The 72,089-nt window shown below is 44.7% G+C and overlaps 1 non-coding gene and 1 pseudogene across 1 annotated transcript; both read right to left on the bottom strand.

The window, feature by feature from the left end:
* Positions 1-23,609: 23,609 nt before the first annotated feature.
* On the bottom strand, positions 23,610-23,743 carry LOC142583812 (U2 spliceosomal RNA; annotated as a pseudogene).
* Positions 23,744-39,806: 16,063 nt separating this feature from the next.
* Positions 39,807-39,994, bottom strand: LOC142583822 (U2 spliceosomal RNA). Its single transcript, XR_012828664.1, has one exon. It is a non-coding gene; the product is annotated as a U2 spliceosomal RNA (small nuclear RNA).
* Positions 39,995-72,089: the final 32,095 nt, after the last annotated feature.

Consider the following 72,089-nt stretch of genomic DNA (forward strand, 5'->3'; position numbering starts at 1 on the left):
CAAGATTGCTATGTCTACAAGAAGAACGCTCGCCAATGGCTATGAAAAGTTACCTAGACCGTACGAAGCGGAAGCAGCATACCACCTATGTGGTTCCATGGTGGATACAATGCACACAGCGTCATTCACTATATCTGTCCTGAAATAAGGGCGCGTTTAGCCGTGACAACCTGCATATAAACTTATTTCTCTCGCGTTGCTGTGCAGCCAAAATGAAGTCCGATCTAAAAATAAGACCCTGATATTTCAGTTACTAGCTGCTATAATAAAAAAATTACGTCTTTGTTCGCGATCTGCTAACTTACCCTAACATACTTACACATGGTTTACCACTTCAATTGTGTTCAACAACTGCAATAAGAACAGCCCAAGCAAGCATAGGATAATGTTGACTTTAAAATATCAGTCCTAAATTGTAAGTCATCCCTGATACCAACACCGATCGTCATTAGGATGCTAAGATGATGGAAAAGAGCACTGCTAACACCCGTAAAGAATTCATGAATGATTTATTTATCTGTCTCCTGCGCCCCTGCAAGCGATCCCCGTACTCGGTGAGCAAATATTTTATACAGTGCTTTCTTTTGCGCACGGTGCAATAGTCACTGTTGTACTGAAAATAATAAAAGCTGACAAAAAGCTGACACATAATTTGATAGATTAATACAGCCAAGTAGAGGCAACGCACAAAAATGAGCTTGTACCAGTAAATTTACCTATGCTGCAAGAGGCAGCGGCTCGAAGCCTAGCCGCCCACGACTGATGCATCGAGAGCCAAACTTGCGCCATAGAAGAGGAAACGTTAGCGTGCGTTCCGTAAAAGAAAAGATTTCTGACGCAGTAAAAGTGGTATTCAAAGTTAAAAAAAAGCAGTACAAAGGCGAGAAAACACACCCCTATCCCAAACAGCTGCGCACATCGACACTAACTCTGGTTGCGACACGCGAGAGCATCATCCATCATTCAGCTGGCACGCTTCCCCTGGCACTGCAATTCTGCGGGCGTGTGGGTCAGCGGCTAATGTGCGCCATGCGGGTTGGAGCGACCACCGCCGCCCACCTAATTATCAGGTGACTTCCTTTCTGCTCGGCACAACTTTGTCACGAAAGTACGGACGTATTCATCTGTGTCCGGCACGGTACGTGCTCCCCGAAGAGAACGCATGATCCACTTTGCTGTGAAGCGCTGGCTGGTTGCGACATAAAACGGAGAGACATAAAAGACGCTTTCGCTAAAGAAAGAAAATACGCGAGGTATACGCACACGCACACACACCTACCCGCCATGGTGGCGTAGTGGCTTTAGTGTTGTGTTGCTAAACCAGAGGGCGCGGGATCAAATACCGATGAAATGCAAACACCCCCGTATGCCGTGCATTGGGTGCACGTTATTGAACACCAGCTGGTCGAATTCCGGAGTTCCTCACTGCGGCGCGCGTCGATGATATCATGCTTTTTCGCACGCAAAATCTGAGAATTCAATTTTTACCATGCGCACCTAATGTTGAGGACATTTATTCCGGCTGCTGTGTCATATTGCGTGATGTGTTACTGTAACTGTCAGACATGCTGAGCCCCCATGTTCATTTAGGTGCATAGGAAAAATTTTATTTCAGTTCGATGAAGGGGTTGATAAATATTGGAAGCTTCAAATGAAAATCGAATGCTATACTCGGTTTCATACGTAGCGTGCAGCCCTGTGGAAGCTACACAACAAGTTCGGTAATCAATACATATTACTCCACGTGTTTCTTGGTAGCACATGTTCGCACGAGCCTCCACGTGAAGGTGACGCAACGCACTCAAAATGAAAGAAAGAGAAACATGACAACGAAATACAAACATTCGTATAAGTCAGTTTGCCTATTTTTAATAATTAAAATATTTTTCGTTTAGGACCAAGCCTAAACAAAGAACAATTTCGTATACTCGCTGGCAAAAAAACACCGAAATATATTTTTTTGCTTTTTTTGTATGACCTTACCAACATCAATAACTCTTGCTGTTGAGCCTCCACAGCGTTGCACGTTATGTGCTTAAAACCGAGTGCACACAACTGTTTGCATTCGTATTGAAAATGTAACTTTTCATTACTTTCGAATATTCAAAGGTAAAACGTTTCGCAACAACGGAATATTATTGTTTGGATACTGATGTCCATCCGCTACAAAAAGTTTTGCAAGTTATTAGAAGTGAAGAACGACAAAATGTTGGATCACAGCAGGAACAAAATTAGTAATTATATCTTTGTTTTCTTGGCGGCAGCGTACATGACAATCTTCTACTTCTGATTATAGCGTGTCACCTATTCTATTTGGTAGCCTAGGAACGCAGCAGTTATATCTTCTACCCTACACCCCATACCGTTTTCTTTGTGCAATCATTCCTGTTTAGTATGTCTACGGCACACAAGTCCATCAGTGCTTTTTTTTCTTCATTTTCCTACAACTTCTGATCTTTCTTCAACAACCATGTATTTAGCATTTACTTTTCAATATATATTATGAGATTCTACGTGCAGAAACAATGACCGGATAATGAGGCACGCTTTAATGGGAAACTCCGGATTATTTTTTGAGCACGTGTGGTTCTTAAATCTGCACCCAGTGCAAGGAACAGAGGCATTTTGGCATTTCGCCCCTTTCGAAATACGGCCGCCATGACAACTATTCGAGTCAACCACCTCGCGTTTTGCAGAGCCACGCCATAGCCAGCAAACTACCACAGCGTCTTAGCATTACTGAAAGCTGGCCACAAATCAGTCGCTCCTTGAAAAGCTTGTCTGCGAGCAGGCTGTAAAGTTGTTGTGAAGCTCATCGCTTAGTTTTTTTTTATTGACAATTATTGACCTTATGTATACAACTGATTCTTCTTCCCTGATAGCTATTTTTCTTGGTCTAGTCAGTACAGCAGCTCTGCGTAATTAAATCAAAATAAATATTTCTAATGTATATGTATGAGACTGTGCTTCAATACTCAATATTCGATACTTACTCTTCGTGTTAGATTCGTTTTCCGAAAAGTTGATATTCGGCTATCTCTACATTTATGAAATGTCCTCTTTTTCTGACGATAGCATTTAAACATTCTGTTTTATTCTGAACTTCATATTCTTTTGGAATTTCAATAACACAATGGACACAATAAACACAATTCAGGCAAGTGTTACGCGCATAGGGTCTGAGGCAATACAGCATGTGACACAAGCAGACAACCGCGTAAACTGCAGTGCCAGAAGAAGCGATAAAAGATATCGGCTCTGAATTTCTCTGCAATACAGATGCCATGTACACGAATAAATAGTAAATAAGACGTAACGAAAAGTTAAGTGCAGGCACCTCCTACGTTTAATGTCCCTACATATGATTTCGTGATGTCTGCCAAGAGCGATTCTAACAATGATTTTCTTCCCATCAATACAAAAGATGAACCGCTGTTGTAGCGTAAGACCGCTTTCTATTCGGTCTATTCGGGCTCGTGATATGAACTCCTTCATTTCTCCTCGTAACATTGCAAGAATGCACTACACTGCAATGAACCAGAGTTTAATAGTACAAAAAAACTTGTTTCTGAGATTGACGTAGCTTCTGAGAAAGAAAGAAATCCGAAAAACAGACAATATTGCTACGATGCGCCTGATTTGTGCGTTGATCGGTCAACCCTCACGACCCCCAGAACAACATGCATGCAGATGTCGACTACACAACTTCGATTTCTCTCTTGTCGTGCCGTACAGAACGGGCTGAAAACAAATAAAGGTCTTCAAATTCATTATCTGTTTGTGAACCAGCATTTAATCATTGCTTTCAGCACTTTCACTCCACAGCTTACTACTTTTACTTTCTTTATCGCATTGTCTTGTTTTTCAGACCATCTGGGTCGCACACTAAAGCGGGAGCTCACGAAACGCTCAGATCATAAAATATAGTCCGAGGTGGTTGTAGATAATAGAAGGAAATAAGAAAGAGGGAAAACAAATGTTTCTGCTTTGAAAAACAGGCTATACAGAAGTAGGCGCTGAGAAGAAATTCCGACCTAGCTTGAGGGGGAAATCGTTTGAACTACAAGGACCCTGTGTTTGAATACACGATTTGGGGATCACCAGCAGGAGAGTCTGCGACACCATTGAAATGCGCGCAGGACCTTACTGTAATTGCTATAAATTATTATTACTTCGGTAACAGACGAACCATAGTACTTGTAGGTGGGATACTCAACTTAAAGGGACACTAAAGTGAAAAATGATTTCTTCTGCATCAGTAAATTACCGTTCTACAACACCGAAAACACCAATTTTTCAACGATAAGACGTTTGGTAAGCCAGAAAAAGCGCAGGAACGAAATACGGGTGGCGACGCCTACTCCAGTTCCCGCACCTGGGGGCTGTGACGTCTTCGATTTTGATGGCATCTTCTAGGGCCTACTGATATATATAGCGGTACAGATTGACTACATTGTGTTATAAAGAAACCAAATATTAAACATGGCAAGTTTCGGGAACCTTTATTCAGCCAACGCGGCCCAAATGCGAAAACATACTTTGGAGTCCCTGACGTCACGCTGACGTACCGGCGCTGTTGTTTCGGCGCGAAATTCAGAAACTGATAGTCGGACCTTCATTTTCTCATCTAATAATCAAACTATTTTTTTGAAATGACTGCCTGTAGGGTTCTCAAACAATGCTTTATCAGTCTAAACTGATTTATTGTTTCGCTTTAGTGTTACTTTAATTATCCCTAATATCACCAACAGACAAGATTAAATCTGCCATTGGCACCGGTAATGGCGTTGGTGGTGTATATATGGACCTTTCCCAAGCTTTGATCCTATTGTGCACGAATTCTTTTTTTCAGAAACTAGAGTCATTCGGTGTGTCTTGGCCCTCATTAGAACGAATTCATAGTTATTGGCATGATCGCGAACAAATAGTACATAAGCTTGGTACATCTTGTAATTACCAAAACAAAACATCCGCGTGCTGTAGGGGCCAATATTGAGCCCGCTTTTCTTTCTTATCTACATCCATGATCTTCCGCATACTATTGTACAGTCTTCCTGTATACTTCATGTGGACGACACGATTATAATAACCACCGATAAAGAGGTCAACTCGATGTTGTTTAATCTAAGTACCGACTTGATAAATGTTGTTGGCTGGTTCAACATGACCATAATAAAAATATAAATGCCAAAAATCTAAGTTCGTTATATATTTGTCAGCTAGCCGAATTATTCCCAATAATCCATTTGTCTACACGGGCGATACTCGACTTCATGTAACCTCTACGGCAATGTTTAGACTAGATGAACATTTAATCTTAACCTCACATGTCTATCTGCTTACGTAAAAGCACCCTAAGCCATTCAAATTTTACTTAAACTTCGTCCTTTCTGTTATATTGAAATTTGTTATCGCTTTATTATGCATTCTTTCGCAGAAATATTGCCTATTGCTTCTTAGCATAGGGAACCACGTACGTTATTCACTTGTTAACCCTTCAGTCTCTCCAGAATCAAGCAATAAGAATAATAATTTTCAGTAGTTTCATGTACAATGCGTCCTGCTTACTCTGGTCACATGGCATTTTGTGGGTTCAAAAACTAAAGAGATACTTTCTCAGCATTCTTATATATAACTATGTGAATGGAAAGCTTCCAATTCCTTTACTACACACTAACCAGTTTCCACTTGCATGACGAACTCGCTTTGCAAAATTAAATAAGCTTCTCTTACATAAACCTAGGACTAACTATGGCAATTCTACTGCAAACTTCTCATCAGTAACATTTTAGAATTCCTTGTCTGTAGGTATCACGAAGGGATCCTACGAAATAATTAGAAAGGCTTTGCGTTCAAGCCTGGTAAACTCAGAAACACATATTAATATTCATAATAAGCGCTCCTAAATTTATGCATGTTTTAGTTATTGCATAACTGAACATTTTCTGTAACTCAATTTTATGTGTTTACTACTGTTTAACAAAACGTTGCTGGGTGATGTAGGATTTCAAAGGAGGTCTCACTCTCACTGATGTGACTGAGAGCTTCTGTATTTATATGTAACATGCAATGCATCCCATGTACTTCGATAATAAAAATCTTAGAATCTTGAAATTTAGCCGGAAAAGGACCTCGGAGCTTTCCGCAGAGCATTAAGTTCAAATACATAGTTGCTAATTCAATTTACACAGGACTACCTGATCATCAGTATAATTTATGGCATACGTCACAGAATCGACGGAACTTAACATCGCATCAGAAGGCCCTGCAAGCGCTACCATGGCTCTTGAGATGCACTGGCCTGGGTGAAAGTGTCTAAGCTGAATGCCCTTCATGTTTCTTGTTTTCCTTTTTAATCCCCCATTTTGCTCTCTTTCTTTACCCTATTCACCCCGCCGCAGTGTAGGGTAACAAACCGAAAACTCTAATTTAGCTCATTTCTCGGTCTTTTCTCTCTATACATACTACCCGGTCACATAGTGTCTAGGTAGCATTCTTATCGTTGTCGTCCTTATAAAGACATATTCTGCATGGCTGCAAAAGAGTAGCACATTAATTGACCACAGTGCTTCTTTCTGCACATACGGAAGTTCCGAGTAGTAAACTGGAGCGTTATAGCAGATAAGTGCTGGAGCATCGTAATTTACTCATATAAGGCATGTACTTCAAAAATGTAGCTGAATTTCTTTTAGTTTATTACAGAGCCCGAAACTGTTCGCAACATGCCTTTTCTGGCATAAATTTTCCGCTTTCATTGCTATAAAAATGCTTATTTGTGCGAATTCGCGAGTAGGATATCCTTTGTCAGTAAAGGTGCTACAAACGCCTATACACACGGTGTGTTTTGTCTTGCAGTTGCGCGAGATATTTTATTATTAAAAAGAGTGGGAAGATAGTGTACGCAGTGAAGGATAGCCTACAGCGATGGGAGTTAAGGTGGCACATAGAAAATTACACGTCTCATGTCACTTTATTGGCAAGTAGTTGTTCATATCACTGCTTCAGTGCCACCTGTAAACACCCTATGTTCCAATTCATCAACGTTAAGTGAGCTTACAACCCCGGAAAATACGTCTAGGAAGTAAGACGAAACGTTTGTGTCAGTCATACCTCAAAGTAAGTCGAATTTGTTTATGCATCAGGCACTTCTCGCCACTTGTCAAGATGACATATATGGTTAAAGAAACCATTTACTTTCTTCAATGTTTCATTTAATTGGCGTAAATATTGCAAAGGAAGCCTTGCCCGTACTTCTTCGACAGTACTAACTACCCTCGACGGCTAGCAAAAGGTATATGAGTCAAACCGGCGTAACTTGCTAAGTACACTTTTACATTGCAATACTTGCATTGTGGAATGAGAAACAGCCAAAATATATGTAGGTAGTGAAACATCTTGAAACGGCTTTCTTACCGAGGAAATTTCTGTTCCACTTTTAGCAACTTCCGATAAAACCCTGATATTTCCTTTCATTTCTGTCGTACAAATGTACCTCAAATGCACTTCAGTTATTTTTCTATATATCCATGTCTGAATTATAACTTTACGAACTCAAGATATTATTAGTACTTAGTTATTATCCTACTTTACTTATAGCAAGATATTTGTCTGTGATTAAATGTATAAAATATTTTTTATTTGTGTAAGCACTGCCACTTTATCTCTCAGCTAGAGAACCACAAAAGCATCGTAATCCATCTCACCCTTTTTTCAATGTGCAAAACGATAAAGAAAAGCAGAATGTTCTCTTACCCCAGAAATAAAATTTACACGCTGATAATACAAGGAGCTGGTTACATCACTCTAAGCACGAGCAGACTACGCAAGGGCATGGCATCCAGGGCTCTCTTTGTTGTTGAAGAGACGCATTTATTTCGCCAGTTCTCCTGCCATTTGGCGATTATCACCAGGGGGCTGATTATAGGCTAGAATAGTCGTGATACCTTAGAGCTGGGTTATGAGACTTGGCTTACCAAGGAGAGCAAGGGCTTCTATCCACTCCCGCTGATTCTTATGTCAATCGGATCGTTCCTACTCTCGGAATGTGTGTGGCCTGAAGGTGGCCGACTTTGTAGGGCTCCTCAACGTAATTTTCGTGTACCAGATTACGCACGAGAACGTGGGCTCCTCAGCATTCATTGGGCTGGCATAATCCGAAGCCGGGAATGCTGCTGCGTAGAAGCTACTGTAAATTATGCAAAAGGAACTCAGTCACAAAAAACAGGCCAGTATAAGCGCCCCCACTCTCAAAAAATCCCAATTTTTGGCTGATTACCATTCTAAAAATTGATATTAAACAATACGTTTATTTTTACAGCGAAGTTGTATACCTCTACCATCTAAGGAAATTTTCGTGTTGTTTTGGTAAGGCAAAAAACTCCCCATACTCTGGCCGATCACGAAGATAGGGCAATGCAGGGCCGACCCGCGATGGAGGTGAAGCAGGCATTAAGCACTCCCCACACGTGGGTCGATGCCGAAGATAGTGCAATGCAGGTCCGACCCGCGGCGGAGGTGAAGCTGGCGTTAAGCACTTCCACACGTTAATAATAATAATATTTGGGGTTTTACGTGCCAAAACCACTTTCTGATTATGAGGCACGCCGTAGTGGAGGACTCCGGAAATTTTGACCACCTGGGGTTCTTTAACGTGCACCTAAATCTAAGCACACGGGTGTTTTCGCATTTCGCCCCCATCGAAATGCGGCCGCCGTGGCCGGGATTCGATCCCGCGACCTCGTGCTCAGCAGCCCAACACCATAGCCACTGAGCAACCACGGCGGGTGCACTTCCACACGTTGGCCAATCCCGAAGATAGTGCAATGCCGGGGCGACTTGCGGCGGACTTCCAGCTCACCAATAAGGGGCCCAGATATACAGCTTCGCTGGCCATCCTTCTTCACACAGTGGACGGGAACTGAGTTTTTTTCCATTCGTGTAAAAATTATATGGTTCTTACTTCCGCCTATTGCGTGCTTTTCTCCGATAGGGCTGGTAACAAATGCGCATCCGCATTTTTGCTACTGTGCCAAGCTCAGACGCGACCATTCAAGCTAAAAAACTTTGCTCGAATTCTCCCTAAGACTTCCGTTTGACTGAAATTACGTCATCGGCCGACATGGCTCAAAAGAGGACAGTACCAATATGCGTATCGAGTAGGCGTATATGTATAGCCATATGTACTGCCACTGTAAATATGCAGGTCCCCCATCGATTCTCTGCGGAATTGCGCAACGAAACAACAAATCCTGCATGAATATCCTACTGTAACAAATATACGTCTTAACTTGCATCATTCCGTTAACGAACCGATTTCATATCTTTGGAACTTTCTGCCATATTGAAGTGAGTAGCATACTTTGGTGTTATCACCCGTTTTTTTGCTGGAACTAGTGTTTTCGTCACCGAAAGACTACTAATTTGAGGTTCACGTGCTGTCCCAGGAGAGCTTTGTGAATTCAGAAAGTTTAGAGTAAGGCGGTTTGGTTTCGATGATGTTGTCGAACGTGGCTATGTGTCACGTTTCCTTGCCGGTGATCACTTTCTTGCATTTTTATGCATGCTCGCAAAATGAACATTTCTCAGAAATTAAAACGCGCTAATCAGACCACATTGGCTGGCGCGTTTTGCGCCACCAACGAGCATGCACTGGGTTGCCGCTCGGAGACCAAATGTTACAATGGGGGACTAAGGCCACCCTTTTCACCACAAGCTACAATGCACCAGCTTGGTGACCGCAGCCCCCACCGGTGGCGCGAAAAGCCATGCGCTCATAGTGTGGTGTTTGAATCGTCGAGCAATGTGCATAGATACCGTTCTTTTTTGTGGAATACACAATTCAATGCTATAACGCACGAAAACCGTTTGATCACTACATTCACTATTCCGATGGCACTCAGCGGTCGCAGCTCCTGCGGCAGTTCAGAAAGTTTATGCAAGAAATGAAATAGTCTTGAAATTGTTAGCGTTGCAAAGGGCTGAAATAGAGAAGAAGGAAAACAAGTGCTTTGTAAACTTGTCAGTTTTTTTGTCTTGTGTTGCACTAAAATGCGCTTCATCTTTTCGAATACGAAATAGATATTCATGCAATTCACATCACCAAAGGGAGACAACACGGACTGGACAAGCGCTACTAATAATTGTGAGTGCTTATTGGAAATGTTTCACTGTAGAAAGCCAGATAATGGAAGTGGGGGCAATAGAAAATAGTGAACCCGATATTTGTTGTTGTCTTTCATTCGGTAGCACTTTTGAACAATGAAACACATTAAGTGGGTTGCTGCAACTTAGCTGATTCATCATTCGCTTTTGTTAGCTTTTATGACTACTGTTTTGCTGTTGATGGCGGTCATATGCAGCTCGACTACCGCGTTTGTCAACGAACTTGTGCGTGCTTTCTATGGAATCGTTTTGTTTTGTTTATTGTCTGTTTCCTGTTTTACTACTAATTTCAGAGAGTCCTGGGTGCATGCACATGTTTTACGGCTGTAGCGTAAAATTTCCAATGAACACAGTTGCTTGTAGCTCTTATCCCTACCATGTTGTCTTCAATCGGTTGCGTGTATTGTGCTTGATCCTTGTGAGATGTGCTTAGCTGGCTCAAAAGTTTACTCTGCTAACTACCTTTTTTGTACTCCAGAATGCACCAGAAAGCTTTTCTAGAACAACTCTTGCCTCTGCTTCTGGAGACGTTGAACGGCTGTCAGCAGGAGTACGAATTTAGGGCATACTTATTTGCCAATTGAGACGAACATGGCGTAGGCGCAAGAGGCCACAAGAGGGAACATGAAGGATATGGACCTCCCTCCTACATCGGAACAATTAACTCAAAAGTAAATGGTGCCGTTTCTTTCGGCATTTGAGCCACATGGACAAAAAAGAAAAATGGGAAATGTGCGTGACAATGTGAAGTTTGTGGCTAGCAGCAGCTGCAGCTGCAGCCGTCATAAATGAAAGAGGCGACCTGAAAGCCATTCTCGGTGTGCGCCTTCAACATGGCGACTCGACCATTTGTCCTCAAAGAAGCGGTGTTGATGACCGCATGGCAATGCGGTCGCCATTGGTAGCAAAAGGCACTGAGCCTGGGGTAGGCGACACGGGGTAGCTTGAGAGCGGGTGAGGCTGCCTTCACAGGTTCACGCGTGGAACCCCGTTCGCCTCGGGAATGTCCCGTACCTGCGCCAACGAGATGCAGGAAACAAAAGCGCAGAGCACGGAATGATTTCTAGTCATTCCGCCGCGCTTGTAAGAAGGTGATAGGTAAGGGTAGAGAAAGTAGAAATGCCGAGATATTGTGCCGAAGGTCATCACGCGCGCGCGCGCGATATTAACGCAATTTGACGCCATAAGCGGTGCGCCGTCCTAACTACTCCCGGGATCAACGAAATGGCACGATGTGGCAGAAATTTATCTTTTTCCACTGCGTTTTGTTTATGGCTAATGGAAGCTATTAGATTTGCTTTATTCTAACGTGTGCAGTCTAATATTGGTAGCCTGGTATCGACCAGCAGGTGAGCGAAAACGAATCACTACTTTATGTTAGTATTTAAGGCAGAAAGCTGGGCTAGTTGGTGGCTATTCATAGAAGGGGACATCGCAGTAGCGCGTAAAAAAAGAACACGGACAGGAACACGAAAAAAGACGCACCGAACGCTAGTGTGTCTTTTGTTCGCAGATGTTGGTAATTTCTCAACCCTCGCCGGAGGCCATGGCGATAAACCTTACAATAGGGCACAGCACGACGCTTCAGGTTCCAGGCTTCAACAAGCGAGTATAATAATCGAAAAAGTTTTTTTAGCCGCTGAATGACGACAAATTATCATTAGCCAGACGAGTGGAATACACAGTGTCTTCTTCTTGGTCAGTGGTAATTAATGTACGTCGTGTCCTAGAATGTTGCGAGACGTAGCTATACTATGACAGTGTGAGATGGTTAACCTTTGAACTGCTTACTGTTAGTTCTTGTCTTGTAGTTCGTAACATTACAAACACTGTGCTTGTGAATCAGAAACCGTGGGCTGGGTATGGACTGTTTAGCAAAAGGCCATAGTCAATAACTTTCTTGACACCACCAAACACAACGGAATGCAGTTTTTGCCGAATATTTATTATGTCTCGTTTAAAACTACCTGTGACATTGGTTGAACCGACAAGCGGACTTCGAAGTTCTGACTTGAACGAACGTTGATATTTAAGATTAATAATTAGGCATTTTAACTTCCGGACTGGGCTATGACGGACGTCGTTATGAAGGGATTAAATTATCTTGGACCTCCAGTGGCTAAAAGTTCGAAAAGACGCTTACGAGACACAATAAAATAGTTCAGACTGGTGAAGTGGTATTTCAAAACGTTATTTTAGTTAACTTTCTAGTAATAGGTTGAATAGGAGCAGAAAGAATAGAGGTGGGAGTTTTTTTTTAATTTTACAGCGAAATCCCATCACCGATAGTCAACGTGCCATCACGGGCGTTCCAGTAAATTTTACATTTTTGGGTGATCGGGGCCCAATGAAAGAATATAAAACTAATTAAGTTCAGCCTTTTGCTCTTCTAGAATACAATGCTGTCTATATTTCCTAGATAAAAATTTAACTAGCCCTGAGCTGACGATGGCAATGCCCATGACGTCACTGCAAATCTAGTTCGAAAACTTCAATGTGACGTCGCCTTCCATCTTGTCGTTGGCTCTTTTCTGGCTTATACAAAGCGTCTTCTCATGGTAATGCTGGCTCTTATGGCATCGTAGAAGTGTGATTTAGTAATACGGCTCAAATAAGTTTTCTCTTTAGCATTTTTCAATGCACACCCAAACCACGGCACACCAGCGTTCTTGAATGCAACGCTTACCGTAGGCTTTTCACTACCAAAAAGAAAAAAAACTGTAAGCAAGGAAATAACAGTTCAGAAAATATTGTTTCACACTATTTCAGGAACTCCGAGAGAAAACTCAGTGCCCTTTCACTCTCTGATGACAGGGTGAGCAGCGATGCTGTGTATCTGGGCCCCTTAATGCCTGCTTCACCTCCGCCGCCGGTCGGCCCGGCACTGCACTATCTTCGCTATCGGCCCAGGTATGGAGTGTTGTGTCTACGCATGGACACGATCCTGAAGGAACTAGCCCTTAACTTCGCTGTAAAAATTGTGTGACAAAAAGCATTTCAAAGCCAAGAAACCGTGTCCTCCAATGTGGACACAAGTAGTGAAAAGATCTCTTGAAGTATTGGCAGGCATTTTCTTTTATTTAGCGGCCGCCTCGATATGGTGCTTTCCATTAGAAGTAGGGCAAACTGAAATTACGCGTCAATCTTGCATGAATTTAACGCCACGGAACTTCTTGCTGAGGTGTACTTGGCTCCGGTATTTGTCCACACATGTGGACACTGGTAGTGGACAGAAAGGTTTGCCCGAGCGCACGTAGTCATTTTTGTACAACCGCCTCAGCCAAGGTATGGCTTCCTCCTTTTTAAGTCTAGAAAACCATAGTTCAAGCTAAGAAAGGCTCACAATTTTATTTCCTCGCAACTTTTCGCTCAGAACTAGTCGGCTTTAGAGATTGTCTGCAAATGTAGACACGGGCAGCGAAGAGGGTATTGCTGCCGCCATCTCGGGTCCCCGCGCTTCGCAACGCAATGCCGTAGCAACTAGACCAATGGCAGGCTTTTAGTTTCGGCATAATGTGGAGTGCGCTGCCAGAACACAAGAGGCAGCCTTTGCTGTTAATGACATGGCTTGTAGGAAAAAAAATTTCATCAAGTCGCAGATTGTACAAGCAGGCTCTCCCTCGAACATTACGTTACTGAGAAGAAATATGCCACTTGAGGGTCCTCCTTTGCCGGGGCTCGCCTGCGGTCAAACTAGCGAAAAAGGATACAAGAAGCCATAACTAAACAAAGTTACGGAATGTGATTTCATATGTGTGCGTATCGACTTGCTAAATGTACGTAAAAAAGGCATGAAATTTCACATCGACACCGAACAATACTATTTTCACAAACACGTGAAAACAGCAACGCGGAAATATCCATATTTAGGTTTCCGTAGATTTTGTTCCTCTCCAACATAGCAGCAATCAGGTTTGTGCATATGTTACTGACGTGTTTAACACATTTGCTTAGCATTGTGCATTCGAATAGTTAGAAATATTAGCGTGTGTGCCAGAATATCATATATTTTTTTATATGTGAAAAGAGAGATAATTCAGATGATGAAGGAGCGTGCAAAAATACGACGAAGCGCAGCATTCATGAGTAGCTTAGAAAACAGTTTAGGAATTACGGCATAATTTACTTGACGTGATATCCTTTTATTGATGCGTGCAATTGCTCAGGTGATAACGATAATGAGTTGATTATGCACCTCATGACAGTACGCACTCGGAACTGCCAACACATGCCACATTGATGACGCAGTGAGATTTTTTAGTTGCTGGTGACACCTGGCCATGTCCACTTCAACACCTTTACGGCTCGTTTCTCGTGCTAAGGATGTTAGCTGCCAAGTACTTCTGCGAGAGAGAAAATCAATAGCAAGAAAGACCCTAATCGCGAGGAACACACTACCGGGACAGGCTCTAGCTTAAGCGAAGCTCTATTTACGGAGCTTGAAATACCTTACTGAAAGTTCATGCCGCCAAACTCTTTCGGAATAAACAACACCATGTTCTTGAATATGTCGAATTTACAAAGAGTACGGCGCACTTTTCGAGCGGGTCTTTTGCGTATGAATCCCAAAAAGAGGGTGGCGAGACAGGTTAGAGCACCTTACTCAAGGCAGGCCTTAATGATGTATGTATCCCGGCGTAAATTACTGCTTGTGATAAACGAGCCAATCTGAAATGCTTGAAAAACTGCTTGGCGAGCTTAAGTACTTTTTTCGTTAAGGGTTCATTATACCTCAGCTTTATGAGTGCACCCAGGGTGCAAGGTGGAAATTTTGGGGACTATACAGAATGCTTGTTAAGATCCATCAACCTTTTCATCCGTAAACATGTGCAGAAACCTAATAATGAGAAGCTGCTATCGAAGTGTTTTCTGTCAGAATTATGATTTAGAATCTTGCTCAATTTTGTAAGCAGTACAGACACTAAAAAAGTCCCCCGTATTTTACTAACGATGTCGACGTTAATACAATAAGCAATGAAGCAATGTAGCAATAATCCGTATACCGACCACCAAAACGCTCCATATATGAGGCGTGTAGTGCAGCCGGCTTCGTCTCGAGTGTTTCCCTCTGGACACGCTGCTCCCTGTAGCAGCGGCGCCATTAACTCCGCGCGAAGTCGTTTGCGTGGCCTCCAAGATTACATCGTTGGCTTACGATGCAACACAGACATGCACACACGGAAAGCGCATTCGTGCCTGTCCGCGTGTGCCGTGTAGCGCGGCCAGGCTCCTTTCTCGCGCTTTTAATGATGATAATTATTATCACGTATATTGGAATCTGCTCTGAAACTAGACGGTGACGTACAGTCCCCTAGCCTGCTCGAACATCTATCGCAGATTGCACTTTACCGATCTGTTCTTGATCTTTTCATGCTTCACTACGGCCTCTATCTCTATATTGTACAATTACATATGCTTGTAACAACTCCGTCTACTACTCCTTTCGCTGCTTTCTTCTACCGATGCTATAAACGTATCTTATCTCGACAGCAGACCAGTTAATGCTTCCATTCACACACTGCGACATCTAGCGGTACCACGGCTAAGTCCGCATGTCGCCTCCGAGACGCATGGCGTGCCTGCGCGTATCAGCCGTATAATGTAGCTGGGTTCAACTCTCGCGATTCGCTTTAGACATCCTGCGTCTCTTAGTGGTGCTGCTGCAATATCCATGCGTGCTCTACGAGATGCGTGGCTCGCTAGTTCATGAGAATGCTGAGAAACCTTCCCTCGCTGCCTGTGTGCATTCGTGGCGCAGCGTGCTAAAGCGTCCCGCTGCTGTGGTGAGGAAACCACGTGGCGGGTGTTTGATTCCACCAACTACAGTAGAAACTGTAAATGGCCTCTTTGTTCAAATTAAGAATGCCCTAAAAGCTTTCTAAAGACAAACACACCGCAAACAGGGTGCAGTTCCCAATGAATGCTAATCGAAGTACAAAAATCAAAAGAAACTAAAGGACTGATTCTAGCTTGAGGAGCTTGCACAAATGCAATTGTTTTGTTAGAAAAACAATATGATTTATTTCCGCTGCACTGTCGCTACGAGCATCGATGCATGCCTATAAGTCCACTGTTTCATGGTTGTCTAGTATGCAAACGTTTGCTATGCGCACATTCTAATTTTCATCTTAACGCAAGTTTTTATGACATTTCCAAATATGAAAGATCATGTATAATCTCGTCATCGCTGACACCACGCCCTGATGGAGAGCACTAAGAGAAAAAAATTAGCAGTGGCTTAGCTCGGCTATGCCAGATATACGTAGCGAAAGCTAAGGCATAGCATGGTTAGCCTTCGTTAATCTTGATTGCAAGTCCAGGTTAGTCTGGTTGTCTAGCTATGTTGCAGCGTTTAGCCAATCCTTCGGAGCGCTGTTCGTCTGTTTCCTGGGCGATTCATTTCCTTTTCATCTCGTTCCGATGTCGATTCAGGCCTCCTCTCGCTTATCAGAATTGCCGCCGTCCATACTGCCGCCTCAACTGTGGTTGCGGCGCACGCGAGCTCTCCTTTTAAATCCTCCGACATTTTATCAGGCATGCGACGCAGCTGGCGAAAAGAGCAGAGGCGAGCGCAACGACGACGAAGTTGGTGTGACGTCATACCAAACGGCGGCGACGAAAAGGCGTGGTGCTGCGCAGCGGCGGACCACCTTTGGCTCGGTGCTACTAGTGGCGCATGCGCAGTAGTGACTAGGGAGCGAGCGAGAGAGAAATATCCGCGGCGAGGCGCGCGTTGTGGCGTCATGTACCTCCTCGCCACGGCGAAATCGTAATTTTGCGGCCAGTAAAACTTTCGCTTTAAAATTGAGTACTCATTTACTGAGGCTGGCATGGTCATTTGCGACCAACTGCGCCAACAGGAGGTCGAGCCTTTCACGCCATCAGCGCACACTGAATACTTTCTAAAAAAAGTTCATGTTTTTTTCTATGGATCTGCACCATGCAGGATCCTGGAATGTGTTCTGCAGGTTCACTTTAGGCAGCAAAGACAAATCGTCGGCATTGAAAAGTACAGCCCTCCCCTGGTCGCGTTTGACGGCCTCCACTTTGCGAAACCCTTTTGTCTCGCGCTCTGGAGAACAAACTAGAATCACGTGAGCAGCATGCGAGGCTCTCCACGTACGTGCGCAAGAATCGGCTGCGTGTGTACGTGGCGGCCGCGGACGCATCACGTACCGTTCCTATTGCGTTCTGTACATGCGCACTTTGCAGAACGTAGCGACCTTATGTACGCAACGCCTTTGGGTACGCAACGTACGCAGCACTAAAATTGTCTAATGAAATAAAGAGCAGAATAACACTGCCTAACCTCATTCGTTACATGTAACACGCCCTTTGCTTTCGGCCGTGTGTCCCTGCTATTTTCGTGACCGGTCTGAGTAGTCTTTTCGTACTTTGTCTTGGTATACCGTTCTTAAGGTAATATAAATAGGCAGCGTAACATCCCCAAACCTAACACTTGGTCTTAAGGGACGCGGTAATGCATGGTACCGAATGTTAAGCCTCCTGAGGTCCTTTAAAGTGCACGAAAAAAATGGTGCAAGGGTGCTTTTGCGTTCCGCATTCATCGAACGGTGGTCACTGCGGCCGGGATTCGAGGCCGCAACATCGTGCTCAGCAGCACAACGCCATGGCCACTGAGTTACCATGGTGGGTAGGTGTGCGTTTATTGCTGCCGCGCATCTGTTACGTTACATTAACTGAATAGACTCCACAGCACGACTCGTAAGTCTGGCCACGACGTTCTCGCAGACTAAACACTGAATGCATGAGTAATCGGCATCGATACGAGCACGCCGCCGTGACTAAAACAACGTAAATAATGAACGGTGCCTATCCAGGACTGGTCATTACGCCGCTCTATGAACCCGATGTGAACAAAATTGCTTTTCTGTTTAACATTCAGCGAGAATTTCGCGTGTATGCTAGAAACTATATTTTTAAATGAAACACCCGGGAGCCAGTGGAAAGGTACCTGCACCTGAAGTAAAGAAAAACAGAACTCGGTGGCAGGGACTTCCCTGGATTTCAAATCCCCAGTTGCCCTTTATAGTTCCGGCGAATTGCACTGGCCTTTCCAGAAAAGCGACGCGAATCATTGAAAGCGAGCTCAGATCACGCTCACATTCCGCGAATGTAAATCTATGCCCGGGGAATCAGTGATGCTCCGTGCTGGATAACAGAAAAAAGTCACTCGCAGCTGTCAGAAGTAACACAACAAGCCCTAGAACTTCAGCCAGAATGCAGGCTTCGATGGCGGAGGAAAGTAGAGCCCCCCTGCATGAAGAAACTTGAAGAAAACACAGAAAAATACCAACCGCTTTCAATCGATTGGTGAAAACCAAATTCTATGCTGCGGGGGAAGAAAGAGAAAGAGAAACAGATGTAAGTGATGTGGACATACCATTGCAATGAACCTTCCGTCCTTCAACGTCTAGTGCGTTCGTTCTTCGCGCTTCCTTCGTTTCTTTGCTTTCAAATGTGCTGTCGTGCATAAAAGATAATCTCCCCTCAAGCTCGTTGCCTATGGCACGCTTCGCACCGCGTCTATGCGCGCGATGAATGTGGAGATGGCGGGTACTACGCGCTAGCACGCATAAATATTTGCCTTAATCGGATTTTGTGGTGCCCCTCATGCCTTTTGCAAGTGGTTGGGTAAAAAGTGCTGAAAGGGCGGGAGAGCGTAGCCAGTATATGTCTACACGATGGCTAGTTCAGTGCATATGAGAACGTCAACGCGCACCTTTTTTCCGTTTATACACACAGAGGGCTGGGATACATGGAGGCTGCCACAACAACCCATGTATGACATTGAATCTGATTCCAGTCACGCGAAAAGCGGCGGCGCTGAACCACCCAATGGTACACGTATGATTTTGCTTAGGCAGTCCTTGGTTGCGATTAAATGTACTGAATCACATCAATCCTACTAAGGACGTGCATAGCTTTGCTCGCGTCACACAACCGTCGCTTGCATACTCTTGCACTGCACCCGTCTCTTCCAAGGCACAATCCGCAGGCACAACACCAACCTCACGAACGCTCGTCGGTTAGGCTTGATTCACTGGTATATACTTGTTCAGCTTAGTGAACTTTGGGTCGTGCTTTTAAGTTTAACTGCTCGCATGCGCTGACTCAGTGAGACATCTTGGCGAGATTCATGCAAACGTGGATGGCTCCATTTGTCAGTTCGTAGTCAGCAAGGAAAATGAGTGGACATGGTGTTATTCCTCTCTTGTATAATCCACCAAAGCAGTCTGCCATTGGAATATGGGCCCGACAAAGACAATTTCACGTGGGCACAGTGGACAGTGTTGTCTCAGTCCAAATTCTGAGTCCACTCGCCCCTGTGGGATGCACATTTACAGAGACTGACTACGGCATAATGTCATGTACACGCAGACGGAAACCGCTCTGTTCAGCGAATTCGTGATCTGCCGCAGAGTAACCTGTGCGGGGAATTAATATTTTCTAGGCTGACTACTTAAGTGCCACCGTTAGTTCGCACTCCAACTGCAAGGTGACGTGGAGAGAAGACATGCGAAATGTGTAGTGATTATATAAGCTGCTCGCAAATGACGAGCAGTGCCTATGCGGAATTGAAGTATTATGTTGCCCATATTTTTCTGCAGAGGCACATATATTGCACGATTATTTAATATATAAGTTTAGACTAGTTCCGAGTTTTACATTAGACATCCGCAGCACTTCTAAATAAAATAAAAAAATGTGTTGGGAGGTGGACAGGGCAGGACTTAATCAAACAATCGATAAGCCCATGTCTTCTCTGTGCGCTCACTATAATGAAGCCGCGCTACATTCGAGTAAGGGACCCCGAAAACATGAGGTTTTGTTGGTGCTCGGTATCGGCGCTTTCAATCAACGCGTGCATCGGCCTTAATGGTTTCACATACCCATTATCACAGGCAGTGTTCCGACTCTACAACAACGCGGCCTGCTGAACCAGCGCCGCGACCGGAATCGTGTGCGTCACGTACTTCATCTTTTCCCCTTTTGCAAACGTGTCGCATTCGTTGGTGTGCTTCAGTGCCGCGTCGTCATGTTATCGTTAACGTTTTCGCTTAGATCTGTCTGCGTCATCCCCAATCCGCCTTTAATCATGGCAACGTGGGAAGGAACGATCGCAAGAACAAGCCCCTCTCTGTCTTTGTCGTGCCTGTATTCGTGCCGGAACAAACCCGGAGACGCGTGAGCGCAACTGAGAAAGAGCACAAGTGGGCTTAAAAGAAAACCAAATTATAGAAAGGTACATCAACTGCAGATTTAGAAATTCATTAGGGGTAGTTCCATTTACTTTGGAAAGACGGGCACATGAGAAACTACCCAGCAGCGGTTGAAACTGCCTATTAAAGCATAACAACGTTGTGAGAAAAACAATAAACGAAGGCTTCAGCACTTGAGTGGTTGAGAGCTTTAATTAATTGATGAGACCAGCCATTATATGAGATACAGGCAATTCGTTTTATTGCAAAGTTACGAATAAACTGATAAAGTATAAGCTCAGCCCGCTCTTTGAGAATTTCTCTCTAATCTCAAAGACACTTTGATTCTCATTAACGCGAGCTTGGCGGCACATTGATCGAGCACGAGCCTTGACTCATACATGTTAAGATAAAAAGAAATGCCTCATAGAAGAAAAAAACGTGCTGCAGTACGTGCCCCGCATGTTCTCATCTAAACACGAACAAATACGACAGTTTCCTTATATATATATATATATATATATATATATATATATATATATATATATATATATATATATATATATATATAAAGTGAGGGTCTGCCGGGAATCCGGTAGTTGAACTAGCACGTGCCCTTACTTATATCGCCTAGGCAGGTGTTACCTGCTTCTTACTGACCCTGTGGAGCGCATCTTGCCATCAGTTCCTGTCATGCTTGTACTTGCGTGTTCAAAGTATCGCCTTCCGTTCAGCACACTTTATTTCGGGCCTATAAAGTCAGGTGGGCAGGCCTTGCTCACTCCCCAACTGCCAGTTGCGATCACGGCAGCTTGCAGCTCCAATAACGCGCCGTTGCATACCCGCTGCAAGAGAGATCTTTGGCGAATGAAAGTGGTAAGAAAACAAATGAGCCGCCAAAAAGAAAAACAATGCTGGTCGGTCCTATTCGAGAGAACTTGGCTTGCTTGGGTGGCATCAGGCGAACTCTCTCTGATGGAATTTCATTTAGTGTTTGTTTCTTTTATTTCATTTTGTTGCTCTTACCAGTACGTGCACGCATGAGCGGTCTGCGCTTGTCGTGTAAGCGTATATGTAGCGAAGCGAGCAAATACGCTCGACTAAATGTCATGCACAGTTGTTGCGCACGGGTGTAACATACAGGGGCGCGCGTATAAGGTAGTGACATAAAGCAGTGGCTCACAAATGGAGTTCTGCTTTTACGCTCCCCTTTCCAGCACGTAGCTTTTATCGCAAGCTAGTTTGTCCGGATCCAAAGAAGAATGAGGTGCGCACTAAGTCTGCACAATTGCCGAGGTAGAGGAGCATAAGGAACAGGACACGCACAACACGTCAACGGACGTACACACCCATGTGCGTCACGCACATGTATATCAACAAGAATCAAACCTAGGCATCAAAGAAAACAAACAAGCAAGATGAACAGAAGGCTAGCAATCCTAATTCTAATTTAGTTTCGCCATGATTTTTGCATATCTTCTCCTGCACTGTTTGATCCAATGTACACAAAGTCTGGCACCACCGTGCTATTTTTTTATCACAAGTGAAGCAATTTATTTAGGAGGTTGTAGGAGGGTGACGCAGCTTCCTGTCACTGGAGGCGAACAGAATTGAAGTTTAGTCCGCAAAGAACAGAAGAATATATATACACCGGCGTAAAAGGAGCCGCTATAATAATATCACAGGTTTTACAATTTAATATTATTTTTGTAATTATTCATTGATAACATTCCAGATGATAAAAACAATGCAATCGTTTTTTGTTCGTTTGTTCGTTCTCTTTTTCTCATTTATATCTGATACCCACCTCTTCTCTGTGTCTGTGGACCATCTCATAGGATGCTCAGTACGAGTGACATTACGTATGACACTTACAGATGATGTTTGGTCTCAAAGGACCGTATAATAGAAAAGATGCTTCCAAATGAGCGAACGGTAAGATGTCATTTAAGGCCTTCTGTCCAAATCTTCCGACGACCTTTCTCTAGTACGAGTATCTGGCACGAAAAACTTACGTTTTCAAGTTAAAATAAGTGAGATTGCATCTGCAAATTGAAGCGCGAAATGCGGGCACTGATTTTTGTGGGTACCCATTCTTACACACTTAGAGTCAGGCATAACTTTCAATTCTGCAGATGTCTATAAAACTACAATATGTAGGTGCGAGTGCCAAGCGTTCCACGCACTTCGCCAGGTTTGATGAAGAAAAGGCACATCATGTGCGCCGACCTATAAATCCAGAACCATAATTAACTTCAGCACATATCTTGAGATTGTCTCAGCATTGTGGCTTTCAGTGCACCACTTATTCGGAATTGTTCACACATCCTCATAGGTTTGCTGATGCCATAACGAAATAGAAAATAGAAGCACGAAAAAAAGCCGCAGTTCACACCGAGTTTTGGTGGTGGCTATATGATCACGTTCAATGTGCTTTTAGTTAAAACAATAAGTACATTCATGGTTGTTCCTGTATAAGCCCCGTAGCTTTCTTCTATTTTGTGGATGTGTAAATTATTTCAGCGTACTGCTATTAACACAAGAGCGGAAATCTTACTTGACATAACGCATCGTTTCACAAGTTCTGTGTATTGCATGATATTGGTGCATCTACAATTTGTAGGGGTTGCAAGAAAATGTTTGAATTTGAATGAATCATGTCGCTTACATGCTCCTTCTGTGTCTGAGTTTCAATTTCAATTTTATTTTCCCGTTTTACAGTACAGATGAAAGCGCTATAGAGAAAAGCTCTGCCAGCGCAGCTTTACAAGTCTGCAAACCTTATGTTGAGCAAAGGGGCAGTACTGGAACTTACACGATTTTTAAAACATAGATAAGCGCATTAAGGAATCGCTAAATACACGAAACATCAATACGTAGACGTAAGTAGGCGTAAGCCATGTTATGGAAATGCATAGTATGAATTTGTTCGCACGAACAGGATAACAAATCGAAATTAATGAGAGCATATACATTAACAGGAGACGGAAGAGTATAGTGAAGGCGTTCCTTTCGAAGATTAAGTCGAGGTGTCGGTACTGTCGCTTCCTCGCCATGTCTCGTTGGCTAGCCCAATGCATTTCTCCTTAGTGTTGCAATATTTCTGAGGTTAGCTATATTGACAACGAAGCTGTTTATTACCTCTCGCCCCCGTATGCATTCCCCGCAAGCGTTCCTAAAAGGTATCGTGACTGGCTTACGTGCGTCTCATGGCATGTGGACAGAAATGCGTGGGCCGATCCCAGAGATAGTGCAATACCGGGCAGACCCACGTGGGAGGTAAAGCAGGCTTCAAGCACTCCACCAGCTTCCAAAAAAAAACTTTAATATATTGGGTCCAAATAGAACCGTATATAAATTCGCCGTTGTAAGAGAAACGCTATAACGAAAGTGCGCTTACTGCGGCAAGTTGGTCTTCATGCGCTTTATTTAAATCTAGTCTGACGGATATTGAGAGGGGTGTGGCGATGGCGCCTGTGCAAGTGACCTGCACTTCTGTAGTTATAACGTCACGTCGTAGGTGCCAGCGCGGCTGCAGCAGCGGTTGCGGCAGATGCATCGGAGGTGTGGTGACCACGGCGGCGTTTGTGCCGGCATAGTGTAGTGAGGTTTTAAAAAAGAGTCGCAGCTTCGCCCGAAAGGCGAAGCATCGATTGAGATAGAAAATTATTATATAGCTATAGGAAGTAAGGAGAGCAGCTTCATCGGCCACATAAATTTGAAAAGTTTTGCTTACTAACTGAACTAGTAAGGATGGTGTGAACGCGCACAAGCAAACATGAACACATCCCATTCGATGATCGTAGACACTCGACGTGATAACGATGGTGTGAGCAAGCGCGGCAGCAGGAGTGAGCGAAGTGACCTGAATACTGGCTATCGCCTCACCGCAAGAGCGGCGAAAACACGGCGCACACAAAGGAAACGAGCCATCCGCAGGTCCTTTTCAAGATACGGCTGCACGACCGCGCGCGGCCGTGCAAAGTACGCACATGTTGGCAGAGTCGCAGCCCCCTATCCCTCCTTCCTTTGCTGCCTCCCGCTTTGCCTCCACACTTTCCTCCCTATCGCGTTCCCGATTAAACCGCGATCGCCACTTCGACTTGCGCCCGGTCATGAAAGACGCAGTTGCTCCAGGAGTTCAGTAAAGGAGTTCAGTAAAGATAGTGCTTTTCCTCCGAAACAATAGTACTGCAATTTATTTCGCAACATTTTATAAACCACTATGTCAAAGGCCCATGAGAAATCCACAAACATGCTAATGGCAATAGCTTTGTTTCCTAGTTGTGATATAATGTACTCCTTGTTAGAGTAAGGCACATTCAGTTGATTTGCCGTTGCAGAAGTCAAACTGAAATGGTGTCACCGTCCTGTACAGGTACAAAATGCGCCGTCCGTCGTTGCTACGACGCAGCGCAAAGACAGGCGAACAGACAACACGGCTGATGAGCATGGTGCGCAAGCGAAAACGCTTGGTCACATGCTATCACTCGCACATTCTTGCGTGGCCCCCTAGTTACACGTGTAAAGCACGGCGGAACGGCACTCCACTGGCTGTCATGTGAATGTAAAATTAACGTCACATAGATATGCAGCGTGGCCCTTGTTGCGGGAAGCGAACGCACAAGGTGGGACTGGAACAAGGAAGCGATAAGCAGGCAGCCGGCCCTATTTGCCGTGCATGCGCAGAGGACACATATCTTGAACCTAGCGGCTAACGTTGGACGGCGCTGCATTGCTCCACAGAACTATCTAGATTAGGCCGCCGCCTGCAAAATTCTAGGTGATGATGATGATGATGTCCTTGATGAGTTTGGCGCTTACCCACTCGCGGGGATTGGCCAAGAGTCGGGCAGACTTTGCTTAAGTTTGCAGAAAACGGAGGTAACAACCTCACTTCTTCTTCTTCTTCTTCTTCTTCTTCTTCTTCATCATGATCATCATCATCATCATCAGCCCGGCTACGCCCATCGCAGGGCAAATGCCTCTCCCATACTTCTCCAACTACCGCGGTCATGTGCTAATTTTGGCCATGTTGTCCCTGCAAACTTCTTAATCTTATCCGCCCACCTATCTTTCACCCGCCCCCTGCTACGCTTCCCTTCCCTTGGAATCCAGTCCGTAACCCTTAATGACCATCGCTTATCTTCGCTCCTCATTACATGCCCAGCCCATGCCCATTTATTTTTCTTGATTTAAACTAAGATGTCATTAACTCGCGTTTGTCCCCTCACCCAATCTGCTCTCTTCTTATCCCTTAACGTTACACCCACCATTCTTCTTTCCATAGAGCGTTGCGTCGTTCTCACTTTAACTAGAACCCTTTTCGTAAGCCTCCATGTTTCTGCTCTGTAGGCGAGTACTGGTAACTTACTTACTACAACAATTTGCTTGTTGCGGAATATCAATATACTACGGTGTTAACCACTTATTTTTCTTCTAGCTCTGTCACCCGCGATCTGAGTCTTTACTTCAATGTATTGTAGGATTATCTTTTTTTCAAACTCGTCAGTGTTTCCTGACATAAACTGTAGCGTTTTTCCCTGTCACTATTTTTTCAAGGTTTTAAAATTCTAATTAATGACCTGCAGAAAGTTGCTTCCAGCTTCGCTGTGAGCAGCGCGTGCTCCAGCGTCTCTGCATGCTGGGCATGTTGCCACTTTGTTTTTGTTTTAAATGGTTTGTGATCTATGCCAGCGCACTTGCCAAACTGGCATTCGTAAGAATACCCAGAGCACTGCACTGACCACTGAAATGAAACTGACATGAAAAGCAATATGGGACCTAGCCAACGTTACGAAATACAAGCACAAAACAAAAAAAAGCCTTAACAGCACGAACAAATAGGACTGCAGGGCAACACTATGGCAGCGGCAGCAGCAACATTGTAGGTTGTTTCTTAATACAGTGACAAGAAATGATTTTAACACCAACCTGTAACGAGCAGGATTCAACGATTAGCAGGCGTTTCCACGAGCTGCCACCGCTTCCAAATGACCACCAAGGAGCAAAACGCCCACTTATCACAGCTCCCGAAGTGTGCTAGGTGCTCGTGCGCTTGAGAAAGTTCGTGGAAACAACGAAGCGAGATGATCAGCGCAGCAGAGCTTCAAGCGTGGTACTTTTTACAAGGCTTCCCGCATGTACGGATCGAGGTTGAAAGGCATGTACGATGGCTTGCATCAGCAGGGCATGGAAACTGTAACAAGGAGGATTCGACGATTATCAGGTGTTTCGCGATTAGCAAGTTCGTGGAAACGCATCGTTATGCGCATAAGATCGAGAAACGCACCCACATTTACGTAAGTAGTGCGCAGTCGTGGCGAGGTACCTATTGAAATGGAAATGATAGTTATTCGATGAATGTAGGCATGCGGTAGGGCTGTGTCATTGCCCTTAATGCGAAGCAGGTAGTCGAGGCTCTGCACCAAGGTATCGATAAATTTATTCTCAGAATTACCGGGACTGAAAAAAGCATGTGCGAATACATTACTACGCTATAGCTGTACTAGCCATCACTTGTAAATGCACTCTTCAGAACAGAATGCTTCGACATCACCACAGCGATAACGCGTTTCCATGTAGACGGATATTTCGCTTAGGCTGCTCTGGAAGACACTGTGAACTCTATTTATTTATTTATTTATTCAAAATACCTTACAGGCCCTATATATATATATATATATATATATATATATATATATATATATATATATATATATAACAAGCCGAGATAAGAGGTCAAGTGAAATTTTGCAAGCGTGACGTTGCTACTCTGCTGACGTTTGGCAGGCCTGACAGGCGACAGTCACATGGTCAAGGTGCACGCGCAAATTCGGCATGTAAAAAGAGACTTGTACTTGTGTTTCAGTGACACTAGACGCCGTAAAAGTCACGAGTATAGTCAGAACGTATACTATCCTCGTCGAAACCCTTGCGAATATTTTTCAACAGGCTAAAGAAAATAGTTCCTAATCAGGCCGTTCTAGCAATATGCAGTTTGCGGTGTAGTGAATCACCGCATCCCAACCTATCGCGCTGTTTTCGCAATTATCATTATCATTCTTGTATACCCGGAACACGTATTGTCGCTTGCTGTGCTCTTCCAGATAAAGAGATGTTTGTCGTTTAGAATAAAAAAAATAAAGATAGTAGAAATTGTCTTTAAAAACATGATAAAATTCGGCGGCTCACTGGGTCATGACATATAAGTACCGTCAGGGGATCTTATATGAGCAGATGGCAGCGGTTTACCAAAAGCACGGCTGGCTCCGGCCGACTGCTTCACTTACCGAACATCCGGACCCATGGGCGCTATCGGACAAAGCGGCACCGCTTGTGGTGCGAATGAGCGAGCAACTCGAAGATAAATGCCATGTGGGAATTCGCCCACCTGGAGCTGCAAGAAAGAACGACCAAGTTTACTAGGAAGAGAGTGCAATTTGGAAGTTACCCTTCTCCCTTGGCACCAAGGCATTTCGTGATGAAGTGAACTAATGGCCCCCGACTACGCTTCAGAGAGAACTTCTCGAGTGGATAGAAGCACAACGCTCAAGAGAAAGTACGAAGTGTGAAGGCGGGGATCTGAATGGAGGGGAAAGGAATGTTCCTACCCCAAACGGGGAATGGGGGTCAATTCGCGGGGGCCATTGGCGACTACGACCCGCCAACTTCCGTCCTAGACTGAAACCATCTGCCACCCTTATAGTGAGTGCAGCAATGCCCTGTAAGGAGAGCGATAGGCATTTTCTCTTGAGTGGGACAAGCAAGTAATTTTCTGCTACCCGGTGCGATTCACCGCGATGGTCTGGGACACATTTATTCCTAGTTTGCTCAGTGTCCTTGCTCTCTTTGCCCGTTAATTCGCAAACTGAAGGTGCTATTCCGTTACGCTTACGGTACCGAAGAGCAACATGCGAAAAGAACAGTTGGCTGTACAGGAGACACAAAGATGGTCGAGTAGATAAATAGGCGACATAGCATGAACAAGGGGAGCCACATAATGCGGGTCCCTAGGCCTACGCATTGATAGCGCCACCGCCACGCTCTGGACCTGTAAGCAGATTGATTCGAGCGATCGACATTAATTCGTGGCGCACATGCACCTGCAAGGAAATACCGTTTAAATAGCCGTTAGATACGTCACGTTGGCATTTGTTGTTCCGCAACCGTGGCTAGCTTTCCTCACTGTTATTCCCGTCTTTTTCGTTCACCATACATATCCCTCTTTTTCTGGGATGAGTTTTCCAGACGCTTGACTTCTTCCACCCGGGTGTCTGCATTGATTGGGCGTTAGCATTGCCAAGGCATAGTGCTTTGACCACCAGTCTGGTCAAAGGAGAAGTGAAAAAAAAAAGGAAAGAGGAGGAGTCGCGACTGCTACAGTATTACTTCAGAGTCAGGAATCGATGCGTTCGGGGAAGCGAAGCGGTGTGGTAACGGCGGGGAGGCGTGTTCATTTTATGACGGTGTCTGCTGCGCGCGCCGAGGAGTGGCTGTGGAAATATGATCACGCATCGTTATGCGCATAAGAGCGGGAAACGCACCATCGTTTACGTAAGTAGTGCGTGGTCGTAGAGAGAGACGTATTGAAATGGAAATGTTGATAGCCTCCGCATAACGAACGTGCTTCCCTCTGTCTGCCGTCACTACCCACTTCGCTTGCTTCTATGGACTTGGGAAGCGTCTGGCGTCTGGCACAAGTGGTGATGATGGGCCGAAATGGCGCTGCTGCGCATCGCACAGAACTCGAACACTCTGGCACCTTTCTTTTTCTGAATATATCTGCAGTGAAGTGTATGCGGACGCGTAAGGCCAACATTTCATGCGAAGTGCTTTTATTTAGTTACACCGATAGAGAAGTTCCTAAGTTTTATACAGACTTCAGCAAAACTTCTGAAATTGAAGTTTTTGTACTCGTCTTGCAAGAACGTTTCCTCTATATTTTAGAGGAATGTAGAAGAGTGAACGAGAAAGGCTTTAGATTTATTAAAGCTTCTTCCTATATGGACTTAGGTTTTTGCATAATAGGGAGTACTCTACGTGTCGAGACAGAATTTTCAATAATACACGCATTCCAAAGCAATTGGTACTAACAAGTAATGTCTAATTGACACGCTGTCTACTAAATACGGCATGCAATGATAAAAGCTCCTGATATGGAAACACGTTTGCACATTTTTTAAAGCTTTACTGCATGCTAGGCTATCTGGACAATGTGTAGATCGGAATATATGTTATGAAAAATGAACAAGCCCAAAATTTGTAGCTTTCCTTTTTTCTGCTCTTTGCCGCACTTTCTTTTCTTCATAGCGACCAAGGATGAAGACAGAAAATACAGGCAAATAAACCTCAATGCTCCTTTGCCTTTAACACAGCGATGCATCCTGTTTACGAAAACTTTCGATATAACAAGGAATCCATGCATACGTATTGGGAGTCGCGTATACAGTGGCATGCATTGCCACTTATGTAACCTTGCACCCGGAAGCCAATATTTCTTGGTGATTTATTTTCAATATTGTGCCGTGATTACTCCATTTAGGCACTGACCATATGCTCACTACTCGTAGCCTGATTAATTTAGTCCATGAATATATACTGCCCTTAAATGCAGCGGTGATGACAGTGAAACGAAGTTGAATACAGTGACGTGAATTAGATGAGAGCTTAGAGGTGACTGGCCCATGTTGAAGTTCTAGGTGTTAATATTCACCAGAACTAACTGGCCCTCTTGGCGTCTTGCTGCAAAAGTGATTTATCACCTCGGTTTAGCTACAAAATAAAGGCATACCGCGCACGGCCTGAGAAATATGCGGACGACATATCGATCCAGTAAGTCTACACTGATAAAAAAAGCAGATGGCCGTCGCCAAATTCCACAGCATAGCTATGCCGAATACGAATCAGGTGTTCTAAAATCATACAGGAACTGGCAAAAATGTTAAATTCTGCAGTTTCAGCCCACATGTTGGAATATGCGGAGCCAAACTATTGTGAAGCAGATTAGTAATTTTTGTGCAACTTAGTATATTCTGCACAGCGTCCTTGACCACAGCCTGCAAGTGAAGACGGTAAGGCGAGGTGACCCCTACCCTGTGACCCACGTGACCGCACCTTATTCTGTCTCCTCAATGTCTTTCGCTGAATTATTTCTCCTGAATGGCCACACATTATTCTTTCTCCTCTTGACTATGTGTCCGGAGTCGGCGCACTGAATAGAACAAGCTAACCTCGGAGATACCTGCAGTTCAACAGTAAACTGCCCTTTTCTCGGTGTCGGTGAGACACCGAACAAACAAACAGACGCGCCAAACCCTAAATCCTAGGAAAGCAGGCATAGAAACTTTTGCTTTGTTGAAATAAATTTGCTTTCGACGACGTATATTTGCTGCAATAAAATATTTAGGTACCACTCATTAGGTGTCAACATAAGGTATCATTAATTTGATCACTCAGTAATTACGTAGAAAACAAGGCACTCAACCAGAACATCTGCAGGGGTAGTGAATATGATAGTGCTGCTCTGCGCATGATGCATTCGGCAATACCGCAACACTCAGGCACAGTCAGGAAAGCCAGGAGAGGGTTCGCACGAAAACTTTCACTAATACAGGGAGAACATAATTGCAAAGAAAACATAGGAAAGAAAATGTACATCTTAAAACTTGACCGCAGTGATTCTGCAGATATCGGTGGACTGTTCGCAGGTGCGTGCTCTCGACAGCATATAAAGGGGTCAGAATTCTTTGGGAGCATGCCACCGTTTGCGGCCGGCATCTAACATTTTAACATAGCCAGTGGCCCACATCAGCTATTAGCTTGGGCCACTATGAGTTTCTGCTGGCTGCTGTCTTACCAAACAGACAACATGGGTGTGCGCCGTAAGGACAACTTTCTGCTTCCTGCTGTCTGGCGTACTAGATCATTTGGCTGACGGTGTATGTGCCGCTAGGTACGTATTTGAACAAACAATTTCGGCACTCAGTAGGCGATATTAGCACGTGTCCATTCTTGACCATTCCCCCAAAATCAATGTGCCAAGGGGAAAAAATGGGTTTGCAGCCTTAAATATATCAAAGTACTAGCGCCCCATTCACAACAGGCACCTTCGCGTACAGTGCGGCCGCTTGATGGATAGCCATTGTAACGAAGTTGCGGGCAGGATAGTGTGAATAGAGGAAGCGGAGAAGGGCTACGGAGTTTGAACTCAGGTGCAGCGATCACAAAGTATACTGTGTCGTAGTGTCATTCGGTAGCGTGTTTCGCAGCGCGATTGCCACTTTGCTGACGTGCCCATAAGGTTTCGTGATTTCAGGATGGTATTGGGATGCAATAATCATCGAAATAATGATCATAACATATATAACATTATACATATCATCCCAAATTAAACACCCACCGTAAGGAAGATTGCAAATCGAATTAACGTCGCCAATCATTTGCAAAGGATGGAAGTGCTGCCAATTATTTTTTTTTTCAGGATTGTGCAGGGGCCTCGCAGTTGACATAGGTTACTTTATCAGTTCGGTTTTCCACAAACCCGACCACACTGCCTCATGCTTTTTCGAAGCGACATAAAGATGACGCTGGTTTCATTACGTTCAAGTCATGCTCATGACTGCTGGTGGATTTCGACAGTCGTAATGAGCCTTATCTAAGAGTTTCCGAGTTCTTCACCGTCAAACAAGTACTTTGCACTGAACCACATCAGCAATCATCCTTCGAAGCACTGTCGTTATTGTTACAGCGTTGGCGAAAGGAAAATCATGTCGATATTGCACATTGCGACGGCACTCCTTACATAAACAATAAACGAGAAGGTAGCGACGGCGGCATGCCGAGGTTGTTAGCTCTCTACAGGTACTTTGTTCGCAGAACACGCCAAGAATATTCTCGATGCCATTACCCCAAAATAAAACTGAATAGTAGCTGACGTGTCTACCAATGCTTCGTGCAAACTGTGATCGATGACACTGCGATGCTACTCCTCTCCAACTCGCACGTATGAAGTTCCTATATGCTGATGAATATTCACGGCCGATTCTTGCGGAACGCAAGGGAACGATGATTAGCAATGCAGGAGAGCAAGCGTTGCAAAACATTGCTTTTGCGTTCTTTCTTCTACTTATGCGATGATTATGAATTAGTATTGGAAGGCCACTTATATGATTGCAAATGGTGCTGAATATGGAACACGACAAGTGTTTTGCCGGATTGTAACCGCCAACTTTTTTCGAAATACCGGGAATCAAGAGCATACTCCTAATTCCCGGTTGAATTATAATTCAAATGTAGCCTTTGGATAAATCTCAAATCATCAAAACGGAGACCAAACGCACGGGAGCATGAACTTTCAATTAAGAATGAAGGCAATGCGCGTTTGCCGGCACTTGCATGGGGTGCAGTTGTGAACCTCGGTAATTATTTGCCTTGACAAAGCTGTGAGCATACACATTTTATTGTACGTTTATTCTGTTCTTCTTGCGGAGCGCAATAAACAAATTGTGAGTGCAGAGCCCATGATGTCAGGTCTCGTATTGGCGTTGTTTGTTTTTTAGTTTCACTCGATGGCTCTATCAACTATGAGCCGACAAGGCAAAGAACAATTTATCCTAAATACTTCCAGTTTTTCATGCAACATGGCATCCAACGTACGAGCTAACTCTTCGGTACAGAAAAGTTGTTTTTCCTTGACTCTAGTGTCATAGTGCTTCCTTTTGCAAGCACACTGGTTTGAGAATATGGATACGTGTACTTGTTTGTCTTTATCGGGCGACAGGTTTCACCGCTTAACAAATGTTATCGCACAGCGCAGGACACGCCTGCATGTATCGGAAGTTTCTGGAATGTTATCGATGCTTCAATCCGCTGTCTGGGACCGAACCTTGTGTAATCTGATTGCATGTGCGCGCCGGGAATGATGTAGAACTTTGTGGAAGGCGCGCGGATCCCAGCGATTACTCTGGAACATTCAACGACTGATGTATAAAAGCCGACGCGCTTGACCCACTGATCAGATTTCGACGATCGGCGACTGTGTTCGCCACTGCCGCCGTTCTTTGAGTGTAGCCTGTTTTTGAGGGCCCAAGTTCACCCAAGAAACCGCTACTTCCGTCTTTCCCAGTTTGGCTGCTTTCTTCACCATCACTAACACGTGACAATATAGCGACAAAAGTGAATGAGAATACTTCGATAAACTTAATGATGAACCGATCAATATACTTATTGGTTCCTCTTCCTAGGCTGCGCCTGAAAGAGTAAAAAATATGATATAAATTTAAGGTACTCAGAAAGATGAATGCCGAGAAGGCCTTGCCCAGAACATGATGAGCAGTGGTTGAACAAGGAAGGACAGACAATAAAGAAATTAAAAGGAGCAAGGTTGCAATAACTACAAGTTGCCTCCATTTCGCACGGTGGGCTGAAGAACAACTGTTTCATTGAACACCACTATATGCAACTGAATGACTGACACTTAACCTGAGCTGGCGCGGTAGCTTTGTGGGTTTGTCGTTGCTGTGCTAAGCTCCAGGTCGCGGGTTTAACTCGGGGCTGTGGCGGTCACGCTTCGATGGAGATGAAATTCGAGAATGCTAATTCTTACATTTAGGTGCACGTTAAAGAGCGGCAGGCCGTCTAAATTAATTCGGAGCACTCCACTAAGCAATCTCTCATTGTCCAGTGTCGTCTTGCGACATTAAACCTCCTCAATCACTGTGAATGCTTGTTTTTTTGCTGCGGTCAACGCATTCTGCGGGAGCTCGCAGATAAGTACATGCACTAGACTTTGGTATCGTCTAACGTTTGTTTCCCTCAGGGACTCTGAATACAAAGCGTGCATAACCGTAAAACGATTGAAAACGAGAACAAAAATGGGAAACCGAGTTGCAGAACTGCAGAAATTTTTATCCTGTTTGATGCTTGTACACAGCCCAACAGTGGTGCATTAAAGCTGTCCTCACTCTTTTCTGACGCAATTTTTATTGTAAGAAAATGAAAGAGAACCAAATAATAAATAACGCGATGTTACACCTAAGCATATTACTGAAATAAGAGCAAATGAAATAAAGTTCAGACGCATGTACACTCGCTAGAAGATACTAAAGGTACAATGAAATACACATAGAAAATGAACTTCTGACGCATACACACTATTTTATTTACGTGTGTAGTTTTACGTGGTAAAACCACGATATGCTTATGAGGCACGCCTTAGTGGGGGACTTCGGATTACCTTTGGCCACTCGGGCTGCACGAACGTGCACAGTAGGCGAGCGTATTGCATTCCGCCAACAAGAAAGTGCAGCTGCGTGGCCGCGATCGAAACAGCGCTATTGAGCTTGGGCCATTTCCGTAGCCACTAAAATATCGCGAAGCGATATATACACTATCAGTACTTTGAAACAAAATTGCAGGAAAGAAAAATAATTCCACCAAGCACCCAATGCTATATTTGCAATGCTCGGAGAAGGTCAACGCCCAAGAATAGTCTGCTAGGAAGAGCTTATGGATCCCCATCGTTCTAAACACGACACACAGTGTCTCGCCTTTGTAAGGCAAAAAGCGGAAAAAGTAATTGAATTCTTTGGTTTCTACATGCCAAAGCCCCGATTTTATTATGAGGGACGTCGTTGTGGGCGACTCCGGATCAATTTTGACCACCAGGGGATCATTAACGTGCCCGCAATGCACGGGTCCGCTGGCGTTTCTGCATTTCGCCCCATCTAAATGCGGCCGGCGCTGCCGGGATTTGATCGTGCTTATAGCATCGCAACACCATAGCCGCTAAACCACAGCGGCGGGCGGATAAGTGAAACGGCAGGTTGATAGATCCTCATCTGATTCACCGCAAGCACATGACGCTATTGCGGCGCCTCCTATTTAATGATTTTCTTTACTAATTCTTTAATTAAGAATGCCTTTACCCATAAATAATTGAATTCGAGTAGTAGGAAGCACGTGATCCTAACCTATACAATGTATCTATCTATCTATCTATCTATCTATCTATCTATCTATCTATCTATCTATCTATCTATCTATCTATCTATCTATCTATCTATCTATCTATCTATCTATCTATTTATCTATCTATCTATCTATCTATCTATCTATCTATCTTATTAAACTTCTTTATCATATTTTGCCCTTGCGACGACCTATGGAACCCAACGAATCTGATATGCGCACTGTGAAAGACTAAAGTACGCAAGCGAAGAGTCTGCCATGAAAGTGCCTGCTTGCAAGTGTCCGCTAGAGCACGGCCCGCACGTCAGCGGAATCAATGAGGCGGACGACGGTGACATGCGGTTGAGAAATTGGCGTGGAGGTGGCGAGAGATGTGACGGCAGCAGAGAGGTGCGGAAACGTCTGCGATAGTCATCAGAATAAACACAAAAGGGCAACGCAAGCGCTCAACCAAATAATGACTGAGGGCTTTTGACATCCCTGTACCGTGCTTATAAATGCTTTGGGCCATTCGCTGCTTCAAGCAGACGGTCATTGCACTTCGATCCGGGAACGTTCCGTGTTTGTGCTTGCAATAAATGATCTGCTGAGCTAACCTTGTTAGGCTCATGTTGCGTGGGCGCTCGGCACAGTCCGCAAGTGTTCATTGAAGGAAGCGGACAGTGTCGCGCGTAGGTACGCCCATGGAGATGAAATTCGTTTATTCTGTCCATAACTACGGGAAAGAGAGGTTCTTCGGAGAGAAGCTTCCGCTCCGCTTCATGACGCATATGCGGAGATGTTGGGATGTTGTAAAGGAATATTGAATTTGTTCGCCGATTTGAGCCGTAACCGTTGCCTACTTGGCAAGTCGTTGCAAGACATAGCAAAGTGAAGTTTAGGGAGACTCTTCCAAATGTTCTACGAGCCCCTAATAAACTTCGCTTCAAATCCAAAGGAGTAAAAGAAGTACAAAAAATCATAGTTATATTGCGCTCAGTTATATTGCGCTCAACTGAGCGCAATATAACTATGAACGTTCACCAACTAGCCCCCTTCATTGCTTTACTAAAAGTACAAAAAGTAAAATAGAAGTACTGTTACCCGGGCCTGCGATGATTAAACACCTGCATCCGGCTAAATTTTGTTGCGCGCATGTGCATGTCAATCCACTCGTCCTAGAACATGTTGGGTGGGCTCTCCAGGTCTGACTTACTGCCAGAAGATTTTGTCGGGTCTGTTGTTTAAATACCGCCGTGTTTTACCAGGACCAAGTAGTATTGCCATCTTCTTGTTTATTCGTCTTGGCACTGGTTGAGTTCCGAGTCATTGGGTTTTTCCTCTGCTTTTCTTTTTTCCTAGAGCCTAGCAAAGACTTCATACACATATCGTAGAAGGTAAGAACATCAAAATCCTAAGGAGAACGTTTCTCCCGTATGCCCTGCTTTGCTCTGCGTCTCCTTCCTGGACACGCGCTTCAGCGGGCTTGTAAACTCTTGCCCGGTCGGCCTTTGCGAACTCCATGACAGGCAGCTCTCGAGATTATCGCTAGCTTTTGACTTCGGGCATCCGCAGCGACTTCAAAATTTACCCTATTATTGAGGTTGGAAGCTCACATAAAGCTTCAGAAACGGTAAAAGGTTACCATGTATGTGTAGACCTAATATACGACAAATATTTCCGCGAATTGTTGCTTACCACATCTTCCCATGCGATGTAAACTAACTTGTAGGATGCATGCAGTTTTCTTAAGCCGAAAGCCCAGCTGGTAGGCGGGGGAGCGGAAAGCCAGGCATGTTTTGAAGGGAATACACATCCAACACCGAAATGAACAAATGAACACCAAATGGTGAAACCTAATTCAATGCCAAACACGCGTTTTTCAGGCACTGCCCTGAGTGCGCTTTCGTACTCGCATAAGTACTGTGTAGAAGATCACTTGACGTGCCCACAGCCGCTTAAGCCAACTTTCTATATGCGACACTGCTATATCACACCATTTTCACATGTATCTGAACTACTGTTGTATTCAGGAAGCGCTTGCACTGTATACATGTACATATGTGCGTAATAATTTTCTAACAGCCCTTAATTATGGAGGAAAATTCATGACCATTGCGGCAGTGTGACGGCGCTGGGACCACACTCCGTATGATGTGGGGCTATACTCACCTCCCCTCTCTTTTTTATTCTCAGAATTTTTTCTTTTGCTTTACTCAGGAGGTAAAACATTTGTATTGACTGTCATGCGCGCGCTATTGACGGACATGTCGAACTACTGCTACTGCCTTTATTGAGAGCTTTCCTGACCACTGTAACCTCATGCCTTACCCAATACCTCAAGGATTCTGCTTTAGTTGATGCTTCTGTTTAGCTTCGTACAGCAAAAGCTTCGATTCTTTTACTCGAATCCAGAAAGCCAGAATGAGTCGGCTGGCTTATGATGCCTGTGCTGCTCACATGCAGGAAGGAAAGCCGGATCAGTCGTAGGCCCCACTATGTGGGTGGGCCCCACTCGTTGCATTTATATTACTGGCGAATCACAACTCCGAACTGAAATCCAGATCAAGACTTGAAGGAAAGAGAACGAGTGGGAAGGCGAGGACTGTACGCGGTAGACAGGAATGTTCGGTTGAAGTTTGTCTGCTGTTTTATTTATGTGCCTTTTATGTCTCAATCACTGTGCGACCATCTCCCTTTGTTTATTTTATTTTCGGACTCCTTGAAAACCCTGTGTGTTGTTGCTTTCCTACGCAGACAGGTAAGTTTACGACTCTAGTGTAAGGTTGCGCCTCTGTCTTGCTTCTCTAAGGGGAACTATTGGGCAGATTTCATATGTGTGTGTATCCGCAAGCCCTCCTGACTTCTTTAGGGGCTCGACTGAAGGAAGTCAGAAAAAAACATAAATACCAAGAACAATCTAAATAGACGAAATATGTATTAGGTAGAATCAGGATAATAGAGTGATGGTTGAATAACGGCTTAGCCTAATTGTGACACTCATGCAGGCAGCTTGCTTAGTGTACTCTGTAAGGGAAGTTTACAGAAATTTGCATTAGACCTTTAGATAACGAGTATTGGTGACAATTATATACTCTAAACAAGCAGCTTCGATTTCACCTTAACCAACGCTGAGAGAGAGAGCAAAGCGGTAACAGAGAATAGATTGCCAGCATGCTAGAGAAGTAAGTTCTCGTATGACATCTACGCGTGGAGCAGCGATAAAGAAGGAGAGTCGTGAAGCTATCCTCATTGCACGAAATAACTTTTGAGTTTCATGTTGTAATATGTAGCTCGAAAAAAATTTCTTGACGAGAATCAGTCTTCCAGGACGCATGGCACATAGGGAAAGTACGATGTAATCTTGGTGCGCGGACCAAGCCTCCAAGAAACAGCCTTCGAATTATTGCTTTCAATAATGCAATAGCATAGCTCGACTTAGCTTGATTCGGTTGGTTGCAAGCATCTTGCGGTCGAAAAATAAAACAAGCCGACAGCGTGACAAAAAATAAGATCTCCAGTTGAAAAATACTCGTCCCTTTTACTGTTCGGGCAATCGTTGCACCAAAGCGAGGTAAGGGCAACAAAAGTAAATTACGTATGAAGACAATTCTGTGTTTGGCGCGTGAAACAAATGGTCGTATACATTTAGTAATAAAAGAACCACGGTATCTCCACCGGCCCCATTCTGGCTGATCACCTAATGTTTCTTCAGATAGCACCGCTTCGCCGCGCTTACTGGATTCCTTTGGCGCCGTATTTCATCAAATAAAAGGAGTGCGTCGCTGGTGTGATATTCGATGTAGTGGGAAAAACACAAAACGAAGTACGGCCATTGCTTGGAGACGGTTGTTTATGGAACATAAATGCATGTTCTCCTAAGTGTTGTCGGCTCTTAAGACTGCAAACAAAACTCCATGCTAGCGTAGGCAAGCAAATATGCTTCATCGATCAAGAGAGTTCATCAAGCCAGGGTTGAGGACAAAGTCTTATCGCAAGCTACCCCATGTGAGACAAAAAGAGAGAGTTAAGGACTGAAAGAATGAAATGAAATAAAACGAACACAAAAATACGAAAATGAAGGTAATAGCTCACCGAGCGAAAACACGACGAACATTTCCAATGGATCTGACAGCGCCTTTGGAGCGCCAGAGATACAAACCATGTACTTTATTTTACAAATGTAGCAACTGTCTGCCCATAAATAGCATAATATCATACGCAGTTGAAAAGGAGGCCCTACGTCACCGGTCATCCGTCCGTCAGGACTGAATGTCGTTAGCTAAATAATGCCGATCTACGTATTTTTTAGCGGCAGCGTGGTTTTCCAAAAGAGGCTCAGCATGCATTGGGAATGATTTAGCCATTTTTTTATTTTACGTGAATTCACCACGAAAATAAATCTGGAAGAAAAATTAAAGGAAATTGTATTTTTACAGCGAAGCTTAATATGGCTAATTTACAGCGGACCGCTGTCCCTGGGCCAATCCCAAAAATAGTGCTATACCGGGAAGACTCAAGGCAAAGGTGAAGCAGGCTTCAGGCAGTCCGCCAACTGCAAAAATAAGTTTAATATTTTGGAATGAAATACAACCCGTATCAGATATTAGGCTGACAAGAACAGATACTTCACTTTGACCCACGCCGGCCATGTCTACGTTCGCACTTCCCTCTCTTTGTCGGCGTTCCAAGCGCTTGCATGTCTCCTTTTCTTTCCTTCCGCTCTACCGTGGTGGTGGTCCCGTTGAAACGTCATGCGTGTCTAGTGTTCTCCGGCTCCTCAGGGTGGCAGTCCCATCGCCCACGCCAATGTATATAAAAAGCGCGGTAAACAAGTCCGTACCATTGTTCAAAATTCTGTGTCACTTCTGTATCGCATGCTAAACAGCTTCGCTGATCAACCACTTTCACAGAATAGAATGGCTCACGATTTTCTTTTTTTTTCACGATGAAAGGATAATTGTATTTTCTCTTTGATGTATACATCTGTCGACACTTGCCACAAGAAAGCTGAGACCGACCAAAGGCAGCACTGCCGTCTGCACTACCATTAACTGTGTGTGCTTGGAATGTTTACTTGTGAAGACAGCGGTCCGTTTTACTTTATGACGAATAAAAACATGAAACCTATAGCAGTAAATAGCAATAAAATGAAATACCCTTGCAAGAAGAAAATAGGTTGCGCGAAGTTCGCAAAATCAAGCTAGCTCGAAGGCGACTAATCAGAGCAGATGAACGAATGGTGTAGTCCGGGATAAAGAGCATCCTATAGACATATACGCGAGAGTGTGCTTTCTTATACACTATACGTTTAAATCTAAACTAGTAAGCCAACAGATTTGTAGCTCCACAGCGGTGCGCTCACATGACAAGCACAGGAACACAGAGCGGACTGATACATAGGTTAGACAACATGCATATGCATAATAAGAATAAAAAAAACAGAACGCCGACGAAAATGAGGCTGTAAAAAAGTTTAAACATTTCGGCTTTGTTAAGAACGGCCAGCTGCAGTGCAAGTTTGCCACCCAGTTGCGACTGTGGAAGCAACATCTCGGGAGCATCGCCGCCAACCTCTAGCCACAGCGTGACTAAATCGACTTTGTGTCGGGGAACAAGACGCGCATCCTCCACTCTCCGTCGCTTCAGCTAGGATGCGTTCGATGAAGCAGGCTTTGTGCTGAAACCGCCGCCAACCTCTAGCCTTATCGCCGTTGTGACGCAATGAGTTCGGCGGGCCAACTATTGTTCCCAAACTCCCCAACGCGGACTTTATCTGCTACGGGTGCGCCAGTTGCCGCGGGAACGCCGTTTTGCGCTGCTTCCCACGCACCGGCCAAGACGCAAGACAACGCGCTACCCGGAACGGCTCCGAGTTCTACGGGGCCCCTCGGACTAAACGAACGTTCGCATCACTTTGTATCGGGAGAGGACCTAGTGTTTAAAAACCGCTGTTGTGCGGCTGCTCAGGAGACTGTCTCTCATGCAGTCATGTTAGACTGTTGTACTTTCTCAAACAGTCATGTTAGACTGATATAAATACTGTAAATAAATCCATATTCCTCGTTCTCGATGAGAAGCAGTCCTTCCCTTCATCAACGCCCTGAGCGTGGATAATTTGGACGACAGCATGGGCCAGCTACCTTCTAATTCATGCCCGACTCCAACCTTGACAAGGGATCACGAGCTATGGGATTGAACCCCCAATCATAACAGCTTCAACACGGAAGGCTTGTTCACTCAGAGTTGGTTGGCAATACGCCTGTCGTAGCTGAATTAAATGTAGGGTTTAACGAAATCTCGTCTGGTTGGGAAATTGTGGCATAAAAGGAATAAAAAATAGAACGCCGAGCAAAATGGGGTTGCCAAAAATTTTTAAACGTTTGGGCTTCCACACGGATGCCTTGTCGACTCTTTAACAATGCCTCAGTGAACAAGGCTTCCGTGCGGAAGCCCGAACGTTTGAAAAATTTTTGACAGCCCAATTTTGATCGGCGTTCTGTTTTTTTTATTCCTATTATGCCACTACTTCCCGACCGGACAAGATTTCGTCAAACTTTTAATTTCAAGATCCATACGCAAATAAAGAATTGGAAAGCAAGCTGTGCCATACAAAACATTTACCAGTGCTGCGCGTAGTGTCATCGGCAATTTTGACTCTCTCGCAGAGGCAAAACACATCACTGCAGCATGAAGTGCGTATTTGTCGGAGGCATACTAAAAACTTCGGCAGAGCCCATCTCATGATCACTGTCGACGGTAATGCGTTTAGCATTAAATCAATATAGTGACACAATGTATTGCCACCGTTGAAGCGAGGTATGTATAAGCCATGTGCTGCAGTGGGACTTCTCTTTCGCGCTTCGTTGAAACACTCAGCGCTATCTAGCATCTCCTCTACGAAGCCTGCGCGTAGCTTCCGCAATTAATGGAGGGCTGTTGCGTGCGAACGCTGAGAAACGCGCCATGTGGCAGTCGAGCTACTCCATTGCTCTTCTTTCTAAACACGCTCTTGATTTTGTTTTTGAAAGCTTTCAGTCGCACGTATACCGTCTATATGCAGCTAGATATACCTTATGTTTACGGCAGGATGGTGACGCGGAATGCATACTTAAGAAAGTAAAACTATCTGGTCGCGGACGGGCACAGCTTACATAAGAGCAAAGTCGGGATGACGCTAAGAAGGCAGACTTTCCATATGTTCATGGAATTTCACACCACCTGAAGAAGGTTGGCAGGAGTGCAATGTTGATGTTTTTTCCGTGCCTGGAAAACTGGTGCCATTGAGTAAGCAAACTTGCGCCGTCTTCCAAAAGAAAACCAAGTGTAAATCTAACCACAGACAGTGCTGCACGCAATGTGCCCAGTGTGCAATATATGAGACAACTATCTCATGCGTCTACATCGGGCAAACCGACCGATGCATTAACGATTGGCTTAGGGAATACCACAACAATGTTAAGAACATTATGCGAGGTCATCCAGGTGTGCTCTACCGCGACTGTGGTTGTAAACCTGTCTGCAATCTCTTCAAGATTGTATGAAGGAACAAATCAAGCCTTACGAGGAAAATTATCGAGGCTGCCGCAAGTTCACGGGCGGGGAAAGAATGTGCCAGATGTTAATCGATTGCCTTTTGTGAAAAAGAATTGACCTTCCTAGATTCAAATGCCAGACTGCGATAGCGTTGTGAGCAGGTTCTGTGAGCAGGTTTTTTTTTTTTTTTGCCAAGTGTTCACTACTAAACTAGCTGCGCGTCGGCAAAATAAACATTTTTGATGAAAGTTACTGTTGCGACCGTGTACTTTGTGTGCCGAGAAGTACACGTTGCTAGGATAATCGGTTCATATTGCTGTGTAGACCATAGATATGATCGCTTGGCGCAAAGAAGAGACTCATATTTATGGTCTACTCAGCAATATAAACGGACTAGCCCAGCAACATGTACTTTTGGATAACATTTCTACTATGGAGCTCCCCTTGTTCCCTTCCGTCTTTTCTTGTTTGCGCCAAAGCGACCATATTGTGTGCCTCCTTTGACTCCGTGGGTTCCCGCGCTGTAGCCTTCTACTATGTTTTCCAACAAGCCCAACTGGTCACTCTGCTTTTGTTCGCCCTACAATGAGTACTAGACGGCACCACAAGAAGCACCAGTCTTCTCTTTAAATTTTTATCAAGAAAGAAAACTGGAGGCTCAATTAAGAAGAAGCGCACGCTGTCTGGACCAGCCATTAATGGATTAGCATTCTTAGTTTATTCCATGGATGTTCCGAGGATGGTGCTTGTATACATGTATCTAACCGTTTTCATGACAACCTGGATCGCTGCGTAGACCATGGTCAAATGGTTGCAGGATCGGCCTGCTGTTGTGAAGGAACAAGGTTAGAAACCGGCCGTCGGGCCAACTTGTGTCACTGAGTATGCGGCTGCGTGTACATATGTACCACTCTTCAACGAACCTTTTCATGCCGACATGGGTAAATGTAGATGCGAAGCTAGATATGTACCATTCTTCAATGAAACTCTTCGAAATGGAACGTTGACTTGGAGCTCTGTGTATCTGGCAGTCAGTCTGTGCTGGTCTTCAATGAACCTCTTTGATGCCAACATAGGTGTGACTTGTGCCGAATCGAAACTACGTCACAGGGCTCCCCAAGGACAGTAGCCGAACGCTGTAGATGGCTCCGAGTGTTCGTAGGGGAAGCGCTAAAGAGGAGTCTCACTGCAGTACACGCCTCATCCGTCACTCGTTTCGACGGGGGCATTATGTTGTGTTGCTATATTGATGCAATGCCAACCGCATTATAATCAACAGTCTTCGTGGGATGGATTCTGCCGAATATTTTTCGGTTAGTGGTTTCCATGAAGGGTCGAATAAAATTGTCATGGTATTTTCTTTCCTTGTATGTTTTTCAGGAGCTAGCATATCAATATAGTCAACGCAAGAGCTTAATATTCCCCTTGCAGTTTCCTTCTTTAGCTCAAGCAGTATATTTTCTGTTTCGACTTTTGCTGTTTACAAAGTTACTCAGGCAATAAAAGACAAGGAAAAGAATAATATTCCAGCAGAACTTTTTGTTGGGCTAGTTGGTGCATATTACTGAAGTACTAAAGCGCCAAAGAGACGACACAAGAAGAGACACGGACGAGCGCTTAAAGAATAATCCTCATGTGAGTCGGATGTTATGCCCGCGTGGGCACGAGTCTGCATTCGTATGCATGATTTCCAGGCACAGGATTCGTTTAACGGGTGTCGCATGCCGGTGACGTTTTGGCGGGCGTATCGTCAGAATTCAGAAATATTCGATCCGAATGCAAAGCTTATGGAATGCTAAAAACGAGCTCGCACGTCCGTGAGTGTTTGTGGAATTGCGACAGGTGGAGCCGAGAGGCTGAGTGCAAAACGGTACAAAGAAATCGTGTGACGAGTGTGGCCACGTGTCAGACAAAGCAAACGGTTGGTTGATGAGTATTGCAGCTGACTCGTATTTTTGTCGCTGTTGCTGCCAGCAGACATCGAGAAAACGCGTTGCATTGGTTCTCGCTGGTGGTGGAGGACTGACGTTGGCACATAGGCGTTTCTGTTTTCTTGATGACCGTTCAGCAGAGGCAAGGAGGAGTGGCAAGACGAGCTTCGGTGCCATGAACGAGAATGTGCGATACGCCCTTCTACTGCTGCCGTCTTCAACATTGCATATGTCATATTGGCGTGGGAACAAATACCTCTTTCGACACTGGAAAGAGCAACACCACAGTCACTTTCAATCTCTTTGCGAAATCCTCGTGATAGAGTTTGGGTCAGGCAGTCTTCTGGAAGACAGCGTTACTTCCAGAGTACTGTGCGAGCACTACTTATTCGTCTCAAACGACCTCTTGGCATTTCCCCCCTATATACATGAGCCAAGCTAACAGCGCACCTCGCATGTCTCTGTGACAAACACACATAATTGAAAATGTTCTAGCCCACCAGTTCTATACAATTTCGTTCCTTCATGATATCGCATTGGAGAGAGCGCACGCAACTGAAGCGCCCCTGGTGGCGTGGAAGCGCGTGAGAGGGTATAGAGCGGCTGAAAAGATAGTTCGTATAAACCAGCGGCGCTACACAACCTACGTGACTGCAACTACTACTTCCTCGGTCATTCGCTTCGTCTATTTTACGAAGCCACTTAGCTTCATGCGATGATTCACGTTTTCAATATAAAGCGCATTTCATCACACTTTCGCTACGCGAGTGAAGATACCTACAAAAGCACCGAAAAATGTGTTCAGAAGGATCCGAATGAAACAGGAAGAACGGATTCGCCCTTTCACTTTTTTGACAGCCAGTGGAACTCTTTTGATGTCTCAAGACGCGATAGATCACGAACAGAAAGCGTGGACCTTTCTGACTCTGGTGAAGCCTAAGTCCTGTGGGAAAGGAAACGTCAACAACAACACCGTCGCAAGGTAGGGAAGCTTGCTTTTCACTCTTCGTACGGAGCCCGTGAAAAACGGACGTACTAAAGAGAAAGAGTACATGTTGGAAAATACGACTCAAATACAATTCCGAGTGCAAAGCTAGTAGACCCAGAATTGAACAGCGAGAGTGCTGCTAAACAATTTGAATTATTGCGAGGATCTTCGAACTTTTCTACAAAGTGTCTTTTTTTTCTTCAAAAAATATCAACATGTAGCAGCTATTCTAGTATCGTTAGCGACGTGACCGCACAAAATGACGAAAGCACCTTCGTATATAGAACGTGGCGAAGGTTCCATTTTCAATTACTGGAACTCGGCTGCGGCATCGCCATCCTCAGTCATGTGGAAACGAAGGGAAGCCGGCGTTCCAGCTCTATGGACTTTCTTCCTTACGTGTTCGCTGAAGTGCGAGCGGGGTCAGTTGTTTATCGAACCCTCATGGCACCGGCGCCGAAGAAGCAAGATAGAACAGCCACGACGGGACTTCTAAGCGAAGTTATATTTTTTTACCTTTTTTCTCGCAAGGCTGCCGGCTCCTCCTTCGCCGCGACCAGCTGAAGGTTCAGGGAGAAAGCGGGGAGCCGTAAGAGGCTCCTTAGCCCGCTCATTCGACCGTCTTCTGTTATTGGCCTTCCGTGCTACTCGATCCAGCTGCAATAGCGAGGTTTATTATTGCTCCCAAGTGCACGTGGTAGCATAGTTGCGTGATGTATTAGGACTCACGCACTCTTCCAGCGGTAAAAACTGGCCCAGCGGCACGGCGCTACAGCAGTGGAGCGCGTTGTAACGGGGCCCACGTGTCCTCGACCGATTCTCCTGCAAGGACGTCAGAGCCAGGAGCTTATTACGCCGGTCTGTTTGCGTGTCGTGGGAGAACCGCAACGAGCATGCGGGCTCGGGGCATACGCACCTCACTCACTCGCAAAAAATAGTGGGGCCCGTATAGAAACCACAACAGTGTGCCCAACGTGAGACCGAAGCGCGTTTCCTGATGCAGTATTTTTTGTCTGAAGGGGACTCCTTTCTTCCCCTATAGATATAGCTTTTCAGTGATCACGTAATAGTTTCCACATTCATTTCTACAGGTAATCACAGAAAGAAGAAAGCTATCCCAAGTGCCACGTTGCATTTCAGAAGTAAAATCACGAGCCGGTGCCCACGAGAGAGACAACTGAGCATTTTATATTGCAAAAGTGGCCAGCCTGTTCCTTTCAGTGTGCCTCTCTTTCTTCTTCTCGAGTTCTCTGAGTGTCTTCAATTGCCGAATGCATTAGCTGGACCCCTTGCTACGGCTACAACTACCATGTAGCCTTTCGTGCGGCATGTCAACGTTGTTGTGCCATTTGTGGTTAGGAGCGGCGATCACGAATTCTCAGTGCTAGCGCATAGGAATGGCCGATATCTTGAAGCACGACTGCGATTGCGAGGACACTATCGAGCACCTTTTTTGCTCCTGTCCTCGCTACGACGTCTCGCACCTCTTTATACAGAAAACTTTGAAACGACTGGACCCGAACCGATTCTCGGTGTCAAAAATACTGAGAGTTTGACCGCATCCGTCGCAGGCACAAAAGACGATTTGTGTACTAGTGAAGTACGTGAAGTCCACAGGCCAGAATGACCGCTTATAGTTCTCCTCTGCATACTCCCGCGTGCACTCAATGCTCGCTTTCTCCATCTTTTCCTCTTGATATTCACCCGTTCCTTTACCCTCATTGTAGGGCAGCAAACAGGACGCTCGTCTGGTTGACCTCCCTGCCTTCGCCCTTGTTGCTTTCGCTTTCTCTCTTTCGCACTTTGTTTTCCTTGCGCCTCATTCAATGTGTTTGCTCTCTCTTTAATGTGTCTGTGCCATTTGGGTTTTCATTGCATTGTCCACAACTGAATATGAATATTTGAGAAGAGGAAAACTCGGTCGGCTGCTTTGATCGCGCATTCACATTGCCAGCACTGTGCACTATTAATGTTCTGTGCCAACAAATGAATAAATGTGTGCGGATCACGACAACTTAGTTAGGCAAGGTGCGAGGAAGGTATACAGACGTTGAAAGCGCGAAATGCATAATGCAACTATTATGTTCCGGTTTTTGTTTACGCAGAAAAAATAAAGAAACACAGGAGGAAGAGCCCAAAATGGGAATCTCTGCCGTCCAAGAACCATTTGCTTGGCGCTCACATCGATAATAATTGTCTGGACCGCTTCCGCTTTAGAGAAGCTTCCACACTCGCTACCATGGCGAGGAGTAGCACTGGGTAACATTTAGAAGGTGGACATGCAATATATGCTCAAAAAAATGGGTATTACCTGGACGCCAATACGATGAAACTTAGATATTCATTTTGAAACTGTAACGCTAATTGAAGACTTACTAACCACACACAGAATAATAAACATCAGAATGCAAGTGACAATGGTGATTTTAGGGGGAGGTGAAATACCAGTGCCGTAAAATTAGAGTTAGAGAAGGACTGCCTGGCTTACACTGTTGCTTCCGGCGAAGCAGCAAAAAGCGCAATGTGATTAGTGTTACCATCAGCAAGTTGACGTACTCAAATGACATTGATTGCAGGGTAGATCAGGAATGAAGGACGTTACGTAAACGGGGACTTTGCTCAGAAGATTACCTTTATCGAGAACGACTCACGCCTTGATCCATATGGGCAATATATACGTGGTTAATTAGGGCTAATGGTTACCGGCGACTGAAACTCTAGGTTTTGAATCGACATGTTCTCGGATTTTGAATCCACATAACCGTCACTCGCAGTGAAGACGAAGCTGGTATTCAATATGTTTGAAGTGGACATTTCTTAACACAATCTTCTCCAACGAATACCTTCTTTCTGAACAATTCCTTAAATGCTTTCTCTTTCAGGCTCCTGGTCTTCCTCTGATAAGGTCAATACGATGAGTGCTTACAGCTTTTCAATGTAAAAAAAAACAAAACAAAATTGATCTCTAATGGCTTAGTGATCGAATGTTTATATTATTGGTGAAGTAACTGTAAGCAAAGACTGCAGCTGGTAACTAATCTTCTTCACATAAGATATAAAGAACATTGCTTACTGCTCAAAATAAAAACAAAGAATTCTAATTGCATTTCAACAATGCTGCACCTCTCGCAATGCATCGAAGCCATTGCAGAGAGAGGAAGGCAGAAACTGAGAAAATAATTTATTTAAATAATGGCTATACGCCTATTAGTGGAAGTGCGTAAAGGAAAGGATCTAAATATGACTCCCAATGAAAGCTTCGCACGCGAAGCTCCATAGAGAGTTAAATATCTATTCCACTTTAAACCGTCGTCGGACCCTTTCCTCAAACCATGTCACCTCCTTAGGCCGGTACATATCCTGCAATGCAATGTAGATCATACGATGTCTCTATCGACGGTCGAAACATACCTTATGTCAGGAAGCACCGATTCTTAGGCGTAATCATTGATCGTGACCTCTGCTGGAGTCCTCATGTGGCCTACCTAAAGAAGCGCCTGACGGATATCTCAAACGTGTTTAAGTTTCTTGGAGGAAATATCTGGGGTACTTCAGTACATGCAATGATGCAACTGTACAGGACGCTCTTTCTTGGGTATTTGCGATACAGCTTGCCTGTGCTGACCAACACCTGCAGAAGTAATATCCGTACACTCGAAAGCGTCCAGGCCCAGGCACTTAGAGTGTGTCTTGGATTGCCGCGGTGTTCGACAACGGCTGAAACCATTGCCATTGCACACGATTTCCCAGCTAAGACTCATATAGTCATGGAAGCGCTCAGAGCACCCGTAAGACACCTTGCTTGAGACCCTGCCCATCATCTAGCCTTACTGCCAGAGGATCGACCACGTGCTTCCTTTTGTGAAACAGTCCTGCCCTATCGTGCATACCTTCCATCAGGTTATACAGCTCCAGCGAAAGTTCCGTTTCCACCATGGTGCTTGGCCCAGGCGAAGGTTCGACTAATAGTACCAGGAATACGAACAAAAGCCCAACTCTCGTCTCCAGCACTCAAGCAGTTTTCACTGCTCTTGCTGTACGAGACGTACAACGAGTATCATCATCTGTATACGGACGCTTCAACCACGGAGAATTGGTCTGCAGGATCCGTGATCTTTCCTGCAAAACCTTCCACCATAAAGATTCGACTCTCTCACCAGACTACATCGACTGCCGCGGAGCTTGCTGCTATTCGTTGTGCACTTCGTGTAATTTCTGAAGAACTACCCAAGAAATGGAGCGTGTTCACTGACTCCAAGGCTGCTCTTCATTGTTTGGTTTCTGCCTTACGCCGAGGACCCCACGAACAATTAGTTCTAGAAATCAGACTGCTGCTTCACCAACTCGTCTAGCAAGGACACGACATCACGTTGCAGTGGATTCCAAGCCACTGTGGCATAATGGGCAATGAACATGACGATGCAGCAGCACGATCTGCACATGAGGAGGGCTTACAAGACTCCATTCCTTTCTCAAGAACAGACGCTGCAACGAAAATTCGTGTGCTTGCAAATGAAGCCATCAAAACTTTATGGAACACACCAAGCTTAAAGCATACACGTCTACACCGACTGGATCCATCCCTTCGACTTCAACCCCCATCTGGACTCTCTCGACTCGAAACAGCAGTACTTTGCCGACTGTGGCTTGGTGTCGCCTACACAAGATCCTTCGCCTTCCGAGTCGGTATGGACGACAGCGCGGCTTGCAGACACTGCGGCGGCGAGGAGACCATCGAACACGTGCTTTACCACTGTCCTCAGTACAGCGCGCACCGGCTGTCACTAGCGACCGCGTTGGCACGCCTTGACGACAGGCCACTTTCAGAACAGTCAGTTTTGGAATGCCGACGTGTTCTGTCGTCGCAGCATAAGTCGGTCAAGGCTTTGTTGACCTTTCTACGCGACAGTGGCCTATTAGAAAGACTATAATGGCCCCATTTCATCCCTTTTCATATTTTTTTTCTCACGCTTTTATTTTTGTCACGCTCTTCTACCCGTCTTTACTTCCCCTTTCCCTTCCCCTAGTGCAGGGAAGCAAACCGCAGGTTTTAAGTCTGGTTAACCTCCCTGCCTTTCTCTCATTTGCATCTCTCTCTCTCTCTCTGCAATGTAGTGAGTCTTTCCCTTTCGCACATGGGGTGACTGACATTTAAAGTTGCCTCCCTATCGCATGAATAATATTTAATAATGTAATTGTGGACGTATGGCATTACTGCGTCGCCGCCGCCACTGCTATAAGACGATGATGTCGTCTATCTAGGAGCACCCTGTTTTGAAGTGTTTATAAGGACTTGTCCTCCTCGAGATATTCCTCTGTGAAGAGGGTCAGCTGGAAGAGGGGTTAAAGACAGGTACTTTTTCCCGCATTGTTGAAGACAGGGTCAATCTTCCTACGTGCCCTGCTGTAGTATAACCAGGGAACAGCTGATGAGTTGCGAGCCGTGATTGAGTCGTGACTTGCTCGGCAGCTTACGGTCCTGCTTGTTGCCGGAGTTTCCAGCATGAGCAGGCATCTATTTGATGGAAGTCTTGCGACCTGACTCCATTAATGCACCAGCATGCAATCTGGATGCGGTAGGCGGTGGTGTTGCCCCTTGGAGGGCCCTTTACATCACGCAGTGCCGTAGCCTACTCCGAGTAGCCATGATATTTTAGTCTGCACCGGCACTTAGCCAAGGCCAGTGATTGTCCGATTGAGATCAGTGCCCCGCGGATAGCAAGGAGTTCCACGTTTGTCGAATTTGGTTTACCTTATGAATCCATCACTCTGGTGCTGAGCGTTTCTCTTTTTTTTCGAATTTTGCCGTGACTGCCGCCGTTGGGGTATAAGGGCTCCAAGAAGTGTCAATGTAAAGACGGAGTGCAGGTGGACCTGGCTAGGGCTTCGTGTCTAACACGAGCTCATTCTCCCACAATGGGGCATGCTTTTAGGAAAGCAACACTTATTTTAGTTGCAATTTACGGGCAGAGATTGACCTTAGCTGGTGAGCGCACGGCTTTATTTTGCCCCTTTTACTCGTCTATTATCACTAAAATGGTGGGTACGCCCACGTAGGTTCAGCGGCGCACAAACACGACGACGGTACTGCGGTGTAGGTAAAAAAAAGTTGAAAGAAGGATTCGATGGAAGGAACGGATTAGCTACTAGCTATTATTAGCAATGTTTTTTTTTTCATTGCCCTTGATGTATTCCTGCATAGTCACGTTCTAGTAATGGTGCAGAAAGCAGCAAGAAAGCTGGGAATGACGAAACTAGCATTTTGTTGCGCGAACTTGTGTCCTCAAAAACAGGCTCCACTCAAAGAACGGCGACAGTGGCGAACACATTCGGTGATCATCGAAAATATGATGTGCCGGTCAAGCGCGTCGGCTTTTATACAGGAGTCATCGAATGTTCCGGAGAAATCGATGGTGCCAGTGTGTCCTGCCGAAAGTTCTACGCAATTCACGTCGCACATACAATCAGATTACACAAGCTTCGGTGACAACAGAATCATCGATAACATTCGAGAAACTTTCGATACATGCGGGCGTGTCCCGCGCAGAGCTATAACATTCGTTAGACGGTGAAAAGCGCTCAGCCGTAAAAGATAAACAAGTCCGTGTCAATATATAAACACTTTGAGAGCCTCTGAATGTCTCTATCCTTTCTCTCGCCTTGTAGCGCATAAGAAGGAATACAACCACAATTTGGTGCCGTAACAATAGCGCCCTATCATGCTTCTTTAAAAGCCAGAACGCAATAACCCGACGTGCACTCTATCAAATGCAGGTTCTCGGTCATAGTAAAAGAAATCAAGTGTGATAAACCAAGAAACGACAACGGGTAGCCAAAAGTAACTGAGAGGAGACGAGCTTACGTTTCACGAGATATTTGAAGCGGATAAAAAGGAAGCAAGTAGGAAAACTGTCGAAAAGAAAGAGGAGCAAACTTCCAAAAATTCAAATAGAAAAATCCGCGCAATATGCAAAATCGCTTTGTCACAAGAGAGCAGACATCGGAAAAGGGCCTTCGGCTGGGAAAAGCGCGTGCAATCACACCGACACTCAAGCCCGATAGCATAGCATGAACTCTGTCGCGAACCCGGATTCCCAGGCTGCGCTCATGCTTCCCTTCTGGCGCTTCCAACTTTCTGCTCCAGGCCCGCTATGGTGCATTGTGCGATAAACCACTCCATACACCACGGGATACCGCAAAGAGCCAGGCAGAGCGGGCGAACAGCGAATCGGTCGAGAAACAAGAGCCCCAGTTGTGCCAAAGGCTTCATTCCAGCTGCCAAGATTCCCCATCTATATACAAACACATACATACATACACTCTTTTTCCCCACATGTACAGGCACAGTCCACACGAAATACGAGAAGTTATTGGAGCATTCCCTTTCGGCGCACCTGTCAGACGTGATATATCGACCGGCCAGGGAAAGGAATTTTCTTCTGCAGTAGGGATCCTATTGAGCACGGCCAATTTCGTCTCGAGAACGACTATCTCGACCATTAGCTTTAGCAGAGGTAAAAATTCGTTCAGGTTGTTTGTTTCGTGTATACATATCTTCCAACTTTGAAGTGATCGTGTGCGCACGCACGCAAGCATGCGAATGCAAAACGAGACGCATGCACGTATACATAAATACCCATCAAGAAGCATGGTTCCGAACAAATACGTAAGCACACGCATATTACTGGTAAATTGTGATCAAATTTTGCACAGAAAACGCCAGTGGAATCTTATGTAGAACATTTTGTCGAACAGTTCTCAAAATTGTTTTCTGGAGGTGCCCTGTCTGTCTCTTGGAGAAACAGACGAAAAAAAAAACAATTTAATTCGATTTGATTCTTCAGGAATAGATAGTATTTATTTATTTATTTATTTATTTATTTATTTATTTATTTGTACATACTGCAGGTACATGAATGGTATAAAGCGTGTTATAGTTATGTAAACTGTAATGTAGTCAAGTTGGGCAGCAAGAAGAAACGCACCCCCATACTTCGTGTTAATCTAATAGTAGCTACAATTGTTCGTGCAGTAACCTTTTAAATTACAGTGGATCTGCAAGTAAAATTGAACGCCCTGTAACTAATAATTTTGGCGCCAATTTGTTTCTATAAGAAGATCGCTTTTTTCTCACACTTACACAGGGAACTAAAAAAATACCAACTCTCCTTGAATTAATCAGCACCTTAGCACCTAAAGTGCACTGAACTTCACTCGTCTCTTGTAATTCCTCATCGGAAAAGCAGTCACACAAATTTGAATTTTCTGCAGCTATAAGGGACAAGAGAACACACACACACAAACCCTGTGTTTTGTCGCACGTTATGAAATATGATGTGCTTCTGACTGCGTTAAAACGGCTAGAATGTCGGCCATTTTTAGGAAACTCCTCATAACGCAACAAAATCCCAGTCTTATTTTAAACACAACATTACACGAACACCAAGTAGAAAACGCCATATATAGAACGGAGGGTTTTACGCGGGTGCTTTATGAGTACACTTCATGCTACCGTCTGTTGGCAAACAAGTTGATATGAACGAGGTACTTCTGAGAACTGGAGCGGGGCGCGAATCATGTAATTTGGAAGATTCCTAGCTTTCGGATGTGGTCCTATGGTCTTGCCTTTATGTATGCGTCCGACGCTCCATGAACGGATCCGTAGAGCACAATGTGCAAGATGAACCGGCGATACATTACAGGGGAAAAAGTGAAATGTATAAGAAAACACGTGTTACAATTTACGAGACACTCAAAGAGTTTACAAAGACGAACTTAGCGCATCGCGAGATAGTATTCGGTATCAAGTACGGCTGAGCACCCCCTACACAAAAAACGCTTTTCACATAGAATTGGCCGCGCTGAAATACAGAATTGGGATTGTGGCTTTGTTGATGACGACACGTATCAGTTTTTATTGGAACCTCCTACCTTGACAAATGAAGACACCAAATTAATGGTTTTTAAAAAGATCAGATCGTAGACGACTCCGTTTAAGGAAATAGTGAGCCCATGACCAACAAGAGCCATGCAAAACAGCTCTAAATTTTTTTTTCTACAACACAATTGCATTGTTGGGAGTAATTAAACCATGTAAAAAAGTATTTCCTCTCCGCTGTGGTTGCCTAGTGGCTATAATGTTGGGCTGCTAAGTACAAGGTGATGGGATCGAATCTTGGTCATGGTGGCCGCATTTCGTGGGGAGCGAAATGTCAAAACAGACGTGTACTTAGATTTACGTGAGTGTTAAAGAGCTCCAGGTGGTCAGATTTCTGGAGACCCGCACAATGGTGTGCCTCATAATCAGAGCGTGGTGTTGGCATATTTTATTGCTCTTTGCTTGTGTTGTCACTTTGTGTGACAACTGATATTATTGTAGTTGACAGCGTTGCTTGAGTATTGCTTTGTAATGTCGCTGTCTTGTGTGATATTATGGTTGTCCGCTTTATTACTTTGAACGTTTCTTTGTAATGTTGTGGTGTTATTTTGACTTGTGTGTCAAAACATCGTTCTGGTGCTTTACCCGTTATTCTGCTCTCTATCCTACAAAACTAAGTAAAGAGAGAGAGAAAAGGATGCTTCGAAAGGCAGGGAGGTAACCAGAGCTATTTCCGGTTGGCTACCCTGCAAGAGGGGGGGAGGAGTAGGCGAATAAATAGAGAAAAAAGTGAAAGGGGGAGACACAGAGAGAGAGAAATACGAGCACAAACAAACCTCGTACGCTATAGAGTGGTAGGGGGCGGCCCTCCTAAAGTCTATCGTGAAGGCCTGTATATAGCCCACAGGAACCTTAATAACACGAGTAAGGCCTTCAACCATTTGCTCTAAAACAAATGATTGAGCACCTTAATAGAGAGAGTGTAAAAGTGTTGTTGAAGATTACCATGAAGAAGACAGAGATAATTATAAATAGCATGACAAAGGAACAAGAGTTCAGGAACGCCAGTCGGCCTCTAGAGTCTGTGAAAGAGTACGTTTACATAGGTCAATTAATCACAGCGAATCCTGATCATGAGAATGAAATTCACAGAAGAATAAAAATGGGTTGGATCGCATACGGCATACGTTGCCAGCTCCTGAGTGGAAGCTCACCATTATCATTGAAAAGGAAAGTGGACAATCAGTGCATTTTTAAAGTGCTGACATATGGGGCAGAGACTTGGCGACTGACAAAGAAGTTTGATAACAAGTTAAGGACCGCCCAAAGAGCGATAGAACGAAGATTGCTGGGCATAACGTTAAGAGACAGAAAGAGAGCGGTTTGGATCAGAGAGCAAACGAGTATTGACATTATTCTAATTGACATCAAGAGAAAAAAACGGAGTTGGGCAGGCCACGTAATGCGCCGGTTAGATAACCGTTGGACCATTAGGGTTACAGAATGGGTACCAAGAGAAGGGAAACGCAATCGAGGACGACAGAAGACTAGGTGGAGCGATGAAATTAGGAAATTCGCGGGCGCTAGTTGGAATCGGTTGGCGCAGGACAGGGGGAATTAGAGATCGCAGGGATAGGCCTTTGTCCTGCAGGGGACATAAAACAGGATTATGATGATCATGATGATGATGATGATGCATTCAGAGCGGATGTTCTTTGAGATCACTGACCTAAAGCTTTTAGTTCTGATAGTGGACGACTGTCCAACTGGTCCAGCTCTCTGCACATAATGTCTCTGGGCACTATATCGCGGGTAGACACAGATAATGTGTGCGAGCGTCTCATCGTTGCTGCATGTGTGGAACGTGGGATTGTTGGCTATTCAAATAACGAAAGCATATGAGTTTGTAAATGCAACGCCAACAAGCAAAGTCTGTTTGTTAAATGCAACAGCAAGGTCTGTTGACGTCGTGGCAACCCAGGCGGTAGATGATGAATCCGTGTGTGCGGATTCATCCGGACACACGGATCCGTTGTCTCCGGACGCACATCCGTTGTTCGGAAACAACGAGCGCAAAACTAAGTGAAAAAGTGCACAAAGCTATGTCTGTAACCATAACATAAGTTTAGAAGTCAAGGAACAGTCGGCGTAATAATTGTGCGCCGTTATCTTTTTTTATTACTTTAATAATAAAAAAAAGCTGTTGGTGCCCTACATTAACAAAGTAGGGAAATGAAAAGGAATGCGACGAAGGACCCGACATGTAAAAATAACCGAAAGAGCAGACGTGGGGCCGTTGCGTGACGTATGATAAAGAGCGCTTTTATATGAGACCAATATAGAGGAGTGATGCGTCGCACAAGGGCTGCTGTCGTAACTATTCATGGACGTAATTCGCGGACGAACCATCCCCTGGTAATGTCGCTTCTTTCTCGAGAATCCGTCACCGACCTGTCTCACAATGAACCAACAAATCGGCTTTCGTGTTGTCCACTTCTCTACTCTTGTGTCCTGTCTGCGCGCCTCACTTTTTTTTTGCATAATGAATCCTTACCAACTAGCTAAGCTTTCTGTCGTTCTAAACAAAATAGCGCCTTCCGAATTCAGTGTAAGTTGCAGTCTCAGAATTCTGGTTTGCTATAACGCCCCCCCCCCCCCTACCAGCCCCTTTCCGCCGTTGCATACATGTGCACATTCGCACCCTTTAATTTGATGAAAAGTGCAGGTGGAGTGGTCATTCGACATGTTAGCCGGATATTTCATCAAGCCACCCACAAAAGGCTCATTTAGATTATTCAAGAACAGGCTCTTTCTTCGGCTTCATAGCGTTGAAAAAGTCACCAACGATGAAAGTGTCAAGTTGCGCTGGCACTTCTATACTCTATAGGTGTCAGGAAGCCACCGCACTTTTGCACACTGGCGCAAGCGGCTGGCAAAAAACAATAAATATGGACGCTTGCTGCTCGCCCGAGTAGTTGCGACTAAAACAGCAATATTTAGGTTTGCAATTAGACCATTCTTTCCTTCAAGCCTCTGTCTTCCATTTCCTTACTTCTGTAATCAGCGAGGTACATCACCTGAAAAGAAAACTACGATGTTGTTCAAAACGTGCTACAGCAAAGCGCTTGTATATCTGCGCATCTTATTGTGAAGAAAAGAGCCTTCTATTCTCTTGATTATTTGTCCAAAGTTAAATGTGCGGGCCGCATTGCCAATGCTGTAAATATTGTTGGGAGGCCATAACATAACGCGTTATCTAAGAGCCGTATCTACTACAAGGTGCTGTGTTTACCATCAGCTGTATTTACTTCAAAAGCTCTACTACTTAACGACTATTAACCTCTGCTATATAGAAAGGGGCTCTGCACTTAAGCCTGTCAAACTCACAAAAAAGTAGGAAACGTGAAGTAATGCGAGACGTGGCTCAAGGTTATCAAAGTTTGCAGTCCTGCATGTGCTTCCATTTGTCATACTTGTACTTTGTTGTTGTTTAGTAAGTGATGGCACCTCTCTGCAGCTGCCACTGAAGACGGCACTCTTATTTATGTTAAAGCAGCCATTTCGTTTACTCCATTGTTTGCATCATCTTCATTTTATGCTAGTGTGATAAGTTTGTTTCGTGGTCTTTCATTCTTTATGTGGATGCTCGACAGAAACCAGAGACGTGAGCTGTTTAGTCTGTATTGTTGTGGCAGTCTTTGTACGTTGAAGACAATAAAGATAAAAAACTGAGGAATGAAAAAGGCAATATTGCATAGTGGAGTGGAGGCTCTGGGTCTTCTGCTTTTTTTGCACGTGCTTCTCGGGTACACTAGTAGAGGTCGCTTGTTTGGATGTATTATGCATATTCGCTTCGCAGCGTCTTGTCGACCCTGCCTCGATTCCTTTGTGCAAAGAGATAGAGAGAGACATGAGTGGAAGGGGTAAAGTGGAAAGCAGGGCCCCGCAACTTGACGAAAAAGTTACGCTTCTGTTTCTCTCTTTCTGTTTTCAGTTTTCCTTCGCGCTTTATTCACTCGTCTTGGCGCCATGTTAGGTTTTATGAAGATATTCGCTGTTTCTCATCCGCATAAATTTCAGCCATATTTGATTCCAGAAGTTCCGCCCACATGATTTTGGGTTAAAGCACTGGTTAGCGTCGAAGCAAGCCAGGGAATACAACGTGTGTCTTTACAGGCAAACAAACGTATCACCTCAGCTTGGGTTTCACATATCGGTAAGAAGAGTACAATCTCTAAGGGCACCTTAATATTTAGGGCCACTTTTTTCTTCCGGTACACCTCATATTGTGATCTTCGAAAGTCATAAATATTAGAATATTATCTTTGATGTATTTACTACCGCTACTGCACTTGTACTTATCTTTCTTTCTCTATTTGTGCAGGCTTTTGTAGCACGTTCTTATGCCAGAATTCCACATTGCCGACGACGCTTCTAAAATGAACAAAAAGGAGCTTTCCATCCGTAGGAGCGTGCGCACTAGTACCGTGTGTTATAGCGACCATAAGACTCTCACACGCGGCCAGTTGGTGCTCCCACACAAAGGCATCACTCATTATAATTTCCAGGTTCCCTTCGTTCGAGCCACCAAGGAAGAATCATAAGGTCTACATACAACTTTATCTATCCTTGAAAAAATTATTGATCCTATTATTTTACCTATAGTAGGACACATTACAATGTGGCATGGAAAGAACAATCTTCAAACATTTCATTGGCGCTGCAGGAGGCTAACCTTGTAGGCTAGTAAGATACAATACTCAGGGCAGCTGGTTTCATACTTGCCGCTTGCAGCAGCATCTGGGGTGACAATGGCTATAAGCGCCACTTTAACTCAGTGGTTACCACGCTCCGCTTATAGACTCACTAGGGCGCAAGATCAATTCTTGAGTACGGTGACTGGATCCCTATGCCGCTTGAGTGCAAAATCGCTTATGCACTGCCACTGATACGGAGGACTGTTTAGCGGTTTTCGCCTTGTGCTGCATCGCCGGCGTCTGCCCGCGCAGCGTTGCCACTCCCCAAAACGACATCATCATTGCGTATGCCTTACAAAACGCGAAGGCAGTCTAGAAAGGGTGCCTAAGGTTCATTTTACTTCCGTATACTCTCGCCGATAGCGCCAGTGATTAGCAGTGGAAGGCGCCGGCAGTACCATTGGCCATTCACTCGATGGTTGCTCCTCATAAAACTATAAATACTTCTAAGCCTATGACCTCAGTAAATGCAATGCAGTCTAGAAAAAGCGTTCATCCCGACACGAGCGCAATATTAGGTTCAGTTTATAGTCCCCGATGTGGATACGGCACACGCCAGACGTAAGAACAACTTTAGCTGAGTGCTCCTTATTTAGCACAGTTACTGCCAATCATACGAGCCATGACAGAAACAGCGAAGCCGCACCTGGTGTATGTATGCTGAAAAATTAAATTATGGTTAGCCACTGCGGTCTTGGATGTATGCTCAAGTGCGAGGAAATTTCCATTCTATTAGGCGTGGACTATCGATATAGTGATTAAAAGTAATTAAATTGGAGAGTTTTACATGCCAAAACAACAATCTGAATATGTGGAGGGGTGCAACGGGTGCTCGGGACTAATTTTGACCGCCTGGGAGTCTTTACCGTACATTTAAATCTAAGTACCTAAGTACAGGCATGTTTTGGTATTCTACTCGCATCGAAAGGCTGCCCCCACAACAGGGATCGAACCCACGGCCTTGAGCTCAGCAGCGCAACGCTATAGCTGTAGGGCTACAGCGGCAGGTCAGTCGTATTGAGAATGCATGCTCAGGTAGTCAAAGAAAGCTGCAGGGGGCGCGACGGAGAGTGAAGTTCGCGCGCGACCATTCCTTCATTCCGAGCAGCTTTCTCAACCTCGTGCCGAAAAGCGCAGCTTGTCTCCAGGCTGGCTCACCTAGTACTACATTCTTTTTTACCACTGCCGCCTCGTCAGCCTTTCGCACCAATTTAGCTGTATTCCTTACGCCCCCCCCCCCTACCGCCCCATTACGCTGTCCTTCTGAAGTTATCAGAAATGAAGAAACGAATCTGTGTGTAACTGCGAATACTCAGGAATGCATGATGCTTTCGCGCTGTGTGCTTCACAAGCTTTCCAATGGCAAAAAGCAGAGCAGCGGACGCTCGGCGTTGGACGGTAATTCTAGGAGCAAACACTGAGTTCCTGTTGAGTCACTCAGAGCAGGTATGACATAATGTACCGCAGCGGAGATAATCGGGTATTGCCTGGCTGCTTCGTGGCTGATAACTTCAAACGGCTGACAGCGCAATGTTGATGATGCACGTTCTTGATAAATGAAGCACGTTTCTTGAATTCCGTGTGGCATAATGACCGATACATTCATGTTGCCTCGCTAGGTCATAGCTGGCTAATGGTCCCTTGGTCGTATGCGAGCGAATGATTATCGCTTTCGACTGGGCCTTGTTCTCGCAGAAAGACGTAAAAGCAAAAATAGTACGTGGCTCTGGAGGAACCAGCACCAGAATAAAAAAGGCATGCAGAATCATGAACATAAGGATAACAAATGAACCTCAATCGCACTGCTGTAGAAATGCCTCGTAGCAGCTACTGGCTATCCAGTGAGACTCACGTCCATCACGCACTCACGAAATATGAAGTGATTATCCGAACTCAAATAGCATCCACGCATTCAAAAAGCTTCTGAACGTACAAGTCGGTGGAAAAATTGAGACCTTGCCATCTTGTGCAAAGATCAGGTCGAGTAAACGCAAATGGTTGTCGAGCCAACAAAATGTGCCATGCACCCAGGCGTGAACATGTTGCCTGGGAGAGGCTCTAATTTGTGCCAGAACAGACGATAACATTATCGTTCTGAAAGCATACTGCAGGTAAACCAGCGGCCTAAATATGCTGTTGAAACGAAATCAATTAGGCTGACGGCAAAGCATTAGGGAGGCGAGATTCATTACCAGCTCCCCTGCTCATCTGTGTGATCAGTACGCTTACATTGTACAAATTAAGCGCCGTGCCTCCCGCTCCAACAAGAGTCGATATCTCAGGTGAGGGTGACGAAACTCATTTGCAGCTGTCGTAATTTAATTTCGCGCATATGAGCACTAGGGCGAAAGAAGAGTGCAGCGTTCTCTCTGCGTCAGTATCTGTGAATAATTAATAGCTGGCTCCAATGCGAAGTAATCTCCTGTCCCTATTTCGTCACGCGCCTACCTCGAAACCTCCCAAGCCCTTCGAAAATAATGATATGAAACAATCCATCTTTTAACCATACAGGTGGCTTTATTCCAGGTATCGCAGCCATATTATCTCCCAAAGCGCGCGATGACTCTGAAAACATTGTGGTGGAAGTTTGAAGTTGCAGTTCTTGGCATTCACGTGAAACGCCTTCTGCCCTTGAAGGTAATATTAAAGTATGAGGTGGTGGGATTTCGTGGCACCTAAGTTGATTCTGATGAGCCGAAACAGGCAGATCACTACTCGCACAAAATGTTGTCACAAACTAAAGTGCCTAGCATAATATTGATAAGCATAACGAATTAAAAAGTAATGTCTAGTTATTTTCTAGTTCACATTTTTAATTTTGCAAATGGGCGGCGACGTCAGCAAAACAGCCGTTAACTTCATCCTTTCTTTTTTGTTCTTGCTGTATTGCATTAATTTTTTTTTCGCTTTATAGTTTACTAAAAAACACAACATATTTCTCACGAACGCCTATCACTGACTTCATCGCCTGGTTTTTTAGAAAGTCTGCTAGTTTCAAACAAAGCACCATACGAACCTTGCAAAGTAATTCTAGTTTGTTACTATCTCACGCCATGTTCCTACAAACAAAATCCTTCAAAATTTTTCTCATGCATTGAAGTCTTCTGTAATGAGTGAAAACATAAGAATTCTGCGAAAGCTTTTTCAAAAGGCCCATCCATTCGGTCATGGCCTTTGGCACGAGCCGTCAATTTCAAGGCATTGCAAAGGCTCAACTTGTCAAACGCGGTTTCTTATTGATGGTATGAAACGCATCTCTACGTAGCTCGCGCAATGCATATTATAATCTCTCATTGCTGAACGTCACACATCTTGCACATCCATGTATTGAAGGCGGTCACTGTAGGAAAATTTAGCCTATCAGGAGAGGCTCTGTCTAACATAGCCCTCTGTTTTCCTGAGTACAGCAGTATTCCTTTTTATTTTTTAAATTTTTTCCCAGGGCCTACGCTTTAGTCTTCTTTTCGACTTTGGTACACGTAGGGTCGGCACATTCATGTCTTACCATTTTCTTATCTTCAGTTTACAAAGCCAGGATTTTATTATTGCCGAAGCAACCTTTACTTTCACTACATTCTTTCCTCATTTGGTTCCTACGTTAACTTTCCGTTTGTCTTATTAGGCGTTAGCTGCAGGAGAAGCAACTAAATAAGCAAATAAACTATGCACCTTCGACGTTTCAGTCCACGCACAGGAGTTGCACTCGCAAGAACACCAAGGACATCAGCTTTTTTTTCTTTCTTGAAGAGCTGGCAGTTTCGGTTGTTTTCTGACAGGCACGCTTGGATGTGCAGAGGCAATGGTGGCAGGTTCATACTGCGGCGCACCATCGACGTCAGGCTAATTTCAAGCCAGTCAGGAACGAAGACAACGAATCAAAACCACAGCAAATGCGGGCGGCAGTGCTTGCTGAGGCTGAGGCCGTCGAAAGACGTCATCAGTGATTACCCCTGGAGGAAACACTGCCGCTCACTCCGCTTTCCCTTTTGCTTCTCTTCTTCTTGCGTCCAGCCTCCGTTGCTTTCTCGAACGAACACAGGCGACGGGGGAAAGAGAGTGAGTGAGAGATGGTAACGAGAGCTACCGTATCACGTCTGATCACGTCGACCGAAAAAAAAGCGCTTACAAATCAAAATGAGAGAATGGAGATACGCCCAACCCCTGTCCTTTCATATTGCATTTTCCACGTAGCATCGTTTCCTCCGTGCAAGCGTTTGGAGAGCTTTTTTGCTGACAGCTACTAATCAATCATTTTAGGAGGTCTTTCCCGTGTGTTTAAACGTGAAGAGCATAGAAGCTTTGTCTGAGGGATCATAATTAAAAACAAAATGGGGGAGGGAGGGGGAAGCGAGGTGGAATGCGGGAAAGTGCCACAATGATTTCTAATGAACAGCATTGTGAAACTACTGCCTCCATTCTTTTGTAGAAGTCCCGATCTATTTATGGCGGCTACTTTGATATTGTCGTTTCTGCCCATGCAATTTTTTACGAGTGCACGAGGAACAAAACCTCAAGAAAAGTTTCGAATGCTTTTTGTGTTTTAGTGACGATTTTCGACCCAATGCTTCCATGCCACATCCCTACTTTTAAATTTCCCGCATTTCGATGGGCGCGAAATGCAAAAACGCCTGTTGTAAATTTGGGGCATGTTACACAGCCTCTAGTGGTCGAAATTAATCCGGAGTCCCCGCTACGGCGGGCCTCATAATCAAATCGCAGCTTTGGCACGTAAAACCCCAGCATTCATTATTTTTATATTCCCTCTAGTATCTTCTAATTTCTCATAGTTTGTGTTTTCTGCTGTCTTCTGTGATCAACAGCTCCACTTCCCTCATATTTGCTTCAACGTCTTGTATATCGCGTGCTTGAACAAAACAGCTGCTATTTTTCATGAGCCTGCATAACTTCCTGTCTTATGAGTGTCAGAAGTCTATCAATCTACAAGTTGATGGGCAAAAATAGCAAATGCAAACAGAAGCTCGCATGGGAGAGTTATCGAAGTTGCCGAATGCATAGCGGATGAACGTGTGAGAATGATGGTTGTTTATGCTCGGTTAGGGGCCCGGTGCACCACCGGAAAGCGGCGATGAGCTTCGCCACGAAGAACACAGCGAGAAATAATATGCTGTGCTTGACGCTGGGCTCTGGCAGGGTGATCGCTCACAATGCCTTTATGTTTGAGCGACTATCTAGGAAAACTACAGAAAGATTTGCAATATCCACCTATTAATGTGCTTTTTAGTGCGCATGTATTTCGGCATACTCACGTATTTGCTAGATTTCATTGTTTTCTCTGTCCTTTCGTTCTTCTTCTTCGTATATATATATATATATATATATTTTGCTACAGTAAGGAAGGCCGTGGATGCCAACACGCTTATTACCTCATATCATAATATGAGTCAGATACCGAAACGTGGCGCATATCTGCAAGCTTCACTGCCCGTTCGGCTCCGGTTTAGCACTCCCTGCCGCCGCCATAGGGACAATCTAATTCTGACGACCACTGCAGACAATTAAAAGGCAGTAGTCCCACATACTTATAGTAACATTGTTTCTTTGCTAGCCGCTGTCGCTCCAGACTTCGCCTCGCCTTTCAGGCTTTGGCTACGTTTACGTCTCCACGTTTCACTATTTTTTGTTCGCAACATTCTTAGGATACTTCACGCACTTCCCAGGGTCGATCGATCGGTCGACCGCCTGCCCGCCTCCCCGGCTACCTGGATAACTGAGTGACCCATGGTCGAATGGCTGGAGCATCGGGTTGTTGTGCTGAGGGAACACGGTTCAAATACAACCGTCAGAGCAGCTGAGTCTGTAGCAATGCGTCAGACCAGCTGAGTCAGGTTCACTGAGTCTGTAGCAATGTGTACATGTGTGCCGGTGTTCACGAACCTCTTTCACGCTGACATGAGCCTCTGTAGATGTGGCATTTAGTAGGTACAACTGTTCAGTCTAACTCTTTGACGCCGACTCGGTGTACAGGGTTTGTTGCACTCGATCTGTGCTCGCCTTCAATGAATCTCTCTGATACTAACTTGGGTCAATATGTATGTGCCGGTATTAGCGTGCTGCTCTTCAATGAGTGTTTGGGACGAACTAATTGTTCTGTTTGTGTGCATGTGAACTTCAGAGCAGGTATTTCTGTAGTCTTTTCTCTATTCTCTGTTTGACTCTGTTTTTAGCTAATCTATCAATTAAGAGAAATAGCCAGCACCATTTCACAGAACCAAAATATCCTTGCATACAGTTAATAAAATGTACACGCAGAATCTCGTGTGGGAGTTATCTAAATGATGCGTAAGCATTTCGTCGCCGTATGCTGCGTGTTTAGTACAACTGCGAGAAACACCGCGAAAGAATTGTGAAACGAACAACTCGGTTGCATCATGTTCACTCATGTTACATGTGGTGCGTTTGGATGATGCCGCTGCTTCGTGGAATTGACGAGAACTGGAGCATGCGTGCTGTAGTGCGCAACATACATTAACAGCTTGGTAGATCTCTGGCATAAACGTGGTTGATGACGCTGCTTCCTCTCGATGAGAACCATTATCGACCGTGATCAAGCGTACTTGCAGCGGCGGCTGAGTATGGCGCTTCCACGCGTGCTCTATCTTGAAAGCGAGTGCGCAGTGTGCTGGTTGCTCTGCGTTGTGTTCTCGCCGCTTCATTCTCTTTGAAGCGAGAGGCAGTACGAAGGTCGATTCGCTCGCTGCTCCTGGCGCTATCTTGAAAGTCATCGTCTTACGAGATGTGCGGACAAACGGACGGGATAAGCATAGGAATGCTTACGCGTTTAAAAAAGCCCGAGTGCGAAGAAAATGTGCCGCCCGAGCACCGTATGCTGCGGTTGAAAAAGCGAGCGTGTATGGGAGCGTGAGCCAAGGAGGGTGGTGAACTGAGGCGCGCTGATCTTCCCGCGCACCCATTGTTAAAGGGCTCATGATCCAGCACGCACTACAGGAGGAGAGCGCGCGTCTCCACTTGCTCGGCCATGGCTGCGCATGGTGCATCGGCACCCTATACGGTTGAAGGTCATCAGCCAATGGTGCCGCGATGGTTAGGGGCTCCACGTACGTGGTTCTTTTCTCACATCTAGTTTTTGAGGTTCCGCAATCTGAGTTGCAGAGATGCGGCACAGCTGAGATGCTGAAACGAGCGGCAGTGTGAAACTTTCACTTCCACCTAGAGGCGCTTCTTATCACGCCATCTTTTGACAGCGCGAGCTTGCGATCATCGATAGATATCGACGATCTGCAACAGATTTTCTGCAACTTATACTGGCTACGAAACTGCGAAGCTTACTTCGTGAATTTGTCTAATCTCTCCGACGAAACTGGAATCTTTTTAGTGGTGAGACCAGACCATAGGAATTACGCTCACAAGGAGGCACTCGCCTGTATAGATCGTCTGTGAACTATGAAACGTAAGGGCAAGCATTATAATAGAAGTGGTACAAGGATGGACCAGCCGGATACCAGCTGATAAAAAAAAAACTAACTATTCCCGAGGGTTGCAATGTGGGCTTGTTGGTAACGCATTTAAAGGAATGTACGGTAGCGCGATTAAAAGATGGGACAACCATTAGTCATAAATAGTAAGTGTACTCTACCTTTGCCGAGTGATTGCTTATTGAAAACGAAAATCTTTCAAGTCTTTCCGATTGTGTTTCTTTCTGTTAGGACTCTGAGAAATTGAAGGGCCACAGCGGTAGCGACATAATCAATGTGGCCAGAAGCATCATAACGATCGTTCTGTGCCCCCTAATGGCATCCGACCACGGAACAAGGAATCCATATGGATACAATATGCATAGGCGAGAACACGCGTGTCCCTCTAGTCTGCAATCCACTGTGTATACGCTAAGGGGATCTTCCTCGAGAAGGGTCGCACACAATCACGGACGGCTTCCGGGCCGAGTGCGGCGCTCGTTGTCGCCCAAATCAACGAACTCTCATTGCGTGCAGAAGTGTCCCACCTATTCCTGGTCCAACCTTCATTTCCCTCGGGACATTGATCTCGCCGATGGTGGAAGCTAAGCGCGGGGCTCTATATTGCGACGCTGCGCAGGAAAACCCGCCGCCCTGATAACGCTGCCTCGATTCTGTGGGGTTCCAATTGCGACGGCAGAAAACGGGAGTCGATCAAGTTAGACCTGTATTGTGTGCGTTTGAGCAGTGCTACTGCCGCCTACCTGAATATTTCGCGCATGTACACTCGCATATGAGCGTGTCTTTTACGCATTGAGAATGCAGATGAGTAGAAATTTGTATGAAGATGCACGTGCAATGCAGAAACCGACGCGATCTTTGTTGTAACTTCTAAAGTTATCCGGTGTCTGCTTCAAGTTCAAGAACCCGTGTGTAGCTTCAAGTGGTGTGCTCTGCTGCTTTATTTCTATCCGATGGTGGTGGTAATGAAAATTTATTTCTGAAAAGGGTCCTGAAGGACACATGACTGTTCGTCAAGGTGTAGAGGGCACCTCCCAAAGCTTTCTGTCAATTTTTGCCAGTTTCTGTTTCCTCAAATACAAGGTATGAAACCGGGTGTGCGTCGGGTTAACCAACGCGAGCATTTGCAAGGCTGCATGCTCTTGATAAATTTTACATGGCCGCAAATGGGCGCATTTTTTTTCGTCAATAAATGTGCTTTACTTGAGGTCTTGCTTTTTGTCTAACTTGCTTGTCGTAAGTTTGCGAGAAATATGCCGACGACAAGTTCTAATACTATGACACTTGCACATGCGACACGCGGTGTGGTTAAATATGTGCCTTACAGTGCAGCAACACAATATATAATAGGTAAATGACAGTCTCTGGTTGCGCATTCATAATTGTTCTTACTATCATTCAGCAACAAGATTGCTCTAAAGCAGTACGAAACGTTTTCGGGATATAAAAGCACGACGTTATGGTCGAAGGATAGCTCCGTGAACAACGCCTATAGAGAGATGGATAGAATATAGTTTGCTAGAAAAAGGTTCCCGATTTGATGCATAATTTGTTTTGGCATTACTTTATGTCGTCGCAATTCTTCTTTGAGACTTTAATGGGGCCTCTTTCACAAGGGTTATGATGTGGGCTGGTTCATACCGAGCACATTGTTTCTCGATTGTGCCTTCTTGGGCCCTTGAATGAGAAGGGGCACCGAAGGGCACGATTTTCGTTACTCACAACCATATGATACCAATAGATAATGAAGTGAAGGATAACATAAGGAAAATTATATGTACTTCAATTTGAGATGCAGTAGTGACTAGCTAAATTGAAATGAAAGTGGACCAAAATGAAAGAAAAAGTAAAACTCACTAGATGAAAAGTAAAATTCACTAGCAGCTCACTAGCTTTAGCTTACGCTCAATTCAGCTTTTGCGCTTCAGCGATTCATAAAAAAAATACGCTGACAACGAGTAGCTGGCGCCAATGGTGGACGACAACATCTAGTGTTGATCCTTCATCGCAAAGCCACTAAACGCTACCTTACCTACACTGTTAATATTCGACAGCGAAGATTAGAGATAATTAACAAGCAGACCTAATGAATGCAATCTACTGTGAATTCTGCCGCTCTTTCTTCTTAGTAAACCTGGCTGGCGACTAGGCTTCTCTCTTCTGAGTCGGACAGGACTGGCGTTTCTTTTAAATAAAGTTGTTCTCTCTCTCTTGCTCAGCCTCTGCATAATATTAACAGAGATTTTATTGTTTGTTTTTGCGGTGACGTTACCGGTAAAGATTGCGCTTTTTTAGAATGATGCGGGGATTGGAGAATCTTTATCAAACAACTGCTCTTGAAGTGGTTGATAAACTCGCAAAATTGTGAGGTTTTGGATAGCTGTTAGCATCACACGTAAAGTTTATATGTACCACTCATGAACTGTTTAAAAATTATTATATAGCATAGCAAATGTTTTTTGAACTAGGTGATCTTAGAGCTTTTGACGTCGGAGAAGTGAGGAAGACCCGCAAACGGTCTAAACTAATATTTTGCTGCTTCGGGTAAACGTGCTGTTCTATTGCACACACATACACACACACACACAGACACACACACACACATATATATATATATATATATATATATATATATATACACACAAGGAATTATGCAGAACGTTATTTCTGATGTAGTTTTTAAGACCATTTTTTGATACAAAACGGCTCATTTATACCGAATTTATGCACAATCTACTTCATCCAGTTGCAGGGAGTACTAGTAAACAATAATACTCCCTAATAAGGCAGATCATGCTCCACAAACAAGCTTCATGAGCAGCTAGTGACTTGATATACGCCTTTTATTTAATAAAGAGACGCAATAACGACAGTACTTATCAACAGCTACAAGATACTGCAGTAGAAAATTGAGAATAAGAGTGGGCAATGGGGGGGGGGGGGGGGGGGCGCACACGAATTAGCTGAGCAGGTCAACGAGGTCAACGCGGTTATGAGGTTAACATAACATGTTCCAAAGACAAGCAAAAATAGCGAAGGGCGTCATAGGGTTTGATGAACGAATTGGGTGGGAATATGCGGAGGTACTGGAAGAAGTCAAATGGCTGTGAAATAAACGTAACTGAAAACCGATAGGAGAGGCCATCGTCGTGGTAACGGGCAACAGTAAGAGTTAAACACAGGCGAGTTAGATTAGATTCGTGATTTACATTTCACATACACAAGCAAAATAAAGGGCTCATGTCGCCTATTCTTTTGCTTCTATCAGTTCTTTTCCACTGCAAATCAGGTATGTGCAAATATCGGCCGACGATTACTTATTTTTTTTTGCGGGTGGCATATCCCTGCATCTTTTCTTTCGAACAACACGATTTCATATATCTTCCATGTTTAAAATTGTTTTAGTAACATGACCTGCAGTGACCGGTCGTACTTTGGTTACTTTTTTTTTGTTTTTTGTCATTGTTTCACTTTATTTTTAGAGGTCCGCCCTCTTGTTCTTTCATTCCTCTTTCCTTCTCTCTTTCCTATTTTCTATTCCTATGTCGCTGTCTCATCCTCCTTTCTGCAAAACAGGCAGCCGTTGTACCCCTTTCGGCGGCAATTGCCTCCGTGCTCTTGGCGTGACCTTTCGTCTCCAATGTATATGGGTTTTCAAGCCAAATAATATAATGTTACAGTTTCTATGCGCATAGGAATCGTCGCTATTGAAAGTGGTGCGCAGCATGAAATACTACATCTCATAACCCACGCACGAACGGCACGTGTGCTCGAAATTATACAGAAAACCGAACACGCGCTGGCAGCGTACGCATCAATAAGAAATGACCAATACATAGCGTTTTGAAACAAGGCCACGGCTTTGAGAACACGGGCCAGGTTCATGCAGGCAATACCCAGCGTTACAAACAAAGAGCTTTTACGGATATTGTTGCCACAGGAAAACTGTTGTGATTGCAGCAGAGCATTTAACTATCTCTATATTTTCATCTTTCATTACGGTGGCGTAGGAAAATGCAGCATCCAGAAAATAATTCATGGGAAAGTGCAACATATTACGCGTGTCACAACTTCAGTGTTAATATTTACGACAGCCTACATTCATGTACCTGCATCGAGCACAGCGCACTTCAATTGTACGGAAGGCTCTCAAACTCATACGCTACACTTGAGTTTACGCCTTTAGACATGAAAATACTTGGTAAAACAAACGAAATTTTGTTAGTTTCTGTGTTTGACAATGCTCATACGCCCGAGGACCCCATCTACAAATTGCCTCAGTTGTTTGTCTTTTTTGTCGAGTGATGGTTTTATGTTTGCGTTCATCTTTGTAGACTGCAAAGTTGCACTGTTTCAATTAACAATTGAGCTCAAAGTCGAAGCGCTTTAGTTCCACTCAGTGTGCTGTTGTTTTGCCAAGGGAATGTAACCCTAGACGGATTGTCAGCGTACCTACGGAACATCATGCAAATATAATAGCACGTAAGAGGATTCTCGAGAGATGCTCCTGAATCAGATCGAAATTTTATGAACGTTGATGTAAGGCCTTTGAGAGTTTAAACAGATAGAAAAGAAAGGAAGCTTGTAGAGAAGAAAAGGCAGCCTGTGCCCGGGAATTATTTTCATAGCAGCCGTTTATTTTTGTTTTTCCAACGGCTCCATATATTTGATTTCAAGTTCTTGTTATGTGTAAAAAACTCCGCGGGTGGCAGCACAGGAGCTAAGCTCACAGACGCTCACAGGAAAGCACGCACACAGAGACGAGTTGAGCAAAAACGACTCTTGGCGTGCCGATTGTTTCGCAAGGAGTGGAGACAGCAGCGCCCACTGATCCCTCGCCGTCACCGCATTCGCGCACCAGGAGAAACCGAGGACATCCAGCTCTTAACATTGGGCAACGTTCGATATTCGTTCTGATTTCATCTATTTTCCCGGGTATCAGGATACCTTGGGCCTAACCCTGGCCACGTGCACAAGTTCTGCAGGAAATCACCAAAGAGAGAGAAACAAAAGCTTGCGCATTGTCGCAATGGCGAGTTGGAATGGGATCACCGTCCCGTCGCTGCGGGAATTGCCGTCGGTCTTTCAGCCCTTATGAGAGCAGTCGGTAGCCAGTAATGCAGCTTTGTCGCAATGCAGTAGCTTCGCAACGCAGGCCATATGCGCACGCATTTCTGTATATGTCGGTGACGGGTGCTCCAAGGCAACGTCA

This window comes from Dermacentor variabilis, chromosome 5 (genome assembly GCF_050947875.1).
Source record: "Dermacentor variabilis isolate Ectoservices chromosome 5, ASM5094787v1, whole genome shotgun sequence".
NCBI lineage: Eukaryota > Metazoa > Arthropoda > Arachnida > Ixodida > Ixodidae > Dermacentor > Dermacentor variabilis.